Raw genomic sequence first — 66,112 nt, forward strand, 5'->3', positions numbered from 1 at the left:
TTCACCAAACTCTGTTATCCGGAATGGCTATTATACCGATTAAAGGAAAATTATTTAAATACAACAAAAAGAAGAATATGGAACAAAGAAGGTGGGGCCAGAGTTGACAATGGTGAATATCTGTCCGTGCCCAACTCGACACACATGGGTGAGATTGGACATCTGCTCACCAGAGCCGGTATCAAAATTGCATTCAATACGGGAACGAAAATAGGATATATTGTAAAAAAAAAAAAAAAAAAAAATCATGCTCGACACGGAGAAAAAGGGTATGATCTATAAAATACCGTGTGGAACCTCCCATATGAGTTATTACGGAGAAACTAGTAAGGGAATTAAAAAGTTGACAAGTGAGCACAAAAATTACGTTAGGGCCCGCCGGGTTTCCAACGTGGTCCACGTACAAAATCATGGCCACTTACTGCATTGGGATGAAATAGAAGTGCTCCAAAAAGAACTCACGAAGGAAAGGAGGAAAATAATTGAAGCAGCGTACAGTGAGCTGCTTGACACTGCGAAACTGAATGGAAGGGTGGGAGGAGTGAGATCGACTGCGGAGGAACGAGGTAATCTTCGGCTGAGATATATAAAGTGTTCATATTTCTATAATTCTATGTGCTCTGAAGAAGTCTTAGTGAAGACGAAACGTCAGTAATAGAACTCCAGTAGTTTCATACACACACAAACACACACACACACACACACACACACACACACACACACACACACACACACACACACACACACACACACACACACACACACACACATATATATATATATATATATATATATATTATATATACATACATATAATATATATATATAATATATATATATATATATACATATATATATGATATATATATATATATATATATATATATATATATATATATATATAATACTAATGACCCACTTTCGGAGAATAATAGGCGAAAGTAGAAAGACCCGTATAATTCGATCACTATCTGTGATCCTCTTCAGCAGATGTGAAGAGGATCAGTGATCGAAATATACGGATCTTTCTACTTTCACCTATTCTTCTCCGAAAGGGGATCATTAATATTATTTTACCAGTGTACTACGACATTACTTTGTGATATATATATATATATATATATATATATATATATATATATATATATCCTGTTATTCTCCACGCGCCCAAGTGATTTCTCTGCAGTATATATATATATATATATATATATATATATATATATATATATATATATATATATATATATATATATATATACTGCCAAAAGCCGTTGGAGTTTTATTACTAATGTTTCATCCTAAAAGAACTTCTTCAGAGTGTACACGAACAAATAAACTGTTAGCATATACTGTATACTCCCAGCTTATCCCGTTCCTCTCCGATCATCGTCGCTCTTCCCACACCTCATCTCGGCCTTCGCGAAGAAGCAGGTGGCTTGCTATTCTTGCTAACTTGATAAATCCATCACGGTGGTTGCTACATGGATGTAAACTGATGTAGGCTGCCTCAATTATTCTTTTTTCCTTCTTGGGTAGTCCTCTATGGAGCACCTCTTTTTTCCAGTATTTTAGGTGACCAAAGCTGTCAAGGTGGACCACTAAAGAATGTGAATTCTGGTGGCCCCTGACGTCGCTTTTGTGCTCAGATGTCCTCTTAGTAATCCCTCTGCCAGTTTCTCCGTAATAACTAACGGGACAGCTTTTGCACGGTATTTTGTAAATCAAGTTGTTCTTTTCCGCTACGGCCTTCTCATTGCTTCTGTTTATCACAGTATCACTTATCCTGATACCAGTACTGTAAGCAACTTTTAACCCTGCTTTAGTGAGAAACTGTCCCATCTCACTCGTTAATCTAGAGTAGGGGACAGACAAAAAATACCGCTGTCGTCCTTGGTCTCTCCCATTTTGTTTCATTTTTCTCATTTTTGTTATTTTCAAGGCATTATTTTTCAGCCTATGTAGTAACCATTCTGGATAATGTAGTTTTTTAAACATAAAATATGTACTCAATTTCTTTCTGGATGAATTCTTAACTACATAATATATATGCTCTCAGGAAGAAACATATGACAACTCCACTTTTTATTTTGTCATTGTGGGAATAGTAGCAGTGTACACTGTCGTCTTTGCTTTTCCTGTAGATTGAAAATGCGGTCTTATTTTCTTTTCTTCATATCACTGTGTCCAAGAAGGGCAATATACTACTCTCCTCGTACTCCACTGTGAACTGAATGTTTTGTTCTATCCCGCTTTACCTATTCAGCAAAAGGAGAGAAAAAATTCAATGAATATTATGTTTTCAAATAAATAAATTTAATTATTGAATTACTTTATATTTAGTTAGTAATAGTAGTAGTAGTAGTTGTTGTTGTAGTATATATATATATATATATATATATATATATATGTGTGTGTGTGTGTGTGTGTGTGTGTGTGTGTGTGTGTGTGTGTGTGTGTGTGTGTGTGTGTGTGTGTGTGTGTGTGTGTGTGTGTGTGTGTATGTATATATATGTATGTCTATATGTATATGTATATGTATATGTATATGTATATGTGTGTATATATCCCACGCTCTCTCTCGGACCTACATGTGTTCCCTCAGACAAACATGAGGGGAAATTGTGATTTATCATGTGAGAACTGGATACTGTCAAGCCAGTGGACAAACAGAGAATGTCAATTTAAAGTAATTAAATTACCACAGAGGCTGTGCCCTGGGGCTGGCAGAGATGAGGACTGGGGATTCTAGCATTGTCCATCTAAGTCACCCAAGGACTAGGAGTCCCATCCAAGATGGTCGGCAAAACATGTTGCGTTTGTACATCTGCACAGCAAAATTGCAGGCAATGCTCTTGCGTCAAAAATGGAAGGAAATGCACAAACTGCAGAAGAGGAGGGGAATGCAAAAATCAAGGGAATCAACAACCGCCGGAGGCGGGGAGAGATCAACTAGGAGATGTGGAGAATGTGTAGAATGGGAGCGATGCAATAAAGATGAACGTGGGTAGTGGTCTTGTGAGTGAAAGAGACTTACAAGAGGGAAGTGATCCCACGAACTTGATGCCGGAGGACGAAAGCCCACGTCATCAAGAGCAGCAGGGTGGGAGAGAGGAGGGCAGGTTCTGGCAGCAGCCCAGGGTGAAGGAGTGGCTGGACGACGCCTACAATAGGATACTTGCCTTCTCTCCAGGAAACCTCTTCACCCGCCTAAATGCAATGCATCCAAAGGCCTAATAGAGGAAATGACCCATATATTAAGAGCATATGTAAATTCATCTCCCTACGCCCCGATGGTATTCAAAACGCTAGCTATCCTTCCACACCTTACATGTCAGAGGACCCACAGAAAATCTAAACACTCTAAGAATGTCCAGGCATTGCAACGGAGGATGGAAAAGTGGGAAAAGGGAGAAGTGGAGCAACTGTTTATGGAAGCAGAGGCCATCCAAGGTAAGCTCAACAAGGGCATCAACAGAACGAAAAATCCAGAAGACAAAGCCAGAAATTTTGCAGACAAGATAAGACAGGGAAAGGTTGCGGCTGCCATGAGGTCGCTCGCAGGGGAGAATGAAGATCATGGAGTTCTACCCCTAAACGAGGAAACGCTAAAGATCTTGAAAGAAAAACACCCAAAAGCAAGACCAGCAAACCCGGACTCTAAATTCAATGACGACTACCTCCCACCCTGTATACGCCTCATATACATGACGAGTAGTATCGCCCAGTCATATCACCCACTCACTCCCTCACTCACTCACCGGGACGATCAGGCGCCTGCTGACCAAACAATTTCTACCACCGACACACACGCACGCACACACGAACACACGCAATCACTCAAGTAACCACACAGTACTAAACACGTTATTACGTATACTGACGACCCTCCCCTGGATATATATATATTTTAGCTGTTAGACTACATTATATAATGTAACCCCAAGATAGTAATAAGAAGAAATATTTGTAATCTTGCTCGCAAAAACTCTTAAGCTTATACGAGCGTGGGACCTCCAAAAATGCTGAATCCTAATTTCCGGCCTTTTTAACGGGATGCAGAGAGCTCGAGACGGAGTCGGTCCGATGATACGTACAAGGAAACAATATAGTGCATTGTGATATAGAACCAGGAAGTGATTGACTTAGTGTAGAACAATGGAAGAAATTGTGAACCAATAAAGGAAAGGAACCAATAGCGAGTTTAATATAGCCGCCTTAAAAACAGTGTTATGTATCTACTCATAGCCAGTTGAGGATACATAAAATGGCGGCAGCGGTCTTCGCTCCCACGTCTCAAAAGAAGAAATCCGAATGAAATCGTCAGCCACGCCTACCAGAAGAAAGAATATCAAAGCATACTCACCGCAGAGTTCTCGACACACACAAGTACCCCTCTCCATAATCCTCCACCAACCGCTCCCTCCGAGACGTAGATACCAACTCAAACCATCACAGTCTTCGATTCGGTGGTGAAATTTACATTTCAAACCACCTGGTGGCAGCCACGTCTCAACAAGGTACCCACTACCAAGAACACCAAGTTCTAACCACCCCTACAAGAGGATATCTCAATTGCACTATAAGTACGTCATCATCGCCGACTCCAAATTATCGACCCACTACTAACCAAGGTAATTATTATACCAACCTTTCACAATACTTGATATTATTGATAACCACTAATAACCAATCAAAACCATCCCCACCTGATACTGCCTTCTCTTCTCTTTCTTACGAGAACGTCAATGAGGCACTCCCCCGCAACCTTCCCCATATAGAAATCATTGCACACACCAGCTGATCTCATATAACTACTGCCCTCCTACTAATGGGACCTTGCCGAGTTCTACGTACGTAACAACAGAAAACTCTACGGACAAGGACAGCCCACCTTGGCAGTATACCCACATCTATTTAAGGTTTGAAACTTCTGAGTGTACTTCACCAATCAATTTCTTCCAAATAAGACTTTGTATAACACTCAATATCCGTATACTTATTTTATTTCAATATCACTAGCCTTACAATCCTAACATTGTTAAGCTAGAAGAATCTAACATGTTACAAGCATTTTGTAATTTCCAATTTAAAACTTAAATTTTATTTACAACCTTATGATTTCACCACAGTGCTACAACTTATCGAATAGCAATTCCATATATTTCTATGTATATTATATATATTCATTCTTAAAACTTTATTGTTATTATTGATATAATTACGTGGATTTCCACATCACATATATGTATATATGTATATTTCATATTTTTATCTATATAAACCCATTTCATAAGCATAATGTATAACCGTTGACACCCTATACCCCCCCTTTTTTTCTCTTAGCTAACCTTAACATACACCCTTTAAGTAATGTGTACCACATCTTTCTGACTTTAACAATTCGACTTAGATTCCCCACCTATTTTAACCACTAACATGGCAACAGGAACGAGAAGCAAATTCAAAAAAGCGGTAGAAAGCATCCTCTCTAAATCTCAAGAGGAAAATCCATCCCATGATTCTGACCATAAGAAAGACGAACCAGACCCTCAACAAATAAATCCACAGGCTGACATTCCCACACAACCCTTAGACCATGACCACTCACATAACTCTGACAACGCCGCTCCTAAGGCAGATACTCCAATAGTTGCTCAGTATCATGATGATATCTTACCCCGTCATAACCAACCCTCTCAAGAAGACCCTTTCAACCCCTCTCAACCACAACAACCCATTCCTCCCACCATACCATTTGCTCAAGCTACTCCTATAAACAATCATCAATTCAACCCCCATATCCCGACACCCCTAACAACCCCTCCCATGCACCCACAGTACCAACCCCTCCATCACACTCCCCATGCCAACCAAAATTTCCCCTTTACTTCTCCCCATAACCCATCCGGTCAACACACCTCCACACCATACCACCAACCACCGCCTAACCTTCCTCCAAACCCACCATATTATCCCTACCCACAACCTCAACCTACAATATTTAACAACTACCAAACCATTACCCCTCTAACCGAAATTCCAACCTTCTCCAAAGCTAGTGGCCTATCCATTACTGACTTTCTGACAGCATGTGACCTTTTCTTTTCAAAGAACCAACACTACTCTGAATTCGACAAGATAAATCTATGCCGTCAGAAAATAGAAGCATCAGATGAATTCAGATCGAGGGCACGAATGCTAGACAGTTTAGTCGCGAGTGGAATCACATATCAGGACTACAAAAATCACCTGCTAAATGTTTTCCAGAACAAACAAATCAACAACATCAGTTTCATCCTCACTTTTCTAAATAACACTAGAGTTCAAACACAGACTAACATCTACGATTTTGTTGCTAGCAAAATTAAAGAAGTTAGGGAGGACCTAGAAAATAATAGCCCTTGGGTATACACTGACTCTAATGGGAAAAGAGCCATGACTATAGAAAACCTACTCACATTCTTTGAGATAGGTTTCTATCTTTCTCAACTCCCACCAAAGTGTTTAAAAGAGGCCTCAAAAAGGGAATTAAACACTAGAAATCCATTAGCTTATTATACCTACATCCTAGATATCACCAACGCTTGCGATGTCCCTCTCTCCACCCACCACTATCTCCCTAGACTAAATAGCCTTCAGTCACAGCTGCCCCCTCCCACCAATCCAAGACAATCTTCTAACTGGTGTTCCTACCATTTGTCAACAAGTCACAACACTAGAGACTGCATACAAAAACAACAAATGCAAACACAGGCACCACACCACCCTATCCCTTGCTCAGTTCATGGAACCATTTCCCACACCGATGCCCAGTGTCGAACACAGCAACAACAATACCCGCAGGTACAACACCACCCTATCCCTTGCTCAGTTCATGGTACTACCTCCCATACGGATGCACAATGCAAAGTGCAACATCAAACCATACAAGCTCCACCCCCCTCCCAACCTCCACTCCTACCTACACCAACACATCCAAACAAATACTGCAACATACACAAAACCACAACTCACTCCAACGAAGAGTGTTACCAACAGAAATCACAACCACAACCTCACCAGAGAACTAACAAACCATTCACCACCCCTCGACAAACAGCTCCCTCCCACACAACATGCACAACTCAACACCGATTGGGGGAACGCGTACCAGCCTCACGCACCAAACCACCATAGGAACATCTCACACACACCACAACTATGTCACCCTAAAAGTGACCCTAGATCAACTCACAGTTGACATGATGGTAGATACAGGAACAAACCTGAACATCATCCCCAGAGCACTCTATGAAGCATTAAATGACCCACCCCAAATTCAATTTTCCAATATGGAAGGACTCCTAATAGAAGGGAGCACCATTTCACTTCACGACATGGTTGATCTGAGCATAGAAGTGAACAATTCCCAAGTAGGTTTCACATCCTTCCACATAGCTGATGAATGGAGTCTTGATCAACAAGGTATAATAGGATTACAGTCATTGAGGATTTGGAAAACTAAGATAGACCTTGAGACCAACAAAATCTCCTTCCGAGATGTAAATAATGAGTCAACAGTTCCTGAGACACCCGACTCAGACACACAACCTATCTCATGTCTACCTTCCTTAAATACTCCAAATCCCACTAACAGCTATTCCTTCCGACCACCCCCTTATGTCACCTCAAAGGCATTGATGTCTAACACAGTCATCATTCCCCCTAGACATTCCATGACTGTCCCACTATTTATACCCGGAGCAATCGGACATCAGGACGTCATAATTGACTCAGACACATCTAGACTTACCAACATCTCAATTGAACACTCTTGGGACATAATATCAGAAAATAAACACACCCTAGCTATGTTAACAAATCTCTCCGATCAACATCGCAAAATCAGGAAGAACACAAACATTTGTTCAGTCCATCTCCATAATTCCCCAATCCAGGAACCACTCCCACAACACATCAACACTGTAAGACCACCACAACCCCTCACCCCTATCCATCCAGACCAAATCACAACATCAGCCAAAGGAGATATTCTTCACGAGCTATTAGCCCTCCTACAAAGGAATAGATCAGCTATCGCCTTAGAAGATGAACCACTAGGCAAATGTGATATAATCAAACATCACATCCAAATTCCCCCTAACACCCCCCCTTCATACACTCCCGCTTACCGCATACCTCACAGTAGGAAATCCCAAGTCAATAGCAGTGTACAAGAGATGATACACCAAGGCGTAATTTCCCACTCAGACAGTCCCTGGAACAGTCCCCTCTTCCTGATCCCCAAGAAAGACGGAACCTTACGCCCTGTTGTGGACTTTAGAAAAGTCAACCATCTCACTCAATCTGACCCACACCCCCTCCCCGCCATGCAAGATGTACTACAATGCATTGGCAACGGGAATACAGTATTTTCCACTATCGACCTTAAGTCTGCCTTCTGGCAAGTGGAATTAACAGATGAATCGAAACCCGTAACTGCATTCTCCACTGATAAAGGACATTTTCATTTCGAACGTATGCCCTTTGGCCTTAAGAATGCCCCCTCAACCCAACAAAGGTTGATGACCCGCATTTTCAGTGACATGATAGGAGTCTCATTATTCGTCTACTTAGACGACCTCATCATCTATAGTCCCACACAAAGAGACCACCTTAACACTTTAGAGATTGTCATCAAAAGACTCAAAAACACTGGCTTAAAAATTCAATTAGGAAAGTGTAGATTCCTCATGTCAGAACTCACTTTTCTGGGCCACAAAGTTGATGCAAAAGGCATCCACACCAACACAGACAAAATAGATGCCATAAACACCTTCCCAATCCCCAGAAACGCAAATGAAACGAGAAGTTTCGTGGGGCTAGCATCATACTATAGACATTTTATCCAAAATTTTGCACACATAGCTTCCCCCCTAACCAAATTCACAAGGAAAGGCGAACCATTTCAATGGTCAGAAGCAGAACAACAAAGTTTCGACACACTGAAACACTCTCTGACCACAGCCCCTGTACTAGCCTTCCCTGACATGAAGAAAGAATTCTTTCTTTACACAGACGCCTCCTCTAAAGGAATAGGCGCAGTCCTACAACAGAAAGATGAAAATGGCAAAGAGCACCCCATAGCCTACGCAAGTAGAGTACTTAATAAGCCTGAAAGTAACTATTCAACTACACACAAAGAAGGCCTAGCCCTCATATGGGGTCTGAAACATTTTAAGTTTCTTATCCTAGGTTACAAGATAACCATATTCACTGATCACCAACCCCTAGTCTATTTCTTTAACTCAAAAGACTTACATGGGAGAGTTGCTAGATGGAAAGCAACTCTCCTTGATTACGATCCCAAGATCGTATACTTAGCTGGGAAAGCTAATATAGTGGCAGACTGCTTGAGCAGACAAACTCACATCACCCCTATAACCCAAACCACATGCATACCTATGCAAGAACTTAGAGATGAAACTGACAGAGACCCAATATGGTCCCCAATAAAACAACATCTCCTTTCACAAACCCCCTTACAGTCCCGACCACCTGTCCCTATAGAGGAACTGAAATTGGTCGACGGAATTATAAGGAGAACCACTAATACCAGAGATGTAACAATCATTCCCAGAGCCCAGTTCCCAAGGTCCTACACATATTGCACGACAGTGCAATGGGAGGCCACTCAGGCAGAGATAAAACACTAAACACTGCTAGGCACTCATACTATTGGCCACATATGACAAAAGATATAACCACACACATAGGATCTTGTGTCACTTGCAACCAATTCAGAGCCCTGACCCAAAACAACTCCATATCAACAATATCCCACTCCCTGCTGAGCCATGGGAAACACTTGGCATTGATCTACTCAAAATGCCAACCAGCCATCAAGGTTCCAATTATATACTCACAGCAGTAGAATATTTCTCTAAATACACAATCCTAATACCACTCCAAGACAAAACAGCAGAGACTGTAGCCAAAGCCCTAGTTAACAATATCTTTTGTAGATACAACATACCACACACAATGTTATCTGACAATGGATCAGAATTAAAAAATGAGGTAATGCGCGAAATAGCACACCTCTACAACATTGACCAAACATTTGCCACTGCCTACCACCCACAGGGAAATGGTCTGACTGAGCGAACAAATCGCAAAGTCCTAGAGGTGCTCAGACCCTTGGTCAGCGATCTCATGGACAGTTGGGAAGATTGGCTACCACAGGTACAAGCCAGTATCAACAGCACAGTCAATTCCGCAACAAAGATGTCCCCCACATGAGATCATTTTTGGCCAGCCAATGCGCCTACCCTACCAAATCTTCAACCAACCAACCCCCCTTATACAACCTAGACAACCTCACACACTGCATCAAAAGAGGTATGCAAACCATTTACAAACAAGTCAGGGAAAACCTCAAAGAAGCCCAAGAAAAGACAAAGACAAAACAACACAAACGGTCAACTCCACTTGACATAGCGCTTGGTGACAGTCATGGACAAAGACTCAACCAGGACTAACAAACTCAGACCCAAGTTCTTAGGTCCCTTCACAGTCACAAGCTCACTCCCTAACAATGTTTTTCTACTAACAGATCCTTCCGATCACACAACCGTAACCATACATGGAGAGAAGCTGAGAAAGGTCAAACTCAACCTCGACCCAATCCCACCTCCCACCAACAACCCACCTACCGCACTCACACATAGCTCACCCAAGCGCAAGTCTCATCCCATGACTCTGCGTCGACGCAACTAAACATGCACTCTAGCTCTCGCCCCTGAAGATGCAGGACGTCATGTATCTATCAGTGGAGGTTAAAATGGCCCATTTCCAATAAGAACTCCCTTCCGCATATCTAGTGAAACTTCTCCACTTCCTTCCGACCAATATAACCTTAGCGAGAGTCAGATAGACATATCCTCATTCACTGAGACATAACCTTCATCCTCCAAAATGAAATACATCATTATTTGCCCACCTTAACATCAACTATCTTTCAAGAATTTATTCTTAACAACATACCTATGGACCCGATCAAGAGATTCTCCCTTTCGGAAATTTACCACTTCCCCTACCCCTACCCACCCCTACCTAAGGTCCCCGATACCATCCTTCCAAGTAAGATAGACATGGTACACCTACTGAATAAATCGACTACTCTTGACATGGACTCCCTCGACCTTCATTACAAATTACTGCCCTATACTTCCACAGCCCTCTCAATCTTAATCATCCTCTTTATAGTTGTGGTATTAACCAAATTCTTTTGCACGAAATAAGATCTTCCAAAACATTTCAACCCCATTCCCGACTTACTGTAAACCTAGATTAAGTTTATTCTTGTGTCTCACCCAATATCTTGAATATCATAATAATTTTTATTAGAAACCATACATACTGTGAAATAAAACAAATGCTAAGTGGCACCAAACTGACCATAGAACAGTGTTTGAAAATGAGAATCCCTACAGTGACGGTGACATATCACGTGAACAATATAACATTGGAAAAGTGATTTCTCCCAGTGATATACGAAATATGGTGTAATCTCTCGTGTGATAATGGATATAACATGTACTCTGGTGAGACACAACGTTACTCTTCGGAGACACAACATCGCATACCCATACTTACAGTTCAAGATGCCCCTTTGGGACCTCGGATTCACTTCAGCAACCCCCCCCCACCTTCACATTTAACCACCCAGGATTTTGTGTCTGAAAATTTTTCACTGTATAACCATACGTATGGAATTTTGTTAACCATGTAACCTTAGGTACCGGGAGCCACCTAACCCCAGGGGGAGAGCGATATGTATACGCCTCATATACATGACGAGTAGTATCGCCCAGTCATATCACCCACTCACTCCCTCACTCACTCACCGGGACGATCAGGCGCCTGCTGACCAAACAATTTCTACCACCGACACACACGCACGCACACACGAACACACGCGATCACTCAAGTAACCACACAGTACTAAACACGTTATTACGTATACTGACAACCCTCCCCTGGATATATATATATTTTAGCTGTTAGACTACATTATATAATGTAACCCCAAGATAGTAATAAGAAGAAATATTTGTAATCTTGCTCGCATAAACTCAAGCTTATACGAGCGTGGGACCTCCAAAAATGCTGAATCCTAATTTCCGGCCTTTTTAACGGGATGCAGAGAGCTCGAGACGGAGTCGTTCCGATGATACGTACAAGGAAACAATATAGTGCATTGTGATATAGAACCAGGAAGTGATTGACTTAGTGTAGAACCATAGAGGAAATTGTGAACCAATAAAGGAAAGGAACCAATAGCGAGTTTAATATAGCCGCCTTAAAAACAGTGTTATGTATCTACTCATAGCCAGTTGAGGATACAACCCCACGAGGTAGTCTTTGACAGCATCATAAGAGAAAGGATCTGGAACCTTGCTCTACACACCCAGGGAGCGGCGGAACCATCGGGCTTAGATGCGTCTGGATGGAAATTTCTCCTTAGCACCAGCCTATTTGGAACGGCAGCGGGGGGACTGCAGGAGGCCATCGCTAGTTTGGCGAAGAAACTGGCAACTGAGGACTGTCAGCACCTGGAGGCATACACAGCGTGCAGACTTATCCCGCTGGATGAGAAACCTGGCTGTCGTCCGATTGGTATAAGCGAGGTGTTGAGAAGAATAATAGGAAAAGCCATCATGGAAGTCGCGAAAGACGAGGTGCGAGAAGCGGCTGGCAACCTACAGGTGTGCGTGGGGCAACAAGCGGGCTCCGAGGCAGCAGTTCACGCCATGAGAAAGATATTCGAAGAACCAGACTGCGAAGCAATCCTATTAGTCGATGCATCAAACGCATTCAACAACTTAAATAGAGAGGCTACTATACACAACATCAAAATTAAATGCCCAATATTGGCCAGGTATGTGGAGAACACATACAGAGAACCTGCAAACCTATTTGTTACCAACAGGGTTGAGAAAAAAGAAACGAAAGTGGAGATCATCAAATCCGCGGAAGGCACCACTCAGGGAGACCCGGTGGCCATGGCAATGTACGCGCTCGGTCTTATGCACCTGCAGCAGAAGATACAATATGAGGACACCAGGGTCAAACAGGTAGCATATGCAGATGATCTCACGGGGGCAGGAAAAGTAGCTGACTTAAAAAAGTGGTGGGATCTGGTGTTGGCACACGGCCCGGGCTTGGGTTACATTCCGAATGCAGAGCAGTCTGTCCTCATAGTAAAGCCAGAGTACTTTGACAATGCCAAAGTCCTATTTGAGAACAGTAAAGTGAAGGTAACAAAAGAGGGGGAAAGATATCTCGGTGCAGTGATCGGCTCAGAATCCTTTAAAAAGCAATATGTTGAAAAGAAAGTTAACGAATGGGTGGTGGAAGTTAGGCTTCTAGCCAACTTTGCAAAGACCGAACCGCAGGCGGAACTACATATTAAGGACGGTACCGAACATCACCGACCTACTAAGACCCCTTGAAGAAACCATCAGAAACGAGCTAATACCGGCCATCGCCAACGGACGGACAATAAATGAAGAGGAAAGAAAACTCATTGAACTTACACCTAAAATGGAAGGGCTAAAAATCTCCAACCCGCTAAACCTTGCCGACATAGAACACCAAAACTCCATGAAACTCACGTCCTCTTTGACAAACAACATGTCACAAGATCAACGGAAGGAGATTAACATGGAGGAAATCAGAGAAATTAGAAGAAAAATTTCAAAGGGAAGAGAAGAGAGGCAGAAGGAGGAACTTCAAACACTTCTAGCTCGGCTATCGAATTGTATAAACAGAAAGATAAAAATGGCGCAGGAAGTTGGGGCGTCCAATTGGCTGACAGCACTACCAATCAGGGCAAAGGGATTTACCTTAAACAAAAGAGAATTCACAGATGCCATTGCCCTGAGGTATGGATAGCCATTGGGAGGGCTGCCTAACAGATGCTCCTGTGGTATACAGTTTACTCCAGACCATGCGATGATATGCAAGCAGGGTGGATTCATTTGCATGCGACATGATGAGGTAAGAGATCTCACTGCCCAAATGATTCAGGTGGTGTGCAAGGATGTGACTATTGAACCAACATTGCTCCCACTAGGAGGGGAGAACTTCAGATACCGCACGTCCAACACATCAGATGAAGCAAGAGTGGATGTCAGCGCAAGAGGTTTCTGGACACGGGGACAATTGGCTTTCTTTGACATGCGAATATTTGATCCGATGGCCCCCTGTTACAGCAACCTAACCATTGAGGCATCCCACTCCCGGAACGAGTATGAGAAGATCAGGATGTACGAAGAGCGTATACAGAATGTAGACCAGGGCTCATTCACTCCTATAACCTTTACGACTTCAGGTGGGATGGGTCCTAGAGCAAAGGCATTCTACGCTCAGCAGGCAGAGATGATGGCTGAAAAGAAACAACAACCAAAATGCAGCATTGTTTCATGGATGAGATGTAGACTGTCATTCTCACTTCTAAGATCAGCCCTCCTATGCCTGAGAGGTACCAGGTCCCCACCACCCAAATCAGCACATATACAAAACCTAGATTTTTAGCAGACGGTGGTTGACAGTAGGATAAATGAACTTTTGTATTAGGCATTATTGAAAGATAAATAGATAAATAAAAGGGTCGTCGACCACAGTCATTGGCGGGAGAGGGGCCAATGAACTGTGTCTGTGGGAGACAGATCCTGCTGCTTCCACCACACAGCTCCACGAGGATGGAGGTCGTATAAAAAAAGTTGTTGTAGTAGTAGTAGCAGTAATATTAGTGGTAGTAGTAGTAGTAGTAGTAGTAGTAGTAGTAGTAGTAGTAGTAGTAGTAGTAGTAGTAGTAGTAGTAGTAGTACGAAAAGTAAAACAGAAGAACCTTCCCCACGCTGATCAGTTCTCTGATCCGCGGTGGCTAGCTCGCCTGGCCCTGCTCACGGACATCACGGCACATCTGAACGCCCTCAACATGATGCTGCAAGGCAAAGATATTCTCGTGACAGACATGTACGCGCACATCACTGCCTTCGAGGTTAAGCTGTGCTTGTGGGATGCTCAATTGGCTTCTGGTCAGTTTGTGCATTTTCCTCGCCTTGCTGCTTGTGCCCCTGGCGACGTAGGCCTGGACACTTGCGTTAGTATCGTCACCTCTATGCGTGAGAAATTTGCTTCCCGTTTTGCAGGAGTCAGGGTGTTGACTATGGACTTCAAGCTTTTCACTGCTCCCTTTGCCTTCCCCGTGGAAGACGCCCCTGCCTCCCTGCAGATGGAGTTGGTGGAGCTGTAGTGCAACGATGAAATAAAGGCGAAGTTCCGCACCTCTTCTCCGTTGTCCTTCTTTCGCGACATCGTCCTCCCTTCTAACAATTTTCAAAAATACATTGCGCATGTTCAACGCATTGTGGCCATGTTCGGCAGCACCTACTGTTGCGAACAGCTCATCTTCAAAATGAAGTACACGAAGTCTCATCTTCGCTCCCAACTCTCAGACCGCCACCTCAACGACATTCTTCTGTTGTCTACCTCAACCATCGAGCCAGACATGGAAATACTTCTTCATGGCAAACAGCACCAGCAGTCTCATTGATTTGTTGGGTGTTCAATGCAATTCTTGTATAATTTACTCATTGTATTCAATGTATTGTACAAAATAGAGTAATTCTGGGGATTTCGTTTTTCACTCCGGCCCGCGCCCTCCTTCCAAAAGTCTCATCTGGCCCTCATTCTGAAAAGGTTGCCCGCCCCTGGTTTACATCCATGTAGCAACCACCGTAATGGATTTGTCAAGTTAGCGAGGATAGCAAGCCACTTGGTTCTTTGCGAAGGCCGAGCGAAGGTGTGGGAAGAAGAACGTTTAGAATGAAACGTTATTAGTAAAACCCCAACTGTTTTTGGCGTTTGTGTGTGTGTGTGTGTGTGTGTGTGTGTGTGTGTGTGTGTGTGTGTGTGTGTGTGTGTGTGTGTGTGTGTGTGTGTGTGTGTGTGTGTTTACCTAGTTGTATTACACGCAAAGGGGAGCTATGCTCGTGGTGACCCGTTTTTGTATCTCGCAAGATCAAGTTTATTCTTAAATTCTTGTATGGTGTTTGCACACTATTTCTTCATCCAATTTGTTCCATATATCTATCACTCTGTGTGCGAAGCTGTTCTTTTTCAGGTCTCTCCTGTAGTTATCCTTTTTGAGTTTCATTGCATGTTCTCATGTTTTTTCCTCTGTCCCGTTTAATAAGTTCTCTCTATCAAGGCATTCTTTTCCTTTCATAATACTGTATATGGTTAGTAGGTCCCCTCGTTCTCTTCTTTGTTCCAGGGTTGGCAATTCCAGTTCGGCCAGTCTATGCTCATATGTCAGGTTTGCAAATCTTGGGACCAACTTTGTCGTTGCTCTTTGTATTCTTTCTAATTTTCTTATATTCTTTTTTTGTACTGGGTGACCATATCAGCACTGCATATTCCAGTTTTGGCCTTATCAGTGTTTGTAATATTTTCTTGATCATTTCCTTATCCAGGCATTTAAAGGCCACCTTTATTGATCTCAACAAATTGTATGTTTCTCCGACTATTTTATTTATATGTTTATCAGGCGACATGTCTTTGGTGATGATTACTCCTAGGTCCCTTTCAGAATTTACTTCCTTCACTTCTTTTTCGTCAATTTTATACTGTCCTGTTATTCTCTTCTTGTTTTTTTCCAAATTCAATTATACTGCACTTCTTGATGTTGAATTCTACATCCTATCTTTTGTTCCACTCTGAGACTTTGTTTAGATCCCTCTGCAATAAGTCACAGTCTATTTCGGAATTTATTCTCTTTGATAATTTTGCGTCATCTGTAAAGCAGTTCATGTAACTTTCAATGCCTTCGTCCATGTCATTTACATATATATCAAACATTATCGGAGCCAGCACTGACCCCTGTGGGACGCCACTACTCATTTCTTCCCATTTTGAATATTTGTCTCTGAGCACCACTCTTATTTTCATTTCCATGTAGGAAGTCCTCCATCCAATTCATTAGTTTTTCATGTATGCCTCCTATTGTTTCCAGTATATATAGTAATTTTACGTGGTACATTATCGGAGCCAGTACTGCCCCCTGTGGGACGCCACTACTCATTTCTTCCCATTTTGAATATTTGTCTCTGAGCACCACTCTCATTTTTCTTCCATGTAGGAAGTCCTCCATCCAATTCATTAGTTTTCCATGTATGTCTCCTATTGTTTCCAGTTTATATAGTAATTTTCTGTGTGGTACCTTATCAAACGCCTTTTATAGGTCTAGGAATGCACAGTCTGCCCAGTCATCCCTTTCTTGCAATATATCTATCAATCTTGAATAGAAAGAAATTAGATTAGTGGTACATGATCTTCCTTGTCTGAATCCAAATTGCCTCGGGTTCAGTATATCATTCTCCTACAGATATTTTGTCCATCTATCTTTGATGATTCTCTCACAAATTTGAACTATTGTACTTGTTAGGGACACCGGTCTATAATGTGTTGGGTCTTCCTTGTTTCCCTTTTTATATATCGGCACAATATTAGCATTTTTTCAGTCTCCTGGTAGTTTTCCTTCTTTGAGAGGGCATTCTATTATTTTGTATATTTTTCCTATTAGTTCGTCTATACATTCCTTCAGTATCCAGTTTGCAACTCCGTCTGGTCCATGTGACTTGTTTACGTCGAGCTTTAGTATTTGATTCCTTATGTCATTCTGAGTAATGTTTATTTTCTTCAGTGGAGGAAATCTTACTTCAATTTTTTTATCACAGTTTTATAGATTTTTTCCTCTTTGCTGAATACAGATTTGAAATGTTTGTTCATAATATCTGCCATTTCTATATGTTCTGTGTATTCTCTATTACCTTGACGTAATTTGTGTATTTCCTGTTTATTTTTTAGCTTGCCCTTTACATATCTATAAAATAGTTTGGGATGATCTTTACATTCATCTATTATGTCCTTTTCATAATTTCTTTTTTATTCTCTACGTAATTTTACATATTCATTTCTTAGTTTGGTATATATTTTCCATTTCTCATTTTTTTTCCATCTTTTCCAAGCTTTATCTCTTCTGTATTTTGCCTCACTGCACTTTTTATTATACCAGGGTTTTATATATCCCCTTTCATGTTTTAATCTAGGTACATACTTATTCACACCCTCATTATAAATTTCCTTCCAAATTGTCCATTTCTCTTCCACCTTTGTTTCTTCATCATCAAAATTCTTCCAATTCGCTTCTCGAAAGAATTTTCTAAGTTTCTCAGTATCTGTTTTGTTGTACATTAATCTTCCTTTTCTGTGTTTTTCGTTAATTTCTATATTTGTTTCTTCATTTAATTCTAGTTCCATTAGTATGTGATCACTTTTTCCAATTGGTGTCTTGTATTCGATTTTATCCACAATTTCGGGTTCTGATGTGAAGATCAAATCCAATCTTGAGGGTTCATTGTTATTTCTTTATCTGGTGTTTTCCTTGACCCATTGCGTCAATGTGTAATCAATTGTCATTCCCAGTAATATGTTTCCCCAGTGATCTTCTTCACCTCACACAATCATCTCTTTTCAACATATTTCTTTCGAGTTAAAATCACCCATAATTACCAGATTTCCTTCTTTCTTTAGTATTTCATTTAGTGTATTTCTTGTGTCTTCCAGCATTTTAGAGTGTTCATTTTCATTCCATGCGTGAGTTTTGGGTGAGACATAAGTCATTGCATACTTTCTATTTTTTATATCTCGATCCTCAACTCTTATCATAATCAATTCCACATTGTTCTCTCCTTCTGTAATTTTTGTTACAATTAGGCCTTTCTTGGTAAATAACATCACTCCTCCACCCTGCTTTGCTTCTCTATTTCTTTGCAAACAATTATATACTCCTCGTCCTACATTATTTGGTGGTAATGATCCTTTCAGTTTTGTCTCCACAATCCCCATTATATATTTTTCTTGTTCTAGATAGTCATTCAATTCATTTATTCCTGATACCAATCAGTCTATGTTGGTATATGTTATCTTTATTCTTTTTTTTTTCCTTTTCTTCCTTTTCTTCTTTCTCCTTCATTTCCTTTTCTCTTATGTACCATTTCCTCAGTCTCAAGTCTATCTCTCTTAAAAAAAATCCTTCCTTTATTTTTCTGTTCTTTTCTCGTTCTTTTCCTCAGCTTCCTCCTTGAATGTTTTTTCCTTTTCTTTTTTCCTCATCACTCAGTTCCTTTTTATCCCTAGATTTTTGTAGTTTTTACTTTTTGCTACTTTTCCTACTTTTGTTAATATTTCTTCTGCTATTCTCTGTCAATGAAGTTTTACTTTAAGAGGTCTATTCTTCTCTTCAGAATATTTGCCCATTCTATAGATATCTTCTATTGCCTTATCGTGTCCTTGGCCCTCCTCCTGTATTTCTTTTAGTATATCTGTCACTATATTCTTCTTCTCTTTTTCCCTTTGGATTCTTATCAGACCATGCTTTTCTTTGATACTACAGATTACAATACATTTTTTATCTATTGTGTCTCTCACCCAATCTCTTTTTTCTTTTGTTACTTCTATTACTGTGCCCTTTGTACTTTCATTCATTTGTTCTTTGACTATTTCTTTAAATAAAAATTTTTGGTTTTCTTTGTCTTCATTCATTTGGTTTTTAACTTCTATCATGTTTTATTTTTTTTTATATTTTCGCCAATTTTACCTGCCTCTATTAATATTTTTTCATTAACTTCCCTCAACAAAGTTTCATTTTTAATTGTGTATTCATTTTTCATCTGTTCATTATAATATTTTACTTTAGCCAGTTCCTTTTCATTTCTTCCAATTTTCTAATAGTGCATTTTCCTTCCTCAATTCACTCATCTCTTTATATAATTGATTATGTTCTCTTTTCCATTCACTTTTCATTCCAAATATTTCTTGGCTTATTAATATATTTTTGAGGTGGAAACCTCTTTCTGCTCTGAACCCATGAAATGATTCTTCATATCTGGGGCTATATTACATATTTTCTTCCTAACTACTCCCAAAGGCGTTTCGTACTTACTCATATCCAATCTTCTTTTGGTTGTCTCTGCGTAAGTTGGTTTATCATCCATTTTCCTTCGTTTTTCTGTTCTTGTTACACTTAAATCACTTTTCTACATTTAGGTACCACTCGACATAGCCCCCCTCCGATCTGTTTACAACCAGGTAATTCGGCAATTTTCGATCGAAAAATAGTTGGATTTAGCGCTACTTAGCGGAACGTTCTTAGACACGTCCGATCCGTTCGGCTCTGTGTGTGTGTGTGTGTGTGTGTGTGTGTGTGTGTGTGTGTGTGTGTGTGTGTGTGTGTGTGTGTGTGTGTGTGTGTGTGTGTGTGTGTGTGTGTGTGTGTGTGTGTGTGCGTGTGTGCGTGTGTGTGTGTGTGTGTGTGTGTGTGTGTATTCACTTGGTCTTTGGATCACGTGTTGGACTCGTGATCGACAGCTATTTCCCTCCTGGAAGAGAGCTCAGAGCTCGTAGGTCCGATCTATGGGTAATGCTATGGCCTTGCACACACACACACACCCCCAACTCCCCGCCCACGAGAGTTGGAGTAACACCCCTCAGCGCTGCGATACTGATATTATTTCAGCCCCGGGCGAGGGTCGAACCCGGACCTCCGTAGTGGCAGGCCAGAGCTCTAACCACAGCGCCATGAGAGGTGTGTGTGTGTGTGTGTGTGTGTGTGTGTGTGTGTGTGTGTGTGTGTGTGTGTGTGTGTGTGTGTGTGTGTGTGTGTGTGTGTGTGTGTGTGTGTGTGTGTGTGTGTGTGTGTGTGTGTGTGTGTGTGTGTGTGTGTGTGTGTGTGTGTGTGTGTGTGTGTGTGTGTGTGTGTGTGTGTGTGTGTGTGTGTGTGTGTGAATCCTCCTGAAGAAGGGGGATAAAACGTCTCTATATCGCCCTTAGCTTCCTCGACTTTGTGGCCGCCAATCACGTGACGTACAAATCCCCGCCCCTAAAAAGTCCTCACGTCCGCCTGATGCCACGACGATGTTTCGAAATGTCACGTAACAAGAAAGCTACGAGGAGCTAATCAATCCAGATAGGTTTCAACACCCTTTACTACCGGCGGCTATACTATAGGAAAAATGACACCAGGTATGATTATTTATCTATATCTTTATTTTTTTTTTATTCGTTTAGTTGTTTATCTGTTTATTATCTATTTATTTATCTTATCTATGTGTTTTTTATTTATTTATTAACTATTCACTTATTTGTTTATTTGTCTAATTATCGATTAATTGATCAATTCATTTATTTGTTTATTTATTTATTTACCTATTTATTTATTTCTATTTACCGATTCATCTATTTATGTATTCATCTATTTATTCATTCATCTATTTATTGATTTGTCTATCGATTAATTTATTTAAGTACTTATTTATTCATTCATACATTTGTCTATCTATCGATTAATTAATTTACTTATTTATTCATTCATTCATTTGACAAACCATTTACTAACAATGCTGTTATAAATGTCTTGCTTTGGGTGGAGAGCAGCCTGAGAAAGGATTTGCTCGATCGAGACCCCCTTCAGACCGGAAGCCTATGCGTTTCCTTCGCTGAACAAAATCGCATAATCATGTGATGAAGAGGCCTGTGGATAGTTTGATCGATTCTTCTTCGAAATTCAGGAGAAGAATCGGTAAAGCCGTGCTTTCTGATGGAGGAGGGAACCATAGTGATGTTACAATTTGTTATACTTATAGCCTGTACTCGGTGGTGGTGTACGCAATCACCGTCACTTTCATGGCCGCTACACTGTTATTGTTATTCAGGGAACATCACCATCGCACCCGGTATAGGGATCAAAAGTGCATCCCACACGTTCTTATGTAAATAGAATAAAGTTACTTATGTCTGAACAAAATGAGCGTAGCCCGTTTTTTTTTTTTCACGTCTTGGCTAGACAGTGCGTCCTCATTTCGATGAGCAAAGACGCGATACATTTGATGGCTGCATGCGTATGCAAACCCAAGACAAAACCCACCGGATAAAGCCCCACCAACACCACAGAAAAGAATAATTAGTTTGTTCATTAAGTACAATTTATTCCAAAAATTATATGAAAATCATAAATAATTAGAAATTCAAATGTGCCATAGCAATTAAATTGTTCAAATATAAATAAATATAGATATAATAATAACAATCTGTCTATCTATATACCAAGAGTTTTTTACCCCTTATAGTGGAGGTGGCTAAGTCAGATGCACGTACCATTTCCCACCCATTTCACTCTCCTTCATCCCCCTTTCCACCCTTCCAGTCTCAGTTTCTCGTGGATGATGGGTCATCCCTGCATCCGCCAACTGCCCTAGGTCAAACGCAATACAGCAATACACAGTACATCCAAAGCCCGAGCGCTTCACTTAATTAGCGACCGTGCCCCTCTCCGTCCCCTCATGCAAAAAAAGGGAAGACGAGGTGAAATCCCTTCGGACTGCGTCAAAATATCATTCACACATGGGAGCCCCCTCCCCCCATCTCTTCCTTCTTTCCATATCAGTAGCATTCATACAGTCATTCTCCACTCATCCCTATCTCCTGCCTTCTCCCTTCCTTACTCAACAGTCATTCCTCTCTTGCTTAACGCAAGTTAGAATTAAGAGCATCTGATCTTGCAGTGTGTAAAAATGGCACGCAAAAGAGTGCAAAGCACATGATTGTCATATAAATTATATGCACGGTTTAATGACAATAAAAACAAAGTCGACTTAATCATGTTTTGTACATAACATATAATCAGGCACAATTAATTTTAACTTCATGCGAACACAGTAGCCTATATTTTTCAGTAGGTTTTCAAAGGATCTTACTTCATCTCGACGCTTTATGCAGGTTTTTTTTCTGTATTTGCTGCATATGGCGACTCACTCAGTAGGATGATGGTTCTCATTGTTGATCTACTGTATTACCAACGCAGCAGCATCTTGTGCTTGGCCCTTTCGCAGACTGTCAATCGTCCTCTATATGATTAGATGTAAATGGGCCACAAGCTTGAAAAATGCGTTGTTCCAGCCTTCGTAGATGTTATTTGTGCAAGAACCACCTTCTAGTATTATTGCGGGTACATGGAAGATTTGCGACGTATATTAATCATTGGCACACTTTCGATAGGTACCCGACGCATAAGTGCTGTCAAAATATTCGAGAAGTTCAAGTCCTTTGTACTCACGTATGTAATTAACACCCTCAGTGATGTCCAATTCAGGCAGAAAAGCAAGCCCACCCAACATTCCACAAAAGTGTTTCACCTTCTCAATACGGTAGCATTGTGCAAACCCAAGGATCTGAATTTTCCTCCATGTTGACTGACCCAGATGATAAAAGTAGCCATGGGAGTTGACGTGGATATCAAAACGGGATCTGATAGCATTCATCACAACCTGTTCAAAACCGATGGTTATAGTAGTGGGATCTACTCGGAAGCCAAGCTCAGTACACTGATCCTGGATGGTAGCGAACAGCACATCTTAAGTGCTTTGCTAATTGTTTGGCAAGAACCCATAGACGCATGTCGCAGCTAATACTTCAAGTAGTACACGGATCACATATACAGTGCTCCTCACGTCATTATGCCGGGTGACCACCTCGGCATAATGCCATGACGAAAAACTATGGCCCACCGTTTTTAGCTCTGTTGCCACCATCCCTTTCAGTTCCCTTTTCTCCTTAATTACTGGTTTTATTTCTGTTAACTGCTCCCTCTATTGTATTATATTCCTTCATTCACTTTCTTGCACCTTCGCTTTAGTAAGTATGTCTTTCATCATATCTTTCTGTAGTAAGAAGTAATGTTTCTCAATGGGGTGAATTAAACGTAAATTTTCTTCTTCGTTTCTTCCGAATAATATTACACTTCTACAACTTAGTTTGATTAAGTACACCAGAGGACTCCCACCTGGGATCCCTAATTCACTCACCAAGCCAAGTCTGCTCCGACGTCACTACTTAATTCATCCAATAACTTTGACCGTTACAAATAAGTGCCTCCCCTTAAGGGCGTGACTTTTCCTCCGTGCACCAATAATTTCTCTCCTCCTCCACCCTTTTCTCCAATCAGAAAGACTGTTACACTCTCTCAAACAATACTGCATACGCAAGCAATCTTGTCACGAAGCGGTCTGCCTTAGTGTTTACATTTCGTCATACCAGCACCAATGTCGATACCCTAACTTGTGTTTACAAACTTTAGACGGTGAGCGAGATTATGTAACTCTGCAACTCCGTCGAGGCTATTGTTTTCAAAACATCTAACTCGTAAAGATTAATTTCTCGCCACCTACCCCTCTATCTACCTACTTGTCTACTACTTTTATCTACCAGCCTCTTTCACGGCTCGGCAGCCACCCTTGGTCGTCCCGACCAATTATTTCTACTACCCTCTTAAAGGACTCGCTAATATATACTTGAAAAATCATCATATACAATAAGCTAAATATTCAAACTACTCCTGCATTAACTGGTAAAAACGGTATCAGTAAAACATGGGAAACATATACATTTCAAAGAAACAAGCAACCCCTCAAAATGCATAAATGTCAGTAGCATCAAAGAACACAAATCAATCAGAAAAATGCTGAATAGCATACTTGTCAGAAACAACATAAATCCAAGTTACATTGCAACACAGATATAATGTAACGTTAGATTTGCAAAACTCACTACTTTGATTAAGAACATTAGATCTCAATGGAGAATATTATTATATTTTCAAAGATGTTGAGATAAGCAATATGCAATAAAAGTTATATACACAGTATTGCAAAGTATCACTTGCTGAATTTCAATTTTTGTTTGACACACACTTAATTCATTTTTTTTTTCCTAAGACACACTTATAAGAATTTTCAATACTTCATAAAATACTTATTTGCATTGCCCTTATGCATTGTCAAGATTCCGAGTCCGACACTCAGCAGGTCCAAGGTCTTCATGTCTGACCAAAGTAGTATTTCTGCTTGACACCAAGTTCCAGTAGTTTAAGTCTCCCATCACCAGAACATACATTTCAACAATAACAAATTTATCTGTAAAATATATCAAGATTAATATTCAATTCCCGTATGATATTATCAACATATTATTCCCTACACTCTTCAAGGTCTAGAGTTTTGAAACTGATACATAGAGTATCACAGTTATCTTCATAATCAAATTGTATCCTAACCTTCTTCATATCATCTAACTGATTAATTCATACTTCCCTAGTTTCTAAGTGTAAGATCTTGTATTTATTTCCACCTGCAGAATCAATTGCCCTATATGGACCTGAGTACCTTGGTGAAAGTTTATTATAGGGTGAATGTAGTTTGACCATGACTAAATCTCATATTTTTAATTCTAGTATATGTGCTATTTTGTGTTGTTGCTTTTTCATCTCTTGTGTATACTCTTGCATATTTTCTCTAACTCTTTGGTGAATAGTTTGAAATATATCTATTCTATTTGAGATATAATCATCTATATTATACACAGGTTTCTGCTCTGCAATCAAGATTTCATATGTTTTGTCTTCCCCAAAAATAATAAAATGAGGTGTTTCATCTGTTGCTATTTTGATTTGGTTGTTCAGAGCACATTTAACACAAGGAGTCCAAATATCCCAAGTTATACTATGAGGACTTATCATACTTCTAAGACATGCAATAATTTTCTTATTTAACCTCTACAACTCCATTACTTTGTGGATAATTCACTAGAATATTGACTTTGTGAATTTTAAATAATCTACATAATTCTTCCAAGATTTTGTTATAGAATTCAGTTCCATTATCTGAAACTAAGATCTTAGGTGTAGAGAAATTACAGATTATTTTATCATAGACTACTGAAGCAATAGTTTCAGCTTTCTTATTTGGAATGGGCTGTAGAATATAAAATCTTTAAAAATAATCAATGGCAACAAAGACCTTTCTATATCCACTCTCAGACATAGGTAACTCCAATATATCTATGTGAACTCTTTCCCAAGGTTTCTGTGGAATGGGATATGTTAACATAGGAGCAGGTTTTGGTGTATTTCCTTTCACCTTAGCACATTTAAAAAAAAATTCTATATAATCATATATATCTTTCTTCATACCTGGCCAAAAGTATTTAAGTTGTGCTTGTCTATAAGTTTTATCCTTTCCTGGATATGAACTACAATCACCATCATGATGTAACTTCAATATCTCTTTTACAAGAGTTTGTGGTATTACCAACTGATTTATTGGACCTCCAGAAATATCTTTCCCACTTACAACTGTTTTTCTATACAAAAGTCCATTAGTCAAATGAAATTCCTCTATCTTATACCCTTTTGGTAGTTTTGGAGGATTTCCTCTTGGGTTCATCAAATACTTGGCTAATGAGTCACATGTCTTATCATCCCTCTGTTCTCTTATTAGCATTTCCTCATCTAAGGTTACTAACTCATCTATACTACAAACAAAATTGATCAACCCTGTTGTTGGTTGGCTAATGTTTCTAGAAAGTGCATCTGCTGCAACATTCTTTCTACCCGGAATATATTCAAACTTAACTTCATAGCACTGAAGTACTGCAAACCATCTAGCTAGTCTGCCCCTAAGATTCTTATGCTTAAATAGGTTCTGAATAGCTGTATGATCAGTCCACACTCTGATTGGATATCCCAGTATCATATCTCTAAAACTTTCTAATGAGTATATCACTACTAATGTTTCTCTTTCTGTTATAGAGCAGTTTCTCTCTGCGCTATTACAAATTCTAGATGTGTAAGCTGTTGGTTTCAAAGTTCCATTTCTCTCTTGCATAAGTATGCCTTCTAACCCTATGTCAGATGCATCAGTACAAAAAATTAATTCTTTACCATAGTCTGAAAATATTAAAACTGGAGAACACGTAAGTTTATCTCTCAATTTGTCAAAAGCTTGCTGTTGTACAGGTCCCCACATGAACTTTGAGTCCTTCCTCAACAAAGAACTTAATGGATTAGCAATGTCAGCATATCCTTGGATAAATTTTCTATAATATCCTAAGAACTAATGAGGACACCATGGAAGATATTAATTTGAATTTAGTGAATATCATTAGGGAATCGGCAGAGAAAGTAGGAAGTACAAAAGACATTAGAGAAAACAAATACTCCAAAGCTACAAATGACCTAATTAAAAGAAGAAGGACCATGCAGATTAAAAGCAGGAGAGACGAAATAGAAAGAGTAGAACTAAACAAGCTTATCAACAAAAGGCAGAGATTAGAGAAAGGAAATAAAAACATGGATGAAATAGAGGAAACTATTCGGAAAGGTAAAAGTATTAGAGGGACCGAGCGCAGACATGCTTTAGGAAGATACCAAATGATATGTTAGAAAGATAGACATGAACAAATCATTAAATGCAGGGACAGAATGGTAAAAAGAGTAGAAGAATTTTACCAAGAGCTTTACTCGTCGAAGACCGTAATTGAGTCAGTAAATTCATGTGTAGATGTTAGTAGTGTACCAGAGATCACAAAGGAAGAAGTAGAATTTGCTCTAAAAACTATGAAACGAAGAAAAGCACCTGGGGAAGATGGTATATCGATAGATCTATTGAAAGGCGCAGGTAAATTAGTTCATATTAAATTAGCTGAGTTGTGCACCCAGTGCTTACGTCAAGAAAGCGTTCCTGATGCGTGGTGCAATGCTATAGTGATTTTGCTTCATAAAAAAGGAGACCAGAGAGACCTTAGTAACTATCGACCGATTAACTTGCTATCAAATGTATATAAAGTATCCTCCAAGATCCTTACAAATAGACTAAGTCAAGTTTTAGATGGAAAGCAACCGAGAGAACAGGCAGGCTTTAGGAGCAGATATTCGACTCTAGACCATTTGTAGACGATAAACCAACTAATCGAGAAAACGACGGGATACAATATACCTCTGTGTTTAGCTTTTGTAGATTACGAGAAGCTTTTGACTCGGTAGAACAAATAGCAGTACTAAACTCGCTACGCAAGTAAGGTAAAAACGAACAGATCGTAAGAGTTTTAGAAAAGATTTATGCCAAAGGTACCTTTATAATTTGACTACATAATGATACAGAAAAGATCAAGATCGAGAAAGGAGTACGGCAAGGCGATACAATTTCACCCAAATTATTTGCAGCTTGATTGGAAGATATTTTTAGAAGATTGAATTGGGAAAAGGAAGGTTTGAATTTCAATGGCGAATATTTGAACCACCTAAGATTTGCTGATGACATTATTCTTATATCAGAAAGAGCATAAGACTTGCAAGATATGCTGAGTGATCTAAACAAGGAAAGTCTCAAAGTAGGTTTAAAAATGAATATGAGTAAGACCAAAGTAATGTTCAACACAAAAGTTCAAAGTAAAGAGATTGTAATTGATGATGAGAGTCTTGAAGAAGTTGAGGAGTATAATTATCTAGGGCAGATGGTGAAAGTGACGAAAGATCACGATAATGAATTGGTTAGAGAGTGTTTGTTAAGTATAATAAAATCCTGAGAGGCTCTCTACCTTTATGTTTGAAACGTAAAATTTACGACCAATGCACTCTGCCAGCAATAATCTACGGGTGCGAGACTTGGAAACTAACGAAGGCAATGGAAACAAAACTAAGGACAGCACAGAGGAGAATGGAGAGATCAATGATGGGAATAACGCTGAGAGACCGAGAGAAAGTTGGGTGAGAGAACAGACTAGAGTGAAAGATATTGTGGAGGCGGTAAAAGAGAGGAAGTGGAATTGGGCAGGTAAGTTAGTACGAACGACTGATGAGCGATGGAGCAAGTGTGTTACTGAGTGGACGCCGCGAGAGAGGAAGCGTGAAAGAGGGAGACCAGACAGAAAGTGGAGAGACGAGATCGAGAAATTTGCAGGAGTGACGTGGCACAGGATGGCGCAGTTGTGTGAATCATGGAATGCTATGAAGAAGGCCTTTGTTCAGCAGTAGACTTAGGATGGCTGATTTGATTTCATTTGATTTGATATATACATACGTATATACATATATGTATATATATATATATATATATATATATATATATATGTACATATACATATACAATCTCCATGACCGTCGCGCAGGGGATTCGAACCACTGCTTATGGACCCAAGAGAGGCTCCACAACACACGCCTTTGACCACTCAACCACAGACGATCAAAACCGTACGAACTCGTAATCTAACTGATTACCGAGATTGGGGAGGGCGCTCACTGCTCCCCCATATAAACCCCATTTTTACCATACGGCTAATCGCACCAGTGGGAATGGTAAGGACTAGAACGAATCCCCCTCACGCTTCTCGCCATCGTAACGTTGTGAATAATTCGCTAGTGGACAGCGACATCAATCATACAATCTTCATGACCGTCGCGCAGGGGATTCGAACCACTGCTTATGGACCCAAGAGAGGCTCCACAACACACGCCTTTGACCACTCAACCACAGACGATCAAAACCGTACGAACTCGTAATCTATCTGATTACCGAGAATGGGGAGGGCGCTCACTGCTCCCCCATATAAACCCCATTTTTACCATACGGCTAATCGCACCAGTGGGAATGGTAAGGACTAGAACGAATCCCCCTCACGCTTCTCGCCCTCGTAACGTTGTGAATAATTCGCTTGTGGACGGTCATGGAGATTGTATGATTGATGTCACTGTCCACTAGCGAATTATTCACAACGTTACGATGGCGAGAAGCGTGAGGGGGATTCGTTCTATTCCTTACCATTCCCACTGCTGCGATTAGCCGTATGGTAAAAATGGGGTTTATATGGGGGAGCAGTGAGTGCCCTCCCCAATCTCGGTAATCAGATAGATTACGAGTTCGTACGGTTTAGATCGTCTGTGGTTGAGTGGTCAAAGGCGTGTGTTGTGGAGCCTCTCTTGGGTCCATAAGCAGTGGTTCGAATCCCCTGCGCGACGGTCATGGAGATCGTATGATTGATGTCGCTGTCCACTAGCGAATTATTCACACACACACACACACAAATATATATAGATGTATATATATATATATATATATATATATATATATGTATATATATATATATATATATATATATATGTATACATACATATATATATATATATATGTGTGTGTGTGTGTGTGTGTGTGTGTGTGTGTGTGTGTGTGTGTGTGTGTGTGTGTGTGTGTGTGTGTGTGTGTGTGTGTGTGTGTGTGTGTGTGTGTGTGTGTGTGTGTGTGTGTGTGTGTGTGTGTGTGTGTGTGTGTGTGTGTGTGTGTGTGTGTGTGTGTGTGTGTGTGTGTGAGTATTTACCTAGTTGTATTTTGCGGGACGAGAGCTATGCTCGTAGTGACCCGTTTTCGTATCTCTCCGCATCCAGTTTATTTTTAAAATCGTGTATAGTTTGGCACTCACGTTTTCTCCGTTTAGTTTGTTCCAGACATCAATCACTCTATGTGGGAAGCTATTCTTTTTCAGGTCTCTTCTGTAACTGTCCTTCTTTAGCTTCTTTTCGTGTCCTCTTGTTTCTCTTCTGTCCCATTTTAATAAGTCGTCTCTATCGAGAATTTCCATCCCTTTCATAATTCTGAAAATGGTCAACAAATCACCTCTCTCTCTTCTCTGTTCCAGTGTTGATAGATGTAATTTCTCCAATCTTTGTTCGTATGTCAAATTTGATGGTGCAGGTGCCATTTTTGTCGCTGCTCTTTGGATTCTTTCTAATTTTATTGATTTTTTTTTTTTTTTTTTTTTTTTTTTTTTTTTTTTTTTTTTTTTTTTTTTTTTTTTTTTTTTTTTTTTTTTTTTTTTTTTTTTTGGCTCGGTGCCCATAGTGTTGCAGCATACTCTAGTTTAGGTCTTATTAGTGTAACCACTATTTTCTTTATCATTTCTTCATCCATGTAGTCGAAGGCCACTTTCATTGATCTTAATAAGTTAAAGTCTCTCCAAATAATTTATTGACATGTTTATCAGGTGTCAAGTCACTTGAGATGATCACTCCTAGGTCCCTTTCTGAATCGACTTTTTTGACTTCCTTGTTTCCAATTTTATATTAACCCGATACTCTATTTTTTGCTTTTTCCAAATTCCATTATGCTACATTTCTTAATGTTGAAGTTCATCTCACATCTCTGACTCCATTCCCATATTTTGTCTAGGTCTTCTTGTAGTGATCTGCAATCTTCTTCTGTTCTTACTCTCTTGAGTAATTTGGCTTCGTCAGCAAAGAACTTCATGTAATAATTTACTCCCTTATCCATGTCATTTATATATATATGGCAAACATTAAAGGAGCCAATACAGAGCCTTGCAGGACACCACTCTTCACATCTTCCCAGTTCAAATTTTTGTCTCTAAGTACCACTCTCATTTTTCTCTCAATTAAGAAATCCTTCATCCATTCCAGTAGCTTATTTTGTATTCCTCCTATTATTTCAATTTTTCTTATTAATTTTTTATGTGTTACTTTATCAAATGCCTTCTGCAAGTCCAAGAAGGTGCAATCTGCCCAGCCATCTTTCTTGTATTATGTTCATTTATCTCGAGTAAAAGCATGTTAAGTTTGTGGTACACGATCTTCCACTTCTAAAGCCAAATTGTTTACGGTTTACTATTCTATTTTCTTCCAGGTGTTTGGTCCATTTGTTTCTGATGATTTTTTCGCATTTTTTGCTACTGTGCTTGTAAAAGACACCGGTCTAAAGTTTGTAGGATCTTCTTTGCATCCTCCTTTATATATTGGTACCATGTTTGTATCTTTCCAATCTTGCGGTACATTTCCTTCTTTGAGTGAGAAGTCTATTATCTTGTACAATTTGCCTGTCAGTTCGTCTATACACTCTTTCAGTATCCAATTTGCAATTCCTTCCGGTCCATGCAATTTCCTAACATCTAGGGTTTTTTATTTGGTCTCTTATTTCTTTCTGTGTTACCTTTATTTCTTTCATTTTGGGGGATTTTTCTTGTTGCCCATCTTCCCAAAATTGTGAGCTCTCAATTGTAAAAACAGACCTAAAATGTCTGATCATAATTTCTGCTATTTCTGTGTCATCTATATATTCTTTATCTCCACGGAGTTTTACTATTTCATGTTTATCCTTTAGTTTTTCATTTATATATTTGTAAAAGACTTTAGGTTGATCCTTACATTTGTCTATAATATCCTTTTCATAATTTATTTTTTCTTTCCTGCGTATATTCACATATTCGTTCCTAAGTTTTATGTACGTTTGCCATTTGGATGTTTTTTGTCTTTTTTCCATTTTTCCCAGGCTTTGTCTCTTCTGTCTTTAGCCTCACTGCACCTTTTGTTATACCACCGCTTTATATAAATCTCTTTTTGTTTCTTCTTTGGTACATATTTACCAATTCCTACCTTGTACTTTTCTTTGAATATGTTCCATTTGTCTTCCATAGTTGTATTTATCTGTGTGTGTGTGTCTTATATGTATATATGTATATATATATATATATATATATATATATATATATATACATATATATATATTTATATATATGTATAATATGTATATATATATAATATATATTATATATATATATATGTGTGTAATATATGTATATATATATATATATATATATATATATATATATATATATATGTGTAATATATATGTGTGTGTGTGTGTGTGTGTGTGTGTGTGTGTGTGTGTGTGTGTGTGTGTGTGTGTGTGTGTGTGTGTGTGTGTGTGTGTGTGTGTGTGTGTGTGTGTGTGTGTGTGTGTGTGTGTGTGTGTGTGTGTGTGTAAGGAAATACATTCATGTCAAAAAACATACATGTTTTCCAAACTGGTTGCTGGATATGAAGTTGCCTAGTATTGTTTTATTGTTTTAACATTGATATTGTACTTTGTTGGTTTATCTAAGTAAATTTGATTGGGAATTCATAATATGAAATTTTAGGGAGTTATTTTATAAATATGAAATTGTAAATTTTTTGTTCGCTTAATGGAGCAGATGAAGTCGATGGCCTATTGTCGTTTGTTTTACAAACGGGAAGGTGGCAAAGATTCAGTGGTGACTGGAGAGTCGATATAGGCAAACGTTGTTGTTGTTGCTGTTTTGGTAAGGCTGGAAAACCTTTCTAAATTGGCTTTAAGTGATTGATTTATCCATAGAGTATGTATATATACATATGTTTTAGTAATTGTTCCAGTGCCAGTGCAAATCTAATTACTCGCCATGTTTTAATAAGTGAAGGCGATATGCAATTGATGTGTTGACCGGTAGTCTCCAAGTTTGTGATTTAACTAATTTAGTGTATTATTAAATTACTCAAGGTTTATGAAGAGTCTAGTGATACAAGACCATATCATTCCACTTCTATACTCTAAAACTATATTGTATTGTACAGATAATTCTACTACACTTCATTGCTACACTTTTTGTGTTTGTTCATATTACACAGGCGTGCAAAAAAAAATTAATAGGTAGATTTTATATGTCATCACACACTGATTTCAAAATTACCACTAGAATTACTGTATCACATTAAGTTTTTTTCACGATATTCAATTTTGTATTTGCTTATTTCGGCCCGTTATTTTTGCTAGATGTTTTTCTTTCTTTTTCAGCATGTAAAATGAATGTCTTCTAGAGGTTGCTTAACAAGTCCGAATATCTACTGTTACATCTGTGGAGAGTTTGTTGTAAAGAAGCAACGGAGAAATATTATGGATTTCGTCAAGAAAGCATACTATGCATACTTTAGAGTTTAAGCTGGGGATGATGCATTAAAATTTTGCCTTGGAGATGAGAGCAATAAACCTCAATTGTTTGGTCAGAGTAAATTAAATTATCTGTTAAGGGATCTAGGACTGGCAAAGAAATCAGCAGAGCTCTTAGTCTCAAGACTTAAATCTAAGATTCTGTTAGCTCATGGTACATCATTCTCCTGGTATCGTCATCGTGAGAAAGAGTTCGCCCCTTATTTTGACCAGTGTATTGCACTAATCCGAAAGGACTCGTAGAAAAGTTTGGTATATGTTAAAATCATGAAGAATGGAGAATATTGATTCATCTGAAAGAAGTCTTTAAGCCGGTTTTTTTTTTTTTCATAATAGCAATAAGTATGCTTCAATTCCTGTGGGACACTCGATGATCATGAAAGAGTCCTATGAAAATTTGGTGGTTCTTTTAGACAGGATCAATTACAAAGATCACAACTGGATGATCTGTGGTGATTTGAAGATTGTATGTATGTTGCTGGGGCAGCAAGCAGGATACACAAAATTTTCATGCTTTTTGTGCGAGTGAGACAGTAGAGCGAGGGATCTGCATTGGACTCAGGAACGTTGGCCTAGTAAGGAATCACTCACACCAGGGACAACGAACATCTTGCGAGAGAGTTTAGTGGATCCTAAAAAAGATCTACTACCACCACTGCATATTAAACTGGGACTTACGAAACCGTTTGTAAAGGTTTTGCCACGGGAAGGAGAAGATTTCACGCTCGTATTTGAGCAGAAAGTTCTCTGGTCTCTTGGACGTCAAGATTAAAAAGGGAGTATTTGTTGGTCCGGACATAAGAAAGCTCATGAAGGATAAAAACTTTGAGAACTATCTTGGTGAGGCTGAAAAGGATGCTTGGATTAGCTTCAAGAATGTGATTAAAAACTTCTTGGGCTATCACAAGATTCCAGACTACAAGGATATCGTAAGAAGAATGCTGGAAAAGTTCAAGGCTTTGGGATACAACATGGGTCTAAAAGTTCATTTTATACATGCGCACCTTGACTATTTCCCAGAAAATTTAGGAAACGTGAGTGAAGAATAGGGGGAAAGGTTCCACCAGGACATAAAGGAGATAGAAAGACGGTACCAAGGAAGGTGGAACGTTAGTATGTCAGCAGACTAGTGTTGCACCGGGAGATTTCACAAAATGTCTACAAACGTAAAGGTTACAAACGTAGTTCTCAAGACGAGAAGAAAAGAATCTGATTTCTACAATCACAAACAACAGTTAAGAGTGCATTTTAATCAGTTTCATTCAATCTTCACTAAATAAAGGATCAGGCAAACTTTGTGGTTTTATTTAGTCCTTTAATATATAATAAGCTCTACAAATTTGTGACTAAATATTACGTGATAGGGAAAAACGGTGATGATATTTCGATTCAGAACCATTGAAATGTATGAATAAACATTTCATATTCAAAACAATTTTGGGAAGTCCAATTTTGCAGGCGGGAGTTGGTGAATGGGTTTATAATATAATAGAAAATTATTTCACTTTTTAATTTCTTTGCAATATTTTATGGATTACTGATGAAAAGTTATAAATACACATGACAAAGCATAACTATATATATATATGTATATATATATATCTATATCTATATATATATATATATATATATGTATATATATATATGTATATATATATATTATATACATATATATATATATATATATATATGCATAATTCTTTTTAATTGTTTACTAGCATATTCTCCTGGATTCTTACAGTCTTATGTGATTAGGATACAAAACGGTATACAGGCAGGCGTAGACAAAATCTGAAAGCTATAGCTTATTCACAAAGTAAAGGCCTTTTTGCCTGCATGTGGAATCCAGAAGTGGATTGAAGAGGTTGAAATCGCTAAAACCCGTAATGATAGAAGTTAGGACCAATAATTTGAATATATTTATGATGTGAACGATTTATTATTTTAGAAGCGTGGATATTTTTCCCTTGAGTTACTTTCAATTCAATGACATCCCTTGGCGTTGGCAAGAATAAAAAATAAAAAGATACCCTCACGTGCCGAGATTCCGTGCGAGCACTAATTACAAAGGCGGAGCATGCCGACAGGAGACCTTTTGGTTCATAACTAGGTTGGATGCAAAAAAAAGATATAATAGTGATAGATAAATAAAAAAATATATAACAATATAAATATCAATAAATAAAATAAATGCATAGGTATAGTTAAATAATAAACACAGGTAAATAGTAAATAATGATAGATTGATAGATAAATAATAATAAGTTAAAATCAAGCAAATAATAAACAGACAAACAAATAAACAATATAGAATAAATGACGGTCATTACAGTATCTTGCTTAGATGTTTCTGACTTTATCTAAACGAATTTTAAAACTTCGAACTGAACTACATTGCACTGCTACACGGTTGGCGAACTTGTTTCTGCCCAATTCCAAATTAAATAGATTTCCTGACAGTTTGAGACCATTATTTCTTGTCGGATTCTCATTCAATATGAAAATTTTGTCACTTTTAAAGACCTGTATCAAGTCACCTCTGATTCTACGTTTTTTTAGGGAAAACAGATTCATATGTTTTAGTCGATTTTCGTATGATTTATTTTTAATGTTTGGAATCAGTTTTGTGGCTCGCCATTATATTTTTTTCAATCTGTCAATCTTTAATGAGATTCGGTGACCATACGGAAACAGCATATTCCAAATGTGGACGAACTAACGATTTATAGCTTGTTAATGAGAGATGGACTATTGAAGTCAAAAGATCGCGCAATCAGTCCTAGAATCTTATTTACTTTCTCAGACGCTGAAATACGCTGTTCAGATGATTTGAGATCGTTACTGATAATTACGCCGAGATCCTTTTTACTATCCACTTTTGTTAACGAATTTTCAAATAACTTGTAATCGTACTTACTGTTATTTTTACCTATGTGCATAACCTTACATTTACTTGTGTTAAATTTCATTAGCCACTTTTCAGACCATTGCTGTAATTTATCTAAATCTTTTTGAATATCTAATTGATTTAAGTGATCATATGCCATTCCTCACAATTTTATATCATCAGCAAATTTGGAGACAATAGATTTAAGTCCGTGGTCTATATCATTTATATATACTATTAATAGAAGGGGCCCAAGAATAGAACCCTGAGGAACCCTACTCGTAACATTTTTCCATCTAGAAGTTTTGCCATTTAGAAAAACTCTTTGTTTTCGATCATTCAACCAATTTCTAGTCCAACTTAATAGGCTACCACTTACTCCGTGTGAAGCTAATTTAGTAAGTCTTTTGTGGGGGACGGTATCAAGATATTTTGCAAAGTCTTGATATATTAAATCTATATTGTTTCGAGATGATTTACAATGGTGACATGCTTGAAAGTGAACCAGGCATGTACTGTTGGAGTAATAATGCAGTCATGGTCTCTCTCCTACAGTCGTTATCGAATTGCTGCCCTATTTCATACACAGCAGTACCGCTGACACGGCAAGTTGCTGGGTGCCACCTTATCGAGGTGTCAGGACACATCCGGTTTCTTGGCTGAGAGCTTGTTCTATATGGGTTGCTTCCCGAGCAACTTGCATAGTTTACTTTACATCACATACATTATTAAAATTGAACTTAAAGACTGGTTCATACATTCAGTGACCGATTTATTGATTCCCTCGAACAAAGGGAGACACAGTCACAGGTTCACTGATATTTCAGTCAACATGGTAACCACGTGAATCCCGATGACTGACAATTGACCTGACTATCCGAACTCGTAGATTTAAGGCACCAGCTTCAGCCGCTGTTAAATGCCTCTTGGCGTAACCTCTTCACCTCACCACCTCCGAGGGAATACCAAGATGGTGAAGAAATAGACTGGCGGGAGCAAGAATCAAGAAATGAGTACTGCCCATGTCTGAAAATGTTCAGCTCGTTACGTTAACGCCCTCTGTGGATTTTGAACGGGTTGACATCTGAGAAACTCGATGCCCAAAAGGAACTAGAACTATTCAGTTATGGATTTTATACACACTAACTCCAAGCGAGTTTATTCAGCTGAGGGGGCGTCACGGCACTGAAAAACTCAAAGGTCGAGCTTTAGATGATCCCCTTGATGAAGCTCCAGTAGAAGATGTTGAAAATGGCGAAGGAAATGGGTACGACGATTCTCATGGCGCCAAGAGCCACTTTGGCGATTGGGTAGTTGGGGCACCAATGACAACTCTCCACTGTCTTCAGCGGCCGACCAATGGGGTTTACCGTCTGGAAAAAGGAAAAGTCACCGTTGATATCTTATAGACGAGAGGTTCCTCTTAGCAAATGGTACTTCCGACCACGGCCTCACCTGTGGAGCCCAACAACAAAGTATATCGAGCAACCAAAATCATGTATCCAGGAATCGAGTAATGTACACTGTGGAACAGTCCTACAATAGGACATTAAGTTTTAAGTAGTGCATAGTATGGATCTTATACTAAATTTAATTTTTTCTCTTTCTAGTAAGGTGAAAACATAAGAATAAATGGAGTACCTATAGACCAATAGGAATTCTTTTATGTTAATGGAACCCAGGAAGTTATTTGACCCTATCAACATTAATGGGATCCCATGGCGATAAAATGAATAGCCTTGCGGTAGCCACAATGCAAAGGACAAGTGGCACCCAGTAGGGAAGGGCTTAATCGACTCAGGCTACCAAAGGCATACTGTATACATCTCATATACATGACGAGTAATATAACCCCAGTCATATAACCCACTTCTTCACTCACTGTCCACCACAAGCATCAAAACGCCAAGTCAGCATCACGAGGCCCAGTGGGATGCACAAGTCCCTGACACATCAATCCTTTGGCTTCGCGACAACACTGTCGACCACCAAACGACACACACACACAGACGAACACACGCGATCAATCTAGTAGCCACCCAGTACTGACATACGATATTACGTATACTGACGGTCCTCCCCTGGATATATAATTAACATGTATGATAGTAGACATTGGTACGTAATTAATGCAGTTGCCCCACCCATGTGGGACAACAGACTAACAAGACAATATTATTAAGATCACGATTGAGGGCAACTCTAGAATTTGTCTACTCATCACTTCCGGGCATGAAAACTGGCTCACACACCCGAAGAGCGGTCGGTTCTAGTGACGTGCCCTAGTGATAAGACTGTGTAATAGTGTGTAAACTAAGTTGGTTAAGATGTGACAAATAAAGAACAAAAACTTAAAGGTGTTTGTGCAAGTGAACCCTTTCTGCTGATGATGTGACGACCCCGTTACATTTTGTGTCTACAAGTAACGTTGGATGGAGATGATGTAACGATACCGTTACACCCGTCCCGTTACATCACTGGTGGCAGCGACTCCCGCAACCCATCTTCTCTGAAGAGACTACGGTGTTCTATAAAGAAGAAAAAAAAAACCGCTCTCCTTGAACAAGAACTTAGTTCACACTACACAATCACGGGCAATCGTCACAGCCGATCTCACACTACTAAAATCAACATTATAAAGGTAACATAAAATCCTTCCACTTAATACCAATATATTCCGTAATAATAACCATACATTACCCATTCAAACCATCCCTGATACTGCCTGTCTCCTTTTTTTTACGAGAACATCTACGAGGCACTACCCTCATCAAGAGATATTTCCACACACCGCTTATCTCTCCCCAGTACCATATTTATATGGTGACGTTACGCCCCTCTCAACGCGTAACTACAAACAAGTCTACGGACCGCCACAACCACACCTGACGGACCGGAAGCACATCGATATAATTATCGAAAACCGGGAATACCCCTAAAAGGTACCCTATGATTATATAAATCATTTTAAAATACTGTATTTTAAATATATCTCTCAATAACTATTATAATCACATAATTGTTTGCCAATATCAAATAATTCTTCTTCACAATATCTTATATAACCTTTTACAACGTATATCCTATATACATATATACATATATATATATATATATATATATATATATATATATATATATATAAATCAAATACCAATTTCACATATCCCTAATACCATTTCATATTTATAGATATGCAATAACTTTACTAGATTTGACTATTACATAATATCACATTCATATGTATTCTTACAGTTAAGTAATTCTTGTCTAAACTCCATTTATATTTTACATAGAACTTAGACATTTTTATAAATGTAACTTACCTTTCATAATTACTACTGTTAACCAGCGATTATTATACTATAATGTGCACAATATTTAACCATTATTATTATTGCCATATTTTACTATTTTACCATTTATAATTATATGTTCTTATATGTAACCCATATATAAATGTTGACAACCCATAACCCCCCCTCCCTTATTTAAGCATAACATATTACCACTAGTTACTATATACCTATTATTCCTATTTTAACTATTTTTTCTTAGACTACAAATCAAACCTAACTATTGACTAATACATACTATTAACTAATACTAACTATTAACTAATACATGCTTTGACAAACATGGCGACTGGAACCAGAAGTAAAGTTTTTCAAAAGATGCATAGCGTCCTGTCAAGATCCAGAGAGGAAAAACAACCACAGGACATATCCAGTGACAAAGAGGAAATACACACAGAAGACTTAATTGACAATGACAAACCAGACCATTTTTACCTATATCCACAGGTTGACAGTACCTCTAAACAGTTAACCAATGACCAGTTAAATAATCCTGACAAAACTGCTCCTAAGGCAGATACCCCAATAGCCCCTCTTTATGAGAACGATGTCCTACCTTTTTTCAACCAACCTCCTCAAGTAGACCCCTCCAACCCCTCTCAACCACAACAACCCACCCAACCAACTCCTCATATTACTCCTCCTAATATCATACCTTTCAACCAGCCTCCTCAAGTAGACCCCTTTCACCCCTCACAACCACAACCACCCATTCCTCCCATCCAGCCAAATATGCAAACTAAACCTCCTATAAACCATAATCCATCCAACCCCCATATCCCAACACATAATAACCCCCCTCCCATTCAGCAGCAGTACCAAAACTTCCCCTTTCCTTCCCCCCATACCCCATCTGGTCAAGCCCACTCCACACCATACCACCAACCACCACCTAACCTTCCTCCAAACCCACAATATTATCCTTACCCACAACCTCAACCAACAATAATTAACAACTATCAAACCATAACCCCCCTCACAGAAATCCCAACCTTTTCCCAAGATAGTGGACTATCCATTACAGACTTCTTGACAGCATGTGACCTGTTCTTCTCAAAGAACAAACACTACTCTGAGACAGATAAAATAAATTTGTGCCGTCAGAAAATAGACCCATCTGACATTTGCCGTTCAAAGGCAAGGATGCTAGACAGTTTAGTTGCATGTGGAATCACATATCAGGAATATAAACACCACCTTCTTAATGTCTTTCACAACAAACAAGTAAACAACATATCCTTCCTTCTCACTTTCCTCAATAACACTAGAGTCCAACCACATTCCGTTACGAACATTATGGATTTCGTAGCAAACGGAATTAAAGAGGTCAGAGAGGACCTAGAGAATAACTCTCTTTGGACCCACACTGACCAATTTGGTCAAAATGTAATAACAACAAAAAACTTCCTAACATTCCTTGAGATAGGTTTCTATCTCTCCCAACTCCCTCCAAAGTGTTTAAAGGAAGCCTCCAAAAGGGAACTAGACACTAGAAACCCTCTAGCTTATACCTATATCTTAGATATCATCAATGCTTGCAATGTATCTTTAGACACCCCCCACTATCTCCCCAGACTAAATAGCCTTCACTCACACCAGCCCCCTCCCATCAATCAAGGACAACCTTCTAAGTGGTGCTCCTACCATTCATCAACCAGTCACAACACAAGAGACTGCATACAAAAACAACAAATACAAACACAGGCACCACGCCACCCTATCCCTTGCTCAGTTCATGGAACCATTTCCCACACCGATGCCCAGTGTCGAACACAGCAACAACAATACCCGCAGGTACAACACCACCCCATCCCTTGCTCAGTGCATGCTACTACCTCGCATACGAATGCTCAGTGTCAAGTTCAGAATCAAAACAAACAAGTTCCACCCCCCTTTAAACCTCCACTCCTACCTACACCAACACATCCAAACAAATACTGCAGCCTACACCAAACAACAACTCACTCCAACGAAGAGTGTTACCTACAGAAATCACAACAACAACCTCATCAGAGAACTAACCAACCATTCACCACCCCTCGACACACCCCTCGACAAACAGCTCCCTCCCACACAACACGCACAACCCAACACCACCGATTGGGGGAACGTGTACCAGCCTCACGCACCAAACCACCATAGGAATATCCAATACACAACACAACTACCTCACCCTAGAAGTGAGTGTAGATCAACTTACAGTTGACATGATGGTCGATACAGGAACAAACCTGAACATCATCCCAAGAGCCCTCTATGAAGCATTAAATGACCCACCCCAAATTCAATTTTCCAATATGGAAGGACTCCTAATAGAAGGGAGCACAATTTCTCTACACGACACCATAGACTTAAACATTGAAGTCAATAATTGTAAGGTAGGTTTCACACCTTTCCACATAGCTGACGAATGGAGTCTCGATCAACAAGGTATAATAGGATTAAACTCATTGAGGACATGGAAAACTATTATAGACCTAGACAAAAACAACATCAGTTTCACAGATGTAAATGATGAGTCAACAGTTCCTGAGACACCCGACTCAGACACACAACCTATCTCATGTCTACCTTCCTTAAATACTCCAAATCCCACTAACAGCTATTCCTTCCGACCACCCCCTTATGTCACCTCAAAGGCATTGATGTCTAACACAGTCATCATACCCCCTAGACATTCAATAACAGTCCCACTATACATACCCGGTGCAATCGAACATCAGGACGTCATAATCGACTCAGACACGTCCAGGCTTAACAACATAGCCATTGAATCCTCCTGGGATACAATATCAGACAATAAACATACACTAGCTATGTTAACAAACATGTCAGACCAACACCGTAAAATCAGGAAGAATACAAACATTTGTGCAGTCCATCTCCATAATTCCCCTATCCAGGAACCACTGCCACAACACATCAAACAAGTGAGACCAACACAACCCCTCCCCCTATCCACCCAGACCAAATCACGACATCAGCTACCGGAGAAACCCATAGTGAACTGTTAACCCTATAAAGGAATAGATCAGCTATCGCCTTAGAAGGTGAACCACTAGGCAAATGTGATATTATCAAGCATCACATCCAAATCGCCCCTAACACCCCCCTTTCATACACCCCCCGCTTACCGCATACCTCACAGTAGGAAATACCAAGTCAACGACAGTTTCCAAGCTCTGATACACCAATCCGACATTGCCCATCCAGCCTCCCCATGGAACCGTCCCCTCTATTTGCTCCCTAAGAACTATGGACCCTTACCCCCTGTGGTAGACTTTCGTAAAGTCAACCACCTCACTCAATCTGACCCACACCCCCTCCCCGCCATGCAAGATGTACTACAATGCATTGGCAACGGGAACACAGTTTTTTCCACAATTGACCTTAAGTCAGCCTTCTGGCAGGTGGAATTAACAGATGAGTCGAAAGCCATAACAGCTTTCTCCACTGATAAAGAGCATTTCAATTTTCAACGGATGCCCTTTGGCTTAAAGAATGCCCCCTCAACCCAACAAAGGTTGATGACCCGGATTTTCAGTGACATGATAGGAGTCTCATTGTTCGTGTACTTAGACGACCTCATCATTTACAACCCCACACAAAGAGAACATCTTCACACACTAGAGATTGTCCTAAAACGACTCAAAAACAATGGATTGAAAGTCCAGCTAGGAAAGTGTAAATTCCTACAGACAGAACTCACCTTCCTAGGACATAAGGTAGATGCCAGAGGTATCCATACCAACACAGACAAGGTAGAAGCTATAAAAAAATTCCCAACACCCAAAAACACAACCCAAACTAGAAGCTTCGTAGGTCTTGCATCATACTACAGACACTTTATCCGAAACTTTGCTGATATTGCTTCCCCTCTGACCAAATTCACAAGGAAAGGCGAGCCATTTCAATGGTCAGAAGCAGAACAGCAAAGTTTCGACACTCTCAAACACGCACTCACCACAGCCCCTGTACTAGTTTTCCCTGACATGAAGAAGGAATTCCTTCTTTACACAGACGCCTCCTCTGTAGGAATAGGCGCAGTCTTACAACAAAAAGACGACAATGGCAAAGAGCACCCCATAGCCTACGCAAGTAGAGTCCTCAACAAGGCTGAAAGTAATTACTCTACAACACACAAAGAAGGGTTAGCTATCGTTTGGGCACTCAAACACTTTAAACATCTCATTCTAGGGTACAATATAAACATCTTTACAGACCACCAACCCCTAGTTTACCTTTTCAACACAAAAGACCTCCACGGGAGAATTGCTAGATGGAAAACCACCTTACTAGACTTTGATCCCAAGATAACATACTTAGCTGGAAAAGCTAATGTAGTGGCAGATTCCTTGAGCAGACAAAACCACATCAACCCTGTCACCCAAACCACATGCATACCCATGCGAGAACTTAGGGATGAAACAGACAGTGACCCAATATGGTCCCCAATAAAACAACATCTCATTTCACAAACCCCCTTACACTCTCGACCACCTGTCCCTATTGAGGAACTCAAACTGGTCGACGGAGTCATAAGGAGAACCATTAACACAAGAGAGGTTACTGTTATCCCCAGAGCCCTTGTCCCCAAGGTCCTACACATATTGCACGACAGTGCAATGGGAGGCCACTCGGGCAGAGATAAGACACTAAACACTGCTAGGCACACATATTACTGGCCTAACATGAAAAGAGATATAACCACACACATAGATTCTTGTATAACTTGTAACCAATTCAGAGGCCCTGACCCGAGGGAAATCAACATAAAAGATATCCCACTCCCTGCTGAGCCATGGGAAACACTTGGCATTGACCTACTGAAAATGCCAACGAGCCATCAAGGTTCCAACTATGTACTCACAGCAGTAGAATATTTCTCTAAATACACAATCTTAATACCACTCCAAGACAAAACAGCAGAGACTGTAGCCAAAGCCCTAGTCAACAATATCTTTTGTAGATACAACATACCACACACAATGTTATCTGACAATGGCTCAGAATTCAAAAATCAGGTGATGCGCGAAATAGCACACCTGTACAACATTGACCAAACATTTGCCACTGCATACCACCCACAGGGAAACGGTCTGACTGAGCGAACAAATCGCAAAGTCCTAGAGATTCTCAGACCCTTGGTCAACGACCTCATGGACAGTTGGAAAGATTGGCTACCACAGGTACAAGCCAGTATCAATAGCACAGTCAATTCCGCAACAAAGATGTCCCCACATGAGATCATTTTCGGCCAACCAATGCGCCTACCCTACCAAATATTCAACCAACCACCCCCACCCTTATACAACCTAGATAACCTCGCACACTGCATCAAAAGAGGTATGCAAACCATTTACAAACAAGTTAGAGCAAACCTGAAAGAAGCCCAGGAGAAGACAAAGACAAAACAACACAAACGATCAATTCCACTTGACATAGCACTTGACGACTCAGTCATGGTAAAAGACTCATGTAGGGCAAACAAACTCAAACCCAAATTCCTAGGCCCCTTCACAGTCACAAGTTCACTCCCTAACAATGTTTTCCTACTAACAGATCCTTCCGATCACACCACCTTCACCATACATGGAGAGAAGTTGAGAAAGGTCAAACTGAACCTCGACCCAATCTCACCTCCCATCCACAACCCACCTACCACAGACACACACCAATCACCAAAACGCAAGTCTCATCCCATGACTCTGCGTCGACGCAACTAAACATGCACTCTAGCTCTCGCCCCTGAAGATGCAGGACGTCATGTATCTATCAGTGGAGGTTAAAATGGCCCATTTCCAATAAGAACTCCTTTCCGCATATCTATTGAAACTTCTCTACTTCCTTCCGACCAATATAACCTTAGCGAGAGTCAGATAAACATATCCTCATTCACTGAGACATAACCTTCATCCTCCAAAATTAAATACATCATTAATTACCCACCTTAAACATCGACTACTTTTGACATGGACTCACTTGACCTACACTAGAGGTACTGCCATATACCTCCACAGCCCTTTCCCTCTTAATCATTCTCTTTATACTAATAATAATAATCATATTCTGTTGCACGAAGTAAAACCTTCCATAACCTTTCAACTCCCATTCCCGATTTACTGTAAACCTAGATTAAGTTTATGCTGTGTCTCACCCACGTTCATGAATATTGTAATATTCTTTACGGGAAACCAAATATATATATCTATTGTGATTGCCAACAAGTGCGATGTGTTACACCACACTACCCATAGAACTGGGTTGGACAATGACATTCCCTACAGTGTTGGTACTAAAACACATGAACGCCATAACAGTTAGAAAGTGATGTGACACACCAAACTGACCATAGAACATAGTTTAGAAAATGACACCCCCCCACAGTGATAGTGTTAAACCATGAAAACCATAACATTTAGAAAGTGATTTCAACAGTGTTATCAAAGATATAGTGTAACCTTTCATATGAGACTTAATATAATATGTAATCTGGTGAGACACAACGCTACACTTCTGAGACACAACATCGCTACCCTTAATTACAGTTCATGATCCCCCTTGGGACCTCAGATTCACTTCAACAACACCCCCCCCCATCTTCACATTTTTAATCCCACAGGATTTTGTGTCTCTGAAATTTTTTTCTCGATGTATTACCCATATGAATACTTTTGTAAACCATGTAACCTAGGTGCCGGGAGCCACCTAACCCCAGGGGGAGAGCGATATGTATACATCTCATATACATGACGAGTAATATAACCCCAGTCATATAACCCACTTCTTCACTCACTGTCCACCACAAGCATCAAAACGCCAAGTCAGCATCACGAGGCCCAGTGGGATGCACAAGTCCCTGACACATCAATCCTTTGGCTTCGCGACAACACTGTCGACCACCAAACGACACACACACACAGACGAACACACGCGATCAATCTAGTAGCCACCCAGTACTGACATACGATATTACGTATACTGACGGTCCTCCCCTGGATATATAATTAACATGTATGATAGTAGACATTGGTACGTAATTAATGCAGTTGCCCCACCCATGTGGGACAACAGACTAACAAGACAATATTATTAAGATCACGATTGAGGGCAACTCTAGAATTTGTCTACTCATCACTTCCGGGCATGAAAACTGGCTCACACACCCGAAGAGCAGTCGGTTCTAAGTGACGTGCCCTAGTGATAAGACTGTGTAATAGTGTGTAAACTAAGTTGGTTAAGATGTGACAAATAAAGAACAAAAACTTAAAGGTGTTTGTGCAAGTGAACCCTTTCTGCTGATGATGTGACGACCCCGTTACATTTTGTGTCTACAAGTAACGTTGGATGGAGATGATGTAACGATACCGTTACACCCGTCCCGTTACATCACTGGTGGCAGCGACCCCCGCAACCCATCTTCTCCGAAGAGACTACGGTGTTCTATGAAGAAGAAGAAAAAGAAAAAAACCGCTCTCCACGAACAAGAACTTAGTTCACACTACACAATCATGGGCAATCGTCACAGCCGATCTCACACTACTAAAATCAACATTATAAAGGTAACATAAAATCCTTCCACTTAATACCAACATATTCCGTAATAATAACCATACATTACCCATTCAAACCATCCCTGATACTGCCTGTCTCCTTTTTTTTACGAGAACATCTACGAGGCACTACCCTCATCAAGAGATATTTCCACACACCGCTTATCTCTCCCCAGTACCATATTTATATGGTGACGTTACGCCCCTCTCAACGCGTAACTACAAACAAGTCTACGGACCGCCACAACCACACCTGAGGGACCGGAAGCACATCGATATAATTATCGAAAACCGGGAATACCCCTAAAAGGTACCCTATGATTATATAAATCATTTTAAAATACTGTATTTTAAATATATCTCTCAATAACTATTATAATCACATATTTTTTTGCCAATATCAAATAATTCTTCTTCACAATATCTTATATAACCTTTTACAACGTATATCCTATATACATATATATATATATATACGACTGATGACCCACTTTCGGAGAAGAATAAGCGAAGATATAGAGATCTGTATATTTTGATCACTTACTGTGATTGAAATATACAGATCTCTATATCTTCGTTTATTCTTCTCCGAAAGTGGGTCATCAGTATTATTTTACATATGTGCTACGACATATCTTTATTGTGATATGTATATATATATATATATATATATATAAATATATATATAAATCAAATACCAATTTCACATATTCCTAATACCATTTCATATTTATAGATATGCAATAACTTTACTAGATTTGACTATTACATAATATCACATTCATATGTATTCTTACAGTTAAGTAATTCTTGTCTAAACTCCATTTATATTTTACATAGAACTTAGACATTTTTATAAATGTAACTTACCTTTCATAATTACTACTGTTAACCAGCGATTATTATACTATAATGTGCACAATATTTAACCATTATTATTATTGCCATATTTTACTATTTTACCATTTATAATTATATGTTCTTATATGTAACCCATATATAAATGTTGACAACCCATAACCCCCCCTCCCTTATTTAAGCATAACATATTACCACTAGTTACTATATACCTATTATTCCTATTTTAACTTTTTTTTTCTCAGACTACAAATCAAACCTAACTATTGACTAATACATACTATTAACTAATACTAACTATTAACTAATACATGCTTTGACAAACATGGCGACTGGAACCAGAAGTAAAGTTTTTCAAAAGATGCATAGCGTCCTGTCAAGATCCAGAGAGGAAAAACAGCCACAGGACATATCCAGTGACAAAGAGGAAATACACACAGAAGACTTAATTGACAATGACAAACCAGACCATTTTTACCTATATCCACAGGTTGACAGTACCTCTAAACAGTTAACCAATGACCAGTTAAATAATCCTGACAAAACTGCTCCTAAGGCAGATACCCCAATAGCCCCTCTTTATGAGAACGATGTCCTACCTTTTTTCAACCAACCTCCTCAAGTAGACCCCTCCAACCCCTCTCAACCACAACAACCCACCCAACCAACTCCTCATATTACTCCTCCTAATATCATACCTTTCAACCAGCCTCCTCCAGTAGACCCCTTTCACCCCTCACAACCACAACCACCCATTCCTCCCATCCAGCCAAATATGCAAACTAAACCTCCTATAAACCATAATCCATCCAACCCCCATATCCCAACACATAATAACCCCCCTCCCATTCAGCAGCAGTACCAAAACTTCCCCTTTCCTTCCCCCCATACCCCATCTGGTCAAGCCCACTCCACACCATACCACCAACCACCACCTAACCTTCCTCCAAACCCACAATATTATCCTTACCCACAACCTCAACTAACAATAATTAACAACTATCAAACCATAACCCCCCTCACAGAAATCCCAACCTTTTCCCAAGATAGTGGACTATCCATTACAGACTTCTTGACAGCATGTGACCTGTTCTTCTCAAAGAACAAACACTACTCTGAGACAGATAAAATAAATTTGTGCCGTCAGAAAATAGACCCATCTGACATTTGCCGTTCAAAGGCAAGGATGCTAGACAGTTTAGTTGCATGTGGAATCACATATCAGGAATATAAACACCACCTTCTTAATGTCTTTCACAACAAACAAGTAAACAACATATCCTTCCTTCTCACTTTCCTCAATAACACTAGAGTCCAACCACATTCCGTTACGAACATTATGGATTTCGTAGCAAACGGAATTAAAGAGGTCAGAGAGGACCTAGAGAATAACTCTCCTTGGACCCACACTGACCAATTTGGTCAAAATGTAATAACAACAAAAAACTTCCTAACATTCCTTGAGATAGGTTTCTATCTCTCCCAACTCCCTCCAAAGTGTTTAAAGGAAGCCTCCAAAAGGGAACTAGACACTAGAAACCCTCTAGCTTATACCTATATCTTAGATATCATCAATGCTTGCAATGTATCTTTAGACACCCCCCACTATCTCCCCAGACTAAATAGCCTTCACTCACACCAGCCCCCTCCCATCAATCAAGGACAACCTTCTAAGTGGTGCTCCTACCATTCATCAACCAGTCACAACACAAGAGACTGCATACAAAAACAACAAATACAAACACAGGCACCACGCCACCCTATCCCTTGCTCAGTTCATGGAACCATTTCCCACACCGATGCCCAGTGTCGAACACAGCAACAACAATACCCGCAGGTACAACACCACCCCATCCCTTGCTCAGTGCATGCTACTACCTCGCATACGAATGCTCAGTGTCAAGTTCAGAATCAAAACAAACAAGTTCCACCCCCCTTTAAACCTCCACTCCTACCTACACCAACACATCCAAACAAATACTGCAGCCTACACCAAACAACAACTCACTCCAACGAAGAGTGTTACCTACAGAAATCACAACAACAACCTCATCAGAGAACTAACCAACCATTCACCACCCCTCGACACACCCCTCGACAAACAGCTCCCTCCCACACAACACGCACAACCCAACACCACCGATTGGGGGAACGTGTACCAGCCTCACGCACCAAACCACCATAGGAATATCCAATACACAACACAACTACCTCACCCTAGAAATGAGTGTAGATCAACTTATAGTTGACATGATGGTTGATACAGGAACAAACCTGAACATCATCCCAAGAGCCCTCTATGAAGCATTAAATGACCCACCCCAAATTCAATTTTCCAATATGGAAGGACTCCTAATAGAAGGGAGCACAATTTCTCTACACGACACCATAGACTTAAACATTGAAGTCAATAATTGTAAGGTAGGTTTCACACCTTTCCACATAGCTGACGAATGGAGTCTCGATCAACAAGGTATAATAGGATTAAACTCATTGAGGACATGGAAAACTATTATAGACCTAGACAAAAACAACATCAGTTTCACAGATGTAAATGATGAGTCAACAGTTCCTGAGACACCCGACTCAGACACACAACCTATCTCATGTCTACCTTCCTTAAATACTCCAAATCCCACTAACAGCTATTCCTTCCGACCACCCCCTTATGTCACCTCAAAGGCATTGATGTCTAACACAGTCATCATACCCCCTAGACATTCAATAACAGTCCCACTATACATACCCGGTGCAATCGAACATCAGGACGTCATAATCGACTCAGACACGTCCAGGCTTAACAACATAGCCATTGAATCCTCCTGGGATACAATATCAGACAATAAACATACACTAGCTATGTTAACAAACATGTCAGACCAACACCGTAAAATCAGGAAGAATACAAACATTTGCGCAGTCCATCTCCATAATTCCCCTATCCAGGAACCACTGCCACAACACATCAACCAAGTGAGACCAACACAACCCCTCCCCCCTATCCACCCAGACCAAATCACGACATCAGCTACCGGAGAAACCCATAGTGAACTGTTAACCCTCATACAAAGGAATAGATCAGCTATCGCCTTAGAAGGTGAACCACTAGGCAAATGTGATATTATCAAGCATCACATCCAAATCCCCCCTAACACCCCCCTTTCATACACCCCCCGCTTACCGCATACCTCACAGTAGGAAATCCCAAGTCAATGACAGTGTCCAAGAGATGATACACCAAGGCGTAATTTCCCATTCAGACTCCCCATGGAACAGTCCCCTCTTTTTGGTCCCTAAGAAAGATGGAACCTTACGCCCTGTGGTAGACTTTCGTAAAGTCAACCACCTCACTCAATCTGACCCACACCCCCTCCCCGCCATGCAAGATGTACTACAATGCATTGGCAACGGGAACACAGTTTTTTCCACAATTGACCTTAAGTCAGCCTTCTGGCAGGTGGAATTAACAGATGAGTCGAAAGCCATAGCAGCTTTCTCCACTGATAAAGGGCATTTCAATTTTGAACGGATGCCCTTTGGCTTAAAAAACGCCCCCTCAACCCAACAAAGGTTGATGACCCGGATTTTCAGTGACATGATAGGAGTCTCATTGTTCGTCTACTTAGACGACCTCATCATTTACAACCCCACACAAAGAGAACATCTTCACACACTAGAGATTGTCCTAAAACGACTCAAAAACACTGGATTGAAAGTCCAACTAGGAAAGTGTAAATTCCTACAGACGGAACTCACCTTCCTAGGACATAAGGTAGATGCCAGAGGTATCCATACCAACACAGACAAGATAGAAGCTATAAACAAATTCCCAACACCCAAAAACACAACCCAAACTAGAAGCTTCGTAGGTCTTGCATCATACTACAGACACTTTATCCGAAACTTTGCTGATATTGCTTCCCCTCTGACCAAATTCACAAGGAAAGGCGAGCCATTTCAATGGTCAGAAGCAGAACAGCAAAGTTTCGACACTCTCAAACACACTCACCACAGCCCCTGTACTAGTTTTCCCTGACATGAAGAAGGAATTCCTTCTTTACACAGACGCCTCCTCTGTAGGAATAGGCGCAGTCTTACAACAAAAAGACGACAATGGCAAAGAGCACCCCATAGCCTACGCAAGTAGAGTCCTCAACAAGGCTGAAAGTAATTACTCTACAACACCCAAAGAAGGGTTAGCTATCGTTTGGGCTCTCAAACACTTTAAACATCTCATTCATTCTAGGGTACAATATAAACATCTTTACAGACCACCAACCCCTAGTTTACCTTTTCAACACAAAAGACCTCCACGGGAGAATTGCTAGATGGAAAACCACCTTACTAGACTTTGATTCCAAGATAACATACTTAGCTGGAAAAGTTAATGTAGTGGCAGATTCCTTGAGCAGACAAAACCACATCAACCCTGTCACCCAAACCACATGCATACCCTTGCGAGAACTTAGGAAAGAAACAGACAGTGAACCAATATTGTACCCAATAAAACAACATCTCAATTCACAAACCCACTTAAACTCCCGACCACCTGTCCCTATTGAGGAACTCAAACTGGTCGACGGAGTCATAAGGAGAACCATTAATACAAGAGAGGTTACTGTTATCCCCAGAGCCCTTGTCCCCAAGGTCCTACACATATTGCACGACAGTGCAATGGGAGGCCACTCGGGCAGAGATAAGACACTAAACACTGCTAGGCACACATATTACTGGCCTAACATGAAAAGAGATATAACCACACACATAGATTCTTGTATAACTTGTAACCAATTCAGAGGCCCTGACCCGAGGGAAATCAACATAAAAGATATCCCACTCCCTGCTGAGCCATGGTAAACACTTGGCATTGACCTACTGAAAATGCCAACGAGCCATCAAGGTTCCAACTATGTACTCACAGCAGTAGAATATTTCTCTAAATACACAATCTTAATACCACTCCAAGACAAAACAGCAGAGACTGTAGCCAAAGCCCTAGTCAACAATATCTTTTGTAGATACAACATACCACACACAATGTTATCTGACAATGGCTCAGAATTCAAAAATCAGGTGATGCGCGAAATAGCACACCTGTACAACATTGACCAAACATTTGCCACTGCATACCACCCACAGGGAAACGGTCTGACTGAGCGAACAAATCGCAAGGTCCTAGAGATTCTCAGACCCTTGGTCAACGACCTCATGGACAGTTGGGAAAGATTGGCTACCACAGGTACAAGCCAGTATCAATAGCACAGTCAATTCCGCAACAAAGATGTCCCCACATGAGATCATTTTCGGCCAACCAATGCGCCTACCCTACCAAATATTCAACCAACCACCCCCACCCTTATACAACCTAGATAACCTCGCACACTGCATCAAAAGAGGTATGCAAACCATTTACAAACAAGTTAGAGCAAACCTGAAAGAAGCCCAGGAGAAGACAAAGACAAAACAACACAAACGGTCAATTCCACTTGACATAGCACTTGGCGACTCAGTCATGGTAAAAGACTCAAGTAGGGCAAACAAACTCAAACCCAAATTCCTAGGCCCCTTCACAGTCACAAGTTCACTCCCTAACAATGTTTTCCTACTAACAGATCCTTCCGATCACACCACCTTCACCATACATGGAGAGAAGTTGAGAAAGGTCAAACTGAACCTCGACCCAATCTCACCTCCCATCCACAACCCACCTACCACAGACACACACCAATCACCAAAACGCAAGTCTCATCCCATGACTCTGCGTCGACGCAACTAAACATGCACTCTAGCTCTCGCCCCTGAAGATGCAGGACGTCATGTATCTATCAGTGGAGGTTAAAATGGCCCATTTCCAATAAGAACTCCTTTCCGCATATCTATTGAAACTTCTCTACTTCCTTCCGACCAATATAACCTTAGCGAGAGTCAGATAAACATATCCTCATTCACTGAGACATAACCTTCATCCTCCAAAATTAAATACATCATTAATTACCCACCTTAAACATCGACTACTTTTGACATGGACTCACTTGACCTACACTAGAGGTACTGCCATATACCTCCACAGCCCTTTCCCTCTTAATCATTCTCTTTATACTGGTAATAATAATCATATTCTGTTGCACGAAGTAAAACCTTCCATAACCTTTCAACTCCCATTCCCGATTTACTGTAAACCTAGATTAAGTTTATGCTGTGTCTCACCCACGTTCATGAATATTGTAATATTCTTTACGGGAAACCAAATATATATATCTATTGTGATTGCCAACAAGTGCGATGTGTTACACCACACTACCCATAGAACTGGGTTGGACAATGACATTCCCTACAGTGTTGGTACTAAAACACATGAACGCCATAACAGTTAGAAAGTGATGTGACACACCAAACTGACCATAGAACATAGTTTAGAAAATGACACCCCCCCCACAGTGATAGTGTTAAACCATGAAAACCATAACATTTAGAAAGTGATTTCAACAGTGTTATCAAAGATATAGTGTAACCTTTCATATGAGACTTAATATAACATGTAATCTGGTGAGACACAACGCTACACTTCTGAGACACAACATCGCTACCCTTAATTACAGTTCATGATCCCCCTTGGGACCTCAGATTCACTTCAACAACAACCCCCCCCCCCATCTTCACATTTTTAATCCCACAGGATTTTGTGTCTGAAATTTTTTTCTCGATGTATTACCCATATGAATACTTTTGTAAACCATGTAACCTAGGTGCCGGGAGCCACCTAACCCCAGGGGGAGAGCGATATGTATACATCTCATATACATGACGAGTAATATAACCCCAGTCATATAACCCACTTCTTCACTCACTGTCCACCACAAGCATCAAAACGCCAAGTCAGCATCACGAGGCCCAGTGGGATGCACAAGTCCCTGACACATCAATCCTTTGGCTTCGCGACAACACTGTCGACCACCAAACGACACACACACACAGACGAACACACGCGATCAATCTAGTAGCCACCCAGTACTGACATACGATATTACGTATACTGACGGTCCTCCCCTGGATATATAATTAACATGTATGATAGTAGACATTGGTACGTAATTAATGCAGTTGCTCCACCCATGTGGGACAACAGACTAACAAGACAATATTATTAAGATCACGATTGAGGGCAACTCTAGAATTTGTCTACTCATCACTTCCGGGCATGAAAACTGGCTCACACACCCGAAGAGCAGTCGGTTCTAAGTGACGTGCCCTAGTGATAAGACTGTGTAATAGTGTGTAAACTAAGTTGGTTAAGATGTGACAAATAAAGAACAAAAATTTATAGGTGTTTGTGCAAGTGAACCCTTTCTGCTGATTATGTGACGACCCCGTTACATTTTGTGTCTACAAGTAACGTTGGATGGATATGATGTAACGATACCGTTACACCCGTCCCGTTACAATACCATGGAAATTAATTACATACATACATACATATACCAAAGGCTTTTCCCCCTTACAAGAGAAGTAGCCCAAAAAAAAGGCTTAAAAACCACCCCCACCCATTCCATCCCCAACATACTTTACTCACATCCATCCCCTTCCCTCCCTCTTATCTTGGCTCCTCCTGGATGACAGATCATCCCTGCATCTTGTCCATTGCCCTGGGTCAGAAGCAGTTTCGCAAGACACAGCATATCCACAGCAAGGCGGCTTCATTAAATCGGCGACCCCCCCTCTCCGTCCCCTCCTGCAGAAATGGAGAACACGGGGAGAAATCCCTTCGAGTTGCGTCAACTTATTTCTCATACATACTCCCTCATCCCCCACTCCCCACCCACTCCTTATGCATCATAGCATCATCCATACACAACCATTCTCCATTCACCCTATCTTCTGTCCTCTCCCGTCCTTCCTCAATAGACATTTCCCCCTTTTCTAGTGCCCAGTTTACCTCATCCATCTCATCCTAGGTCGCCCCCTCATGTTCAATCCTTCCACCTCTGCCTTCCACACCTCTTTTACTAATCATTCTTTTCTCATTCTTTCCTTGTATCCAAACCATTCTAATACTCTTTCATCAACCTTATTTCCCAACTCACTTGCCACCCCCGTTCTCCTCATCACCTCCTCATTTCTCACTCTATCCAGTCTAGTAACCCCTACCATATTTCTGAGGCACCTCATCTCAAACACATCTAAATTCCTCTGTTCCTCTCTTATGTTCCATGTTTCTGCCCTATACAGTGCTGTCGGCACAATCACTCCTTTATACAACCTCCTCTTAGCATCCATTCCCAAATGTCTATTTCTCATTACAATTTTAAATCCCCCAGGTCACTTACTGTTTTTTGTTTTTGTTTTTTTCAATCTACATCCTACATCCACTCCTCCATTTCCTGCCACATTTTAAACATTTGCACCCGAGTATCTAAAACTATCCACTTCCTCCAGTCTCTCTCCCTTAATACTCAATTCCAGTCTGCTGCCACTTTCTCCCCATTGTACAACTCATCACCTTAATTCTACCCACATTCATCTTCAACTTCCTTTTTTCACACACCTTCCCAAGCTCTGTTACTAGCTTCCTCAATCCCTCCTCCGATCCCGCTACAAGTGTAGTGTCGTCAGCAAACAACAACTGGCTTATCTTCCATTTTTCTCCACTTTATATTGCATTGTATTACATGACGAAGTCCCACCTTTACCTCAAACCACTCACTCTCCACTTCTAATCCTAACACAAGCTCTACTACTCTCGTAAAAACTCTTGACTGCTCTTAACGGCTTTCCTCCTATCCCATATATCTGCAATACCTCCCACAGTGCCTTCCTGTCTACCCTGTCATAAGCCTTTTCTAAATCCATAAAAGCCCCAAAAAACGTCCTTACCTTTTTCTCTACAGCTTTCTTACATATCTGTCTTACCACAAAATTCTGATCTATGCAATCCCTACCTGTCCTAAACGCACACTGTTCTTCACCAATTATTCCCTCTGTTCCCCTCCTAATGCTTTTAATCAAGACCCTCCTATAAACCTTCCCAACTACACTTAACAAACTGATCCCTCTGAAACTACTACACTCACACTTGTCCCCCTTTCCCACGTAAAGTGGAACTATACAGGCACTCCTCCAGTCCTCTGGCACTCTACCCTCTCTTAAACAAAAATTAAATAACCTCACCAGCCAGTCCACCATCACTGTACCTCCCTTTTTCAGACATTCTGCATGGCATCCATCCAGACCAGGTGCCTTACCTGCTCTCACCATATTAACAACTGCCTTCATCTCATCTCTATTTCTCCTCCATTTTCCTCACTCATCACGGTCATTTTCTTAGCGCTTCCCACTGTAACTACCTTTCCCTCCCTATCCTCCTTCACATTTAGCAACTCCCTAAAATACTCTGCCCATCTTCCTCTTACTGCCTTCTCTTATAATAATAACGAATAAAGAAATTACTGTGAGGACATCCAAAATGAAAAGGGAAAAGTGCCACTCGGCACGGAAGGGATCATCCTTAGGGGACGCCACTGAGGATGAATAAAGTCGTCTGGCGGCGAAGTCCTTACTATGGCCTCGGACCTCATGTCCTCCATGAAATCGGTGAAGATGTGGGTGATGATGACGCAGACGAGGACGATGATGAAGTAGAGGAGCCACATGTCGATCGCCTTCAGGTACGACGTCTTCGGGAGCGAGGCCGCTGTCTGCGTGTATAGTGACGTCAATACGAGGAGAGTCGTCAAAGACATAATGGAGCGTACCTGTGTGTGACGTCATAGATCGGATTAGTAACGTCATAGGGTCAACGACGTCATATGCTAGTGACGTCATATATTTAATGGCGTTATTAGATTACTGAAATCATTAGTAACGCAACACATCAAGCGAGGAGAGTCGTAGATTTGATAAATTGCTCTTCTGTGTATGGCATTATTGTATTAATGGCGTCATAGTATAAGTAACGTAATAGGACTAATGATGTCATGGTATAAATGACGCCATATTATCAGAAGCTTCATATCTCTAAGTGACATGATTCATAACATCATAGTCTCAGTGACGACAGGAAATCAGTGACGTCATATGGGTAGTGATGTCATTAGATTACTGATGTCATATGCCTATTACCGACACGGTGGGTAGATTTTGTTCTGTCTAATAACCAGGTGAGGAGGAGGAGAAGGAGGCAACCGGGCTGAACGAGATTTCCAAGATATCGAACGGTCGAGACCCCATTCAGACTTGGGTCCGCCCACACCTGAATGAAATCGTCTTGCGTTTACCTCAGTTGCATCTACAGTACACAATGCGCCACTGCACCAGGTGTCACCTTGGCCCTACCCGCTGGGATAGTCTGGATAAGTGGCAGTCAGCGGCATCTGTTGGTGACCTTGCTGACCCAGCCTCACCTGAAACATGGCCAGGCGAATGTAGAGCGTTCCGTAGCCAACGAGGATGAGGAGGACCGTCGGGAGGTAGGTCGAGGTCAAGTGGAAGGCGTAGCGACGCTTGAGGGTGACTCGGACCTCAGCCGTGGAGTAGGTCGTGTTGGGCTGCAGGTGCACCGAGAGGTCACCCACCTGGTAGGGAGAGAGAGAGCAACGGGTGACGCAAGGCCAGACATCACGAGAGAGGTACACTGCAGCACTACGTGGGATAACTGCGACCAATAATATATTTATTTATTCAACTATTTCTTTTCTTGATTATTCATTTATTTATTTATTTATTTATTTACAAACTTTTTGTTAGTTAACTTGCATTGATGAAAGAGCATTCAAAAATTATATTTAAATGGGGTGAAGCGACTTTTCCTCTCAGATATGCGGTCGTCACAAAAATGTCGATATACCTCTGTGTGGAAATACGTCTGAGAGAATTGTCCATAGGACCTAGAAGCATGATATAGTATGATATGCAGGCATGTGATCAGTAAGCATACTCTCCCCGCACTCCTCTCCCATTCTCTCATTTTTTCTCAACAACAATGGGATGCAGTAGAACACCGCCCTGGCCTTTATTTGGTAGCCTGGCTGTGGGGTGGAACTCTGAAAAGAAAATGAAGATGCCCACCTCTACTTCGGTGAGAAGGCGCTCTCCGAAGTAGCCGACGGATAAGCTGGCGAAGTCGAGGTACTCCACCGACGCCGACGACATCACCACAGGGATGCTGCACACCTGCCCATCCGAATGGATCCACGAAAAAAGACCGAAAATTGTGAAATAAAAATAAAAACTAAGACGTATTCAATCTGTTCAGGTTCCACGAGAAGGAAGCCTAGATGGCTTCGTTTGGGGCATTTTGCACTTTTTGTTTCTTGATTTTTCCACCCATCTTATAATCAAATAATGCGATCAACGTGCCATTTCAGCGTAGTGAATACATAACTGTTTCTACTTTATCAATATTTTGTTTACCTGAACGTCGAAGGGATAGTAGTGGAGTCGCATGTTACACGAGAAGGGCATAGTGATCTTCCAGGCGAGGTAGAAGGTGGCGTCTTCGCCCTTAAAGACTTGGTCTGTGAAGAGGAGAAAGTCACAGGAAGTTCCTTTACATACAAGATCATTAAGTACATACACTAAGACATGCTAATATTTAAATTTATTTATTTGTATTCACCTACAATTATTTATTTACCTGTTAATTTAGCATTGCTTATTTGACAGTCTTTGTATATATTCATATATTCACCTAGCTATATATACATCCATTCATTTTTAAAGAGAGAGAGTGAGTAAGAATGAGTGAGAGTGAGAGAAAGAGAGAGAGAGGGCAGGCGGGGGGAGGGTCTGACCTTGGACGGGGCGCGCGAGGTCGTCCTCGAGGGGCAGCCCGTTCCTGACGATGGTAAAGGTCTCCAGCCGAATCCGAAGGTTGTCGTTGCCGGAGGGGAACGTAATCCCCGGGCGCCACAACACCTTCCCATCCCGGACCTGAATAATTCATTGCAATGCAATGCGATACAATACAGTAGAATGCAATGCAATACAATACAGTACAATACAATATAATGCATATATATATATATATATATATATATATATGTATGTATATATATATATACTGTATATAGATATACTGTATATGTATATATACATATATACATATATATATATATATATATATATATATATAAACTCCTGTTCTACTTGTGTGTTTCCCTCTACTCCTCTTACAACCTGTCAGGATGTCTTCACTATCATATATATATATATATATATATATATATATATATATATATATATATGTATATACATATGTATATATATACATATATATATATATATATATATATATATATATATATATATATATATATATATATCCTAGCCAAATTACCCGCGCATTGCTTCGGGCAAATGATGATAATTTCAATTTTGATAGAATTTGTGGAGAAAAGTTACACGTATCAATATAACTCAATGGAAAAGGTAACACAAATAAAATGTTTAGAAAGTAAGATAAAAATCAATTTGAGGAGGGAGCCGCCCTTTGAAAATAAAATATATTCGGCCGTAAGACAAGAACTGAACCAACCTTTCATTATCTTTGAACTCGAGCCGCTCCACCGACTGACCCGAAACTAATAATACTAATGAAATTATAATACGACGACGACGACGACGACGATGATGATGATGATGATGATGATGATGATGATGATGATGATGATGATGATGATGATGATGATGATGATGATGATGATGATGATGATGATGATGATGATGATGATGATGATGATGATGATGATGATGATGATGATGATGACGATGATGATGATGATGATGATGATGATGATGATGATGATGATGATGATGATGATGATGATGATGACGATGACGACGAAGACGACGACGACGAAGACGACGACGAAGACGACGACGACGAAGACGACGACGAAGACGACGACGACGACGACGATGACGATGATGATGATGATGATGATGATGATGATGATGATGATGATGATGATGATGATGATGATGATGATGATGATGATGATGATGTGATGATGCTCATGCTGCTGCTGCTGCTGCTGCTGCTGCTGCTGCTGCTGCTGCTGATGATGATGATGATGATGATGATGATGATGATGATGATGATGATGATGATGATGATGATGATGATGCTGCTGCTGCTGCTGCTGCTGATGATGATGATGATGATGATGATGATGATGATGATGATGATGATGATGATGATGATGATGATGATGATGATGATGATGATGATGATGATGATGATGATGATGATGATGATGATGATGATGATGATGATGATGATGATGATGATGATGATGATGATGATGATGATGATGATGATAGTGATAACAATAATAACAGCTAAAACAATAACCGTTACTGTTGGTCTGACCTGAACCACGTTGATCTTGGGGGGCGCCTTCAGGTTGAGAATGGTCGTCCTCGGGTCCTTCCAGCTGAGGATGATGGAGAAGTCGAGGGTGACCTCCATGTTGAGGGTGTCAATCTTGCTGAACCTGCAGCAAGTCATACCCTGAGTCGGTTACCATATCTGAGTCAGTGACTCAATGTGAGTCAGTGGCTTGATGTGAGTCTGTGCCACGTGACTATAGACACTTCGTATGACTCTGGCAGTCAAACTCGCCCTATTTCTGATTACCCTTTTCACTACTGATGAAAATGGCCTGACGGCAGTTGAAATACATATCAAAGTCCATCAAACCACCCAGTCTAACGTGAGAGAAACAATGAAGAAGCACGCCACAATAGGAAGGCATAGCTCGTAAAATGCAGCTGAAATGTTATTCAGTATTACTGCTCAGATTCCCATCAGATGAATAAAATAACCTGGAGGTGCATGACTGTGGCCGGAACCAGCACCTTTACCCTTTGTGCCGCAGGAACTCTCTGGGCGTAAAGACAACAAAATGAAGCTATCTGGCGACCACACATATCACACCCAAAACGCATTTTTATTTCACAGCCCAATCCCACTGACTTATGTACAAGTATATATCCGAGACATGGGGCTATTACTGATAGCAATAAAATAAAATAAAATAAAACAAATAAATGAATAAATAAGTAAAAAAAATAACTCAATCAATCAATCAATAAGTAAATAAATAAATAAATAAATAAATAAATAAATAAATAAATAAATAAATAAATAAATAAATAAATAAATAAATAGATAAATAAATGAAAAATAAATTAATAGATAAGTAAAAATAATCCAACTCACCTTTCCAGAACAACAGAAAGACCCATAGAGGCGGACTGCCTGCGGGAGCTCACTGGAGGCGGGGGAAGGTTGGCTCGGTACCCCGCCGTCAGGAGTACGTTCTCGCAGGCGTCCTCGTCACTCCCGTCGCTGCAGTCATTGCGCAGGTCGCAACGGCGCTGCGCAGATACGCACGACCCGTCGTTGCACGTAAACTCTGTTGTGCGGTTACATGAGGTCAGGGAAAGCAAGTGACGGTCGCCTGCCTGGCTGGCGCAGATGGTTTTGTTCACCTGCAGGAGGATCCAGAGTCTGAAGCGGCTCCAACAATATTGTATTTAATGCATACTGTGTAACACTAGTGACACTGTAGCGATAGTACTGAAGATCCATTTAGTGAGTCAATACACTGTGCCAATAGTATTAATCGTGTAGGAGGCGCTTAAATGTTCGACAATATTGTGTTGCACCTTTATGAGGTCAGGTATCGACTTAGTCACTGTATCGCAAAAATGAAATTGATTGGCAAGAGATAGTTACAAATACCACAAAACTAGAATAGTTAAGTTTGGATGGGTTTAACCCTTCAACAGATGGGGGTTTACAATTGAGTAAAATTACCTACCAATATGCTCCACAAACTGACTCCCATCGGATAGTTGGTCTGCTCTGGAGCGTCCTTGGATGCCAACACAGTCGAGGTGTAAAGATCTTTCAGGACCCATTTATACTCTTGATATTCGATCTGGTACTTGTAGAGCCCTCGCCAGTAGGGTTTCTTGTTCTTGTACCCGACGAGGGTAAAGTGATACTGCAGGTGGTCCGTTTCGCAGAGGCCACGAAGGGTGAAGGCAACAGGTTCCTCCGTCATGCAGGCGGTGCAGAACTTATTTGAGGGCGAACAACTCCAATCACTCCAGCCCTGACGAAGGAGTTCGATGATCAGGCAGTTTTCGTTCCTTCCTCCGTCGGGTTGTTGGTTCCGGAAAAGCGTGTAGGACCACAAATTCCCTTGGGTGTCGTCGCTCTCGAACTTGGAGAAGGTTCTCCACTGTCCCTCGGACTCCTCGTCTTGGAGGCCAAGCCAGAGAGCACCACGAGCTCCGCATGCCTCGGCAAAGGACCTGGCACCCTCTTTAAGTCTTTTATTCTGGCTGTCACTCGCTGGAACTACGATAGTAGCTCCAATAGTACTGCATAAGTATCTAGCTGACTGAATTGTCCGAGGCTCCGGGAAGGTCAAAAAGAAGGGTTTTTCCTGTTGGCGACATAGAGATTTTAGATCGAAGTCTATCTTTTGGATTTTTGGAGAGACATCCCACTTGCTGTCTTCCCAGCTGACGACGTCACCCTGGGCGTCGGAGGAACACCGGGCCAACTCGAGAACCTCCTCAGACGTAAGGGATCTGGCCCAGAGGTTGACTTGGGTTATTTCGCCGCTGAAGCTCTGATACCAGTCAAAGCCGCTTCCTGGATTGTCGTCCTGTTCTTGACCTGCTGGGAAAGATTTTTTGTTACCTTCAGACTCACAAGAAACTTTTTTTTTCAACTGTCTCCTCCTTTTTCTCCTTCTTCCTCCACTCCTTTTTTCTCTCTCTCCTCCTTATCCTCCTTGTTCTCATTTTTCTTTTCCTCCTGCTCCTACTCCTAATAATCCTTCTACTACTCCTAATCATCTTCATTACTATTATGACCATTACTATCACAATCATTAGCATCAGCATCATCTAGGTCCTCCTTTTCTTCCTCCTCCTCTATTTTCTCTTTTTCCTCCTCCTCTTCCTCTTCCTCTTCCTCTTCTTCCTCCTTTCTTTCCTCCCCCTCTACCTCCTCTTCTACGGACCTCTCAACTTCTGCTAGGAACATCTCCTTGCAATTGAATAATGAAACAGTCTGACGTGTTATTATGAGATCTATTGCAAGGATGTTGTGTGACATAACAGCCTATATACGTCAATGGAAGGTACAAAAGATACCGAAGTCTATTAAATATCCATAGGGTTGAAAGTCAAACTTGAAGCAACCGGGAGGAGTACGAGCCTAGGACGAGGGTCCCGTTGAGATAGAGGGGCCGGGAACTGCGGAATTCCTCCTCGGCCACGACCTCCCCCTCCAGGTAAATCCTCCGGGAGGCGGACGGGTGATCCAGCCAGAGGCACAAGTGGTACCACGTAGACTGCTTCAGCTCAGCCTTGGCGGAGAAGAACGAGGAGAAGAGGGCGAATCCCACCACCTGGGAATTAATATCTGTAAAAAAAAATTATCACCTTAGCGTATCAATTTGTTAACAATTAATTTCTCACTCCTAGACGACGGACACACACACACACACACACACACACACACACACACACACACACACACACACACACACACACACACACACTCATACACACACACACACACACACACACACTTGTACACATACAAGGATGATGTGGATGAAGGTGAAGCTGGGAAAGGAGATGTGGGGTTTTACAGATAGAGCGTTAATGGACTATATAGTGGTGACCATGAGTATGGTAGGAAGAGCTAAGGATGTACATGTTCCAAGGGGAGAGAGTGGAGGAATATCAGATCATTTCCTGGTGGACGGTAAATTGAGAGTGGAGAATAGGTGGAGAAAGAGGAAAAGGGCAGAAGGTAGGGAGGTACTTAGACTGAACTGCTTAAATGAGGAAAAAAAGGAGAATGAGTATAAGAAGAAGTTGAGAGAGGAGTGGGAGAGAGTAAAGGATAGAGTAGAACTTGGAGTGGAGGAGGAATGGGGATGGTTCAAGGAGGGAGTCATAAGGTGTGCAAAGATGATGTGTGGAACAAGGAGGGCGGGAGGAAATAGAAAGAAGGGTAGTGAGTGGTGGGATGAGGAAACAAAGAAGGGTGTAGAAGAGAAAAAGCAGGCATTCATAGATTGGCTACAAATTAGGACGAGGGAATCGTATGAGAGGTACAAAGTAAAGAGAAAGGAAATTAAGCATAAGATAAAGGAAGCAAAGAGGAGAGCAGATGTGAAATGGGGTAAGAGTATGACAGAAAATTTTGAAAGTAATAAAAAGATGTTTTGGAAGGAAGTTAAAAGAGGAAGAGGAGGCGAATCAAATAGAGAAGAAAAGGTAAAAGATGCAGATGGAGAGATGATAATAGAAGAGAAGGCAGGGAGAAGAAGGTGGGCAGAGTATTTTAGGGAGTTGCTAAATGTGAAGGAGGATAGGGAGGGAAAGGTAGTTGCAGTGGGAAGCGCTAAGAAAATGACCGTGATGAGTGAGGAAAATGGAGGAGAGATAGGGAAGGATGAAGTGAAAGCAGCCGTTAAGATGATGAGAGCAGGTAAGGCACCTGGTCTGGATGGATGCCATGCAGAGTGTCTGAAAAAAGGAGGTACAGTGATGGTGGACTGGCTGGTGAGGTTATTTAATTTTTGTTTAAGAGAGGGTAGAGTGCCAGAGGACTGGAGAAGTGCCTGTATAGTTCCACTTTACAAGGGAAAAGGGGACAAGTGTGAGTGTAGTAGTTAC

The 66,112-nt window shown here is 40.4% G+C and overlaps 1 protein-coding gene across 1 annotated transcript; it reads right to left on the minus strand.

Annotated features, from left to right (window-relative positions):
- Positions 1-37,841: 37,841 nt before the first annotated feature.
- LOC143018965 (glycine receptor subunit alpha-2-like) lies at positions 37,842-59,545 on the minus strand. Its single transcript, XM_076174610.1, has 4 exons — positions 59,462-59,545; positions 58,798-58,968; positions 57,955-58,149; positions 37,842-38,006 (listed from the first exon to the last, which is right to left on the minus strand). The coding sequence occupies exons 1-4, from the start codon at positions 59,543-59,545 to the stop codon at positions 37,842-37,844; spliced, it is 615 nt and encodes a 204-aa protein (XP_076030725.1).
- Between the last annotated feature and the right edge of the window lie 6,567 nt (positions 59,546-66,112).

The sequence above is a fragment of the Oratosquilla oratoria genome, chromosome 3 (assembly GCF_046742065.1).
Source record: "Oratosquilla oratoria isolate Oo_2021 chromosome 3, ASM4674206v1, whole genome shotgun sequence".
In the NCBI taxonomy this organism is placed as follows: Eukaryota; Metazoa; Arthropoda; class Malacostraca; order Stomatopoda; family Squillidae; genus Oratosquilla; species Oratosquilla oratoria.

What these genes read in the sequence shown, in the direction of transcription:
- LOC143018965 (XM_076174610.1), bottom strand. Translation starts at nt 59,545, where the DNA reads ATGTCGTCGGCGTCGGTGGAGTACCTCGACTTCGCCAGCTTATCCGTC. An exon ending in TTCGCCTGGCCATGTTTCAG is followed by an intron (nt 58,150 to 58,797) that starts GTGAGGCTGGGT and finishes CGTCACACACAG; the next exon opens with GTACGCTCCATTATGTCTTT. An exon ending in ACATGAGGTCCGAGGCCATA is followed by an intron (nt 38,007 to 57,954) that starts GTAAGGACTTCG and finishes TCCTTTTTCCAG; the next exon opens with ACGGTAAACCCCATTGGTCG.